The sequence below is a fragment of the Pistacia vera genome, unplaced genomic scaffold (genome assembly GCF_008641045.1).
Source record: "Pistacia vera cultivar Batoury unplaced genomic scaffold, PisVer_v2 Contig5, whole genome shotgun sequence".
NCBI classification, from domain to species: domain Eukaryota; kingdom Viridiplantae; phylum Streptophyta; class Magnoliopsida; order Sapindales; family Anacardiaceae; genus Pistacia; species Pistacia vera.
The window spans coordinates 443,697-515,785 of record NW_022196334.1 but is presented as its reverse complement, the minus strand read 5'-3'; the positions used below and the strand labels follow the sequence as shown (position 1 = coordinate 515,785).

Sequence of the window (72,089 nt, the reverse complement as noted above, 5' to 3'; positions counted from 1 at the left end):
TGGAATATAGAATTGCTTCTTATTGTACTTTGCTGCTACATAGTTTGCATTATTTAAGATTTTATTTCGATTGCCAGTGGATGATTTGGTACTTAAGGCTATAGTTAAAACTTGTTCTAGGTCTTATAATTACTAGCAATAATACATTTTAATCTGTGTGACAATTGAGGACAATTCTTCACATGTTCTTCTTTTTCATATTTTTGTGTTGTATTGTTAGTTATTCAGTGTTCCTCGGATATATTCAAAAGATGTGCTTGATCAAACCTTTTTTAGAGATGACACTGATGTTCAGTGGGTTCATGAAGTTGATTTTACTCCATCCTCATGCATTGGCCAATCTACTGCTTTATGTTTGGAGCTCCCAACCACTGGTTATCTTTCAGATTTTAAGAAAGATTTTGCTTACTACAAAGAAACAGCATGGAAACTCGTTGTGGAGAGAGGTTCAACTTCCTCTTGCCACTCTGATCATGTCCCAATTGTAAGTCCACTGAAGGATTTAACTTGCCATTTCGTATCTTGTTTAAGATTAATATCTTAGTTCAGCATGGTTGTATTCCTAGGCCAGCAGTAGATGATAATTTTCTTCAAATGGTTGAACCACATAGAAGAAATGTCGCATTTGTAGAACATGCTCTTGAGACACTGTTTTATTCCAAAGAATGTTGCTTTGAACCTTGGCAGTGGCTTAGAGAACAATATCAAAAGTACAACATGGCTGCAAGACCTCCTATGTTGCCCGCCATCAATTTAAGTCACAGATTGGTATATATGCGTAGGGTTCTAGTCACCCCATCTAAAGTATATTTCTTTGGTCTAGAGGTTGTTCTATCTAGTAATGTGTTATGCACATATTTTGATGATGGTGAGAACTTTATTCGTGTTTCTTTTTTTAATGAGGATTTCAAAAAAATACATCCAACAGATTTATCTTCTCGAGCATCTTTGGTGAATACTGAAAGGCATACTAGAGTTTATCAAAGGATATTGTCAACTCTGAGAAATGGCATTGTTATTGGAGATAAAAAGTTTGAATTTCTGGCCTTTTCTAATAGTCAACTAAAAGATAATTCTGTGTGGATGTTTGCATCTAGACCAGGGCTAATTGCAAGTGAAATCAGAGAGAGGTTGGGTGATTTTAGCGCAATAAGGATTGTGACAAAATATTCTACTAGACTCGGTCAATCATTCAGCTCCTCCAAGGAAGATGTGAATGTTGATAAGAGTGAAATTGAGGAAATTCCTGATATAGAAGTTGAAAAGGGGGGAGTCAAATATGGTTTCTCTAACGGCATTGGGAAAATATCAACTACATTGGCTCTTATGGTGGCTGGAAAGTGTGGCTTCAGAACTGTTCCATCCGCCTTTCAGATTCGATATGATGGGTACAAAGGTGTTGTAGTGGTTGATCAAACTTCATCAATAAAGTTATCAATGAGACCAAGTATGTCGAAATACAGATAAGATAATGTTAGTCTTGATGTCTTCAGGAGCGATCACATATGTATTGAAAGATATGCTTGACTATTATTCTAAGCCACATGAAGAACCATTTCTCTCAATGATGTTACAAATATTTCGCTTGTCAACATTGAAAGACTTGAAAACGAAAACAAGAATCTTTATCCCAAGGGGACGAGCAATGATGGGGTGTCTAGATGAGACAAGAATCTTGAAATATGGCCAGGTGTTCGTGCAATGTTCAGGTCGCCAAACTGAGTTATCAACCAATTCCTCAGCTTTGTTAAGTGGCAAAGTATCTAATCCAAGCAAAATTGTAAAGGGAAAGGTAACCGTTGCGAAAAATCCATGTCTACATCCTGGAGATGTTCGTGTTCTAAATGCTGTTAATGTTCCGGCCTTGCACCACATGGTGGATTGCATAGTATTTCCAGCTAAAGGAAAGAGGAAAGCTTGTCATATACACCACATAGCATACACACACATGCACAAAACATAGATTGTCTTATTACATATTATATATTTCTTGCTTGCATGCAATTTTAATATTGAAATCATAAAATTTCTAATTGGTCGCCCCCCTCTTGAAGATCACATTACATTCTTCTTGTCACTGATATTTTGTTTACTTAAGCATAATTTCTCTATAAAGCATATTTACAGTGACATATTTACATTGTTAACTAGACCTCATCCTGATGAATGTTCGGGGAGTGATTTGGATGGAGATATCTACTTTGTTTGTTGGGATCGTGATCTCATTCCTCCTCGCCAGTATCCACCTATGGAATATATTTCACCACCACCTAAGATTCTTGACAATGAAGTTACAATTGAGGTATCACTAAATCTAGCATGCTAAGAATTGTTTAAAAACATACATGAATTATGGCTTATTGCATTAGTTAATTTTCTTTTGAGTTCTAATTATCACATTTTTTTTTTCTATGCCTTAACATAGACATTATTGTGGTACAGAATGTGGAGGAGTATTTTGTAGATCACATGGCCAATGAGAACTTGGGAATAATTTGTAACGCCCATGTTGCATTTGCAGATATTAGTCCTTACAAGGCAATGTGTTGGCAATGTATTCAGCTTGCAAAGCTAGCCTCCATTGCTGTTGACTTCTCAAAAACCGGAATACCTGCTAAAATCCCTCAAAGTTTACAAGTTAGAAGTTTTCCGGATTACATGGAAAAGCATGAAAGAGAATCCTATGAATCGCGAAGTGTATGATTGGGAAACTTTATTGTGATGTAAAAGATCTTGTGCCAAAGATGGGTACTATTAAATCCTTCACCGCAGATGAGGCAAGGCAGTTTTATGATCTTGACATGGAAGTGGAGGGCTTCAAGGACTACATTAATGATTCTTTTTATTACAAACGTGAGTATGATTACAGATTGGGGAATCTGATGGACTATTTTAGATATCAATTGAGGGTGAAATACTCAGCGGTCGAATAATGAAAATGGAAAAATCTTTCAATAAGAAAAAGGGATTTGGAAGGAATCAAATTGGCTATGAAGTCATTGATAAGAGAAGCCAGGGACTAGTTCAAAAGGAAGGAAAATGAATCTGATGGTCCTGTGAAAGTATACATGAAAGCATCAACTTGGTACTATGTTACATATCATCTGAGTTTTTGGGGTCGATACAACGAAGGACATAATCGCGAGCATTTCCTTAGTTTTCCATGGTGTGTTCATGATAAACTTCTTGAGATCAAGAAAGACAGGCAGAGAATCTTAAGGGCTTTGTATCATTCTTCATTACAGGCCTAGTTCTTCATATGAAGTTCTTGTTTGTCTCTTGATATCATTTGAAGAGAGATGCCTTGACAAGAGTACTTCATTATGTGAATATATATGTTTATTTGTACAATTATTCAGTTTGAGTGTCAACTTTATATTGTGTTGATTGTTGTGTGTTTGTTAATCTTGTAACTGTCTCAAATCTTGTTGTATCTTACTATTTGTTATTCAATAAATCTGTGGTTTGCTAGGTTGCCTTAAGATTCTTCTGCAAATTTAAATACATGACCTTCTTCAAAGAAGAACATTTTGCACTTGTTACTAGGGGTGTTCGGTTCCGAGTACTCTGCACTTTTTGAAGGAACCGAAACCGGAACGGGAACCGACGGTTCCTTGAAATTTGGAACCAGAACCGGAACCGATGGTTCTGGTTCCTAGATACCCAGAACCAGAACCTGTAACAACGGTTCCGGTTCCGGTTTTGGGTACCCTGTAAAATTACATGACCTCCCAAAAGTTTTTAAAATCGCAAAAAAAAAACCCTTAAAAACTTACAGGTACCCCCCCACCTGGCACTTGTTAACAAAAATAAAATTACAAATTATAAATTTAAAATTACAAACTCCATTACTTTGTAAAGGTAGGTTCTCAAAAGTCAAACCAACTTACTTTAAATGTTATGAAATATAAATATAAATGTATTCACATTACTTTTTCTACAAAAGTTTTTATTAACCCCCATAATCTTTAATTTTATTTTATATTAGTCTCGGTTCCTGGTTCCGGTTCTGGTTCCTAACTATAGGAACCGGAACCGGAACCGCACAGTAACGGTTCCAAAAATTTAGAACCGGAACCTACCCATTGACGACTGGTTCTGGGTAGGAACCAGAACCAAACCCAGGGTACCCGCCGGTTCCGGTTCCAACCGGTTCTTTTGAACACCCCTACTTGTTACCACCCAATTATGAATCACGTGTATGCTATTTGCGCTATTTTTATTGACTTGTTGAATGTGCAACGGATACACAAAAAACGTTCTCTCTTTATTCAAGGATTTTGTATGATCTTCAAATGTATGTATGTATGTAACATTCTGGCCACCCTCAATTTTTGCACAAGAGTGTGCTTGTATTTGAACACTTATTAGCAAATATCAACTTTTAATTAGCAAAAATTGCTTTATTTCTAATGGATAATATTATTCATTAAACATTCTGGAAAATTATTTTTGAAAAACTATTTCAAGAAAGAGTTTTGTCACATATTTTAAAAATATCATCAATAATTAGGACATAATTAGAGAAGAAACATTATACTCAATATGCATTTAGCAATAAATATTTTAAAGAGTTTTCTTAATGTGGGTTGAAATAATAAACTCTTATTAAGATATTATTTATTACTATTTTAAACATACTTAATATTTGCAATGTATTTCTTCATAAAACCATAGTTTAAAAAGCATTCTATAATCTTTTGGTTTGATAATTAATTAGAAAATTGTCATGGCTATAAATACAGAAAAAGAAGAAGAAAGATAAGGTCAAAATAAAGTATGATTGTAGGGTCCTACTCCTTCAAGCAACTTAAAGGGAGAAGGGGATAATACTCCAAAATGGGGAGCAAAAGACGCCACCTTTCATTGTCTCATAATGTTCGGACCACATTTTTGATATTTTTATTTTAATTATTTGTTTATTTTTATTTTTCCCTTTTAAATATTGATGATTCAAAACGTGTGTAGCCATATTGGAGTAAATAGTAAAACTTTAGTCCTCATGTGTTTAGCCTCCAAAAAAATATTATCCACTTAACATTAATGACAGATTTTGGATATTAGATTGATTAAATTGAGATAAATTAATAAAAAATGTTATTTTCTTACAAATTTAAACATAATAACCTAAAGTTTCGTGAAATATAGAGATAAGATCATATTTTCACAATGGACTCATGCTCACTACAAAAAAGACAAAACACCTTAGGATTAGAGCGTATTTCTATGATTAAAACTTCCTAAAATGGTAGCTCACAAATAATACATTTATTAATTGAAAAATGTTACGTTTACAACATCTTCTCACAACTTCGATGTAACAGTTCACAATTTGTCAATTCGTAATGTGTTCCACCTTATAAATTATGATTAGTTAATAACAAGTTATCACGTTGGAATTGTCAAAAATAGTTTGTAAGAAGAGGTTGTAGATATAACAGTAGTCTTATTTTTTCAAGTCATCCACAACAAGGGCCATCTCTTCTTCCCACATATTACTATAATGGTGCACCACTTTGTTAGTGAAAAATGGCAGTGTCATGATCCCGCGCATTTTGTGCCAATGCTCTCCGTAAACTGTGAACACCATGTCTTGTCCATTGCCTCTAAAAATATCGAAAACAACGTTTTGAGGGTGCGATCCGAATTCCGCACCTTGTGTGTGTAGAACTTGGGTAGCAAGCTCAGCGTCTGAAACCACAACCAAATTTTTGGAACCAAGTTTGAGGAGGAATACGGAGCCACAGGTTTGCGCGAGGGAAGCAAGAAAGCGATGGTTGAGCCAAAGATTGGAATGGAGAAGGGAGAAGGGGGGAGTTTAATGGAAGATTTGAAAATGGAGTGAAAGAAGTAAAGAGGAAGAGGAAGCAAAGGGAGGGAATAGAAATATTCGGTGAATGAAGCAAGTAATATTGCAAGAAGAGTAGTAAAGATTGAGATACTAACAAGATTAGCCATAATTTTGATTATGGAAGAATATGAATGTTGAGATAAGATGAGAGTGAAGGAGGGAAAACAACAACAACAACTTGAAAAAATAGGTTTATGTAATAAAGGTTTAGTGATGGTTTCGTTATGTTACTGGATAACGTAACCTCTAGTATTATATTAGCATCTTGGTTTAATGGTACAAGCCTCGATAATGTTACTGGGATGGTAACACAGAAAAATTCTTTTGCTATCTGCATGATTCATGAATGACAGGGAGTTTTATTATGGACTGGCTCAATGATGTTACTCGACTATCTATAAAAGAAAAATGATAATAATTACAAGTTATGTATTGTATATTAATAGAATGCCATATTTTAGAATTAATATTTTGGTGTTAATTTGATGTTCAATGTAACTATTTTATTTTTTTCTAGTTTATGTTTTTTTCTTTTCTTTTATTTGTTTCAGGAGTGTTTGTTTTGTTACATAAAATAACAGAATTTACTGAACCCACGATGGATGTAACATTTTTGCTTGGATTAGTGAGGAATGTAGATTTTTAATTTCATATATAATTTTATCTGTGCCCGCTTTTATGGTAAATTTCTTGTTTTGATTTAATTGCAAGCTTATCTTTTCGAAATCACTACTGATGAGAAATGCAGACACATCAGCATCAATTTGATTTTCCTTCTGAGTAGAACATGAATTCAATATTTGATTTTTAAGTAATGGCTCATTTTTTCTCTTATTGGTTTTCTTTTGCTAAATATTCTGATGGCATAAAATTATGAACTTCTATACTTTTGTAAAACCTAAACATTAACAATTTGTTGCATGCAAAGAAGTCTTTAGTTCTCCATCTATGCCCAAAGTTAGTCCCAATTAAACGTGACCTGAACCTCATGATTTTGGGGTGATAAATTTTGTTTATCATCCCAGATTAACCCTCTAAAACATGCTATTAGGATTTGCAAGCAGTTCCTTACTAGGTTCATTATGTGTGTCTCAATTAAAAATAGATAATCTTTTTAAATTAAAGATAAATTTCTTAATCTTCTATTTTAACCAGTAAACATTCTTGACTTATTTAAGTTGTATTTCCAGGACACCGCTAAGGAAATTCTAAAGAATGCACCAGGAGTAGTTGTTATTGATGAGCGGGCATCCAATCACTTTCCTACGCCATTGGAGGTATCAAACAAAGATGATGTCGCAGTTGGCAGGATTCGTCGTGATGTTTCTCAAGATGGGAATCTCGGGTAATAGTCTAGGGCCATAGCTTTCTTTATTGAAGTTACATTCAACTTTTAGTAGCAAACCATCATACTTGTTAGTAAAGGAGTGAAAATGCCTGCAATGTTTAAGCAGAGGTACTGTCAAGGTTCCCAGGTTCAGCTTAAGGGAAGGTGTTAGTAATGGAGTGAAAATGATGTTCCCAGGTTCAGCTTAAGGGAAGATGTTAGTAAAGGGGTAAAAGTGCCATCTGTTAATATTGTTAGTTGTTACATTTCTGTTAACATTCAATTAAGCTGTAACAAGATTAGTTAGAGATTTGTTACACTCATGTAAACACTATAAAAGTGTACAGTACAATAAAATGTATTAAGAAAACAAATCAATAAAATACCAAGTTATCAGTTCTCACTCTCTCTCTCGTGTTTTCCTTTATCTCCTTTTTTTCCCTTTTCTTGTTGACTTTACTCAAAGTCTCACATGGTATCAGAGCCATCGACTAGTGTCAAAAATGATTGATCTGACACATTTCTCTTCTAATTAAGTTAATTCAGCTCACAAAGTACCCATTGGTTCAATCGATTGTGTAAGTTCATCGTCAATGTCCTACTCAACACTTCCAGTAATTTCCCCTAAATTAACTAGGGATAATTACAGGTTTTGAAAATCCCAAATTCTATTCGTAGTTGGCTCTCACGATTTAGAAGAACACCTTACTGGATTAGTCTCATGCCCAGCTCCATTTGTCAAGATTCAAGCTGAAAACTCGGAAGGAATTGTGGAGAAAAGAACTAATCCAGAGTACAATCAGTGGAAGAAAACCGACAAATTACTTGTAAGCTGGCTTCTTAGCTCAATCTCTGAATCTATGTTCAATGTAGTCTCAAAATGTCAATTTTCTGCCGATATGTGGATTACCTTAGAAAAAGAATTCCTTACTAAGTCAAGAACCAAAACCCTGCATGTTAAGAATTTGTTGCAAAATACTAAAAAGGACAATCTAAATATTCATGAATATTTTGTCAAAATGAAAGGATTTGCAGAGGTCTTGTCTGGTAGTGGAATTATTGTTACCGATGAGGAGCTTTTGAACTATATACTTGAAGGATTAAACTCTAAATATGATCCTGCCATAGTGAATATAACTACTAGATTAGAGTCCCGCTTAGATCCATTAACATTCAGGAAGCACAAATCATTCTGCAGAAGTATGAACTTAGATTAGAGAAAGCAAATCTGGCCATGAATTCTGTTATCAACACTGAGTTTAGTGGGGGTAAGTGCATCTTGCTAATATCCTTACAAATGAACCTGATAAGAAGTATCAGAATAAATTACAATCTAAGTTCAACTTTGGACAAACCAGTTCTGAGCAATCTGGTTTTGGACAATCTCAAATTCCTAGTCCAGTCTTTCATCATGGTTTCACACCTCATCCATACATCCCTACACAATCCATTCCCAATCCTAACCACCCTATTAACCCATCAGTTTTCAACCCATTTTACTCTCCACAATTTGGTGGTGGACGAGGTAGAGGCAGAGGTTTGGGAAGAAACAGGCTGGTATGTCAAGTTTGTGGAAAAACTGGCCACTTAGCATTAAACTGCTATCACCGATTTGATGCTAGTTTTACTGGAGCAAATAATGTACCCGGCAGAAACCATTTTGCTCAGAATTATCTCAGATCACCAGAGAACTTTTAGCCACAATTTTACCTTTCACATGGTCCTTCCAACTCCAATGCACATCAGCCTGTGAATTCACAGCTTGACTTCTCCAGCAGTTCAAGTGCTAATTCCATTGGATTTCCAAACAGTTCTCAATCAGTTCCAGTGTTATCTCAACCATCTATGCATAATCCTTAGAATCAAGCACTTTTGTCTCAAACACATGTTCCTCCTAGTTCTAATCCAGCTGCACATTACATTGCTACTCCAAACACAGTTCAAGATGTCTCATGGTATATGGATTTTGGAGCAACAGACCATGTGACCTCTAATGTATCTCAACTCACACTGAACTCAAACTACACTGGCAATGAGCAGCTTCAAGTTGGAAATGGTGAGCTTCTTCTTATCTCTCACACTGGTTTTACTTCATGTTCATGTCAATCTAGATCTCTTCATTTGAAAAATGTGTTATGTGTGCCTTCTATTACAAAAAACCTGTTAAGTATTTCCAAATTCACCAAACATGATAATGTCATTGTTGAATTTTTTGTTGATCACTGTGTGGTTAAGGACAAGCACTCCAAAGCTATTCTTCTTCAAGGAAAGCTTAAAGCTGGCCTATACCAACTCCAAACTTCAACCAATACATCCTCTTCAAACTCAAATTTTTCTACTGGTCAGTCAATTTCTTCATCTTCAGCTTTCGACACAACAGCCAAGACTTCAAGTCCATTGCACCTTGAGCAACCTTTACCATTTGTAGTTTCACAGTCATGTCAAAATAATGTTGCTAGTTCTTTGAATGATTTCAAATAATCTACTGATTCAGTCTCTGTTAAAGCTGATTCAATTCCCTCTAGTCTGTCCAATCTTGTATCTGCTTGTAATAATGCTACTAATGATTTCAAACAATCTATTGATTCAGTCTCTATTAAAGCTGATCAGTTCCCTCTAGTCTGTCCAATCTTGTATCTGCTTGTAATAATGCTAGTAACAACATTTTCAATCATTTCCAGTAGAAAAAACCACTGCATGTTATGGCACAAACGTTTAGGACATCCCAATGCTACATCCTTACTAAAGTCTGAATTCCTTGCATCTCAATAGCTCGTTCAAGGATCTTTAGAATTCTACCAACCTACCAATTTGGAAAACTCATCAATCCACATTTCCCAGATCAGCTTCTAGAGCTTCTCAACCTTTAAAATTAATTCATTCAGACCTTTAGGGACTAGCACCCATTTCATCTCCTGAACGCTTTAAATATTACATCCAATTTCTGGTGATTACAGTAATGATCTGGATTTTCCCTTAAAAACAGCTGAACAAATTTGGTTTTTCAATAGTTTCATAAACTTGAGAGAGACAGTTTAATAAGCCTCTAAAAAGTGTTCAAATAGATTTGGGGGGGGGGGGGGGGGGGGGGGGGGGGGGGGGGGGGTGGGGGGGGGGGGGGGGGGGGGGGGGGTGGGGGGGGGGGTTGGGCTGGGGCTCGTTGAATTTAGAAGTCTAACATCTTATTTTGCTAGTCATGGTATTGTTGTAAGACACCCTTGTCCTTATACACATCAGCAAAATGGAAGGGTTGCATGGAAACATAGGCAAATAGTTGAGCAAGGGTTAACCTTATTGGCTCAAGCAAGCATGCCTCTAAAGTATTGGTGGCATACCTTTCAAATAGCAACCTATCTCACAAACAGACTACCCACCCCTGTTTTGTCCAATTCCTGTCCTTTTCAAGTTTTATTCAAACAAAATCCAGATTATTCAGTCATAAAAGTTTTTGGTTGTGTAGTCTACCCATTTATTCGACTCTACAATTCTCATAAGTTTTCATTTCATACAACTCAATGCACCTTTATTGGATTTAGTATGCATCACAAGGGATACAAGTGTATGGACTCGAATGGAAATATTTATGTCTATTTAAGGGCTAAGTTTGATGAGTCTACATTTCCTTTTGCTCACAATTCCTCTTCCTCATCACAGAATAGTCTTCCTCTGTCATCACCAACATGTCCCTCTTATGTTTCTTCTATTGCTTTTATTATTCCCACTTCTTTGCCTGCATGTGATCAGCAATATTCAACTGTGTCAAAATCCTACTCTCTACCAGCAAATGCCAAGTCTGTGTCTACTCAGTCCCCTCCTACTGTCACAAAATCTGCCAAGTCTTTACCTTGTTCTAATCAGTCTCAAAATTCACATGTATCTACTTAGCCTTCTCCTCCTGATCCAAGCCTACTGAGTCTACTTCTTGCTCTGATCAGTCCCCAAATATCTCGGTATTTACTCCATCTTCTGCCTCACCTTCATTAGACACTTCTCCTAAAAATATCCATCTGACAGCAGACCTACTTTTTGACCCTCAGTCTTCACCATCACAACCCTCTCATCCATCTCACTTAGCTGACTCCTTGAACGGTATAAATCTCACAGTTGAACTTCATTTTGATTCCCACTCTCTCAACATTCACCCTATGCTCACTAGATCTAAGGCCAAACTTCATAGTTCCATGTTAGCCTCCTCCACAGTCTCCTCCTCTCCTCTTGATTCAACTGAACCTACTAGTGTCTATGAAGCTCTCAATCATCCTTCCTAGAAAGCTACCATGCAAAGTGAGTTTGATGCCTTGCAATCAAATAATACTTGGGAACTTGTCCCTACTGAACCTAACATGAACATAGTGGACTGTAAGTGGGTTTTTCGGGTCAAACAAAACTTAGATGGTTCCATGCAAAGATACAAAGCAAGATTAGTTGCCAAAGGTTTCCAACAAACCCCTGGAGTTGACTATCTTGAAACCTTTAGCCCGGTTATTAAATCAGCTACAATTCAAGTTATGTTGAGCTTGGCTATCACCTATGGCTGGGATATTCAGCAGGTGGACATTAACAATACATTTTTAAATGGTGAGTTAAGTGAGACAATCTACATGACCCAACCTACAGGCTTTGTTGATGCTCAAAAACCTCTGCATGTTTGCAAGTTGGTTAAAGCTTTATATGGGTTAAAACAGGCCCCTAGAGCCTAGTTTGAAAAGCTGAAAACTGCATTTCTTCAATGGGATTTTGTATCTTCTATAGCTGATCAAGTTTGTTCATTTATAGACATAATGATCAGACACTTTATGTGGTTGTCTATGTGGATGAAATATTAATAACAGGAAGTGATTCTGAGTTGGTTAAAACTATGGTTTAGAAGTTGAATGTTGAATTTGCATTAAAAACCCTAGGATCTCTCAAATATTTTCTGGGTTTTGAAGTCCATAGAACAGCCTCCAACATTCACATGAGTCAGGAAAAATATGCTCGAGATCTCTTAATCAAAATAGGAATGATGGACTGCAATCAATGTTCTACTCCTATGGCAGTAGGCAACAAGCTTACGTTTGAGGACAGTGAATGTTTTGACAAACTAGCCCCTAATAGAAGTACAATCGGGGCCCTGCAATACCTGACATTATCTTGGCCTGACATTGCTTATTCAGTGAATAAGCTAAGTCAGTTTCTTAAGTCCCTTACTCAACTTCATTGGTAGACCTGTAAGAGACTCCTTTGATACATCAAAGGAACTATGGATTTTGGTGTTACATTTAAAAAAATTCATAGATTTCACTTAGACTGTTTTACAGATGTTGACTGGGCAGGCTGTATCCAAGATAGGAGATCCATAAGTGGTTGCTGTTTATTTCTTGGTCCAAACCTGCTTCAGTGGAGTTCACGGAAACAGAGGGTAGTAGCTCTATCCTCCACAGAAGCTGAATATCATGCCCTTGCACAAGGAGCCACATAAATAGCCTGGTTTAGAAGTCTCTTCTTTGAAATTAGACTGATTCTTCACACTACACCTATCATTTGGTGTGACAATCAAAGTGCTGGATCATTAGCCTCTAATCTAGTGTTTCATGCAAGAACCAAACACATAGAATTGGATGCTCATTATGTTCGAGAGCAGGTTGCAGCCAATCATCTCAAAGTCCAATATGTGCCCACTGATTACCAAAAAGCTGACATTTTTACTAAAGCATTATCCACCACCAGGTTTGAGGTTCTTCGAGACAAATTGACTGTTGTGGCTAGCTCTTCTAGTAATACAGATACTAAATTTGCTAATGATAATGCCACTGCTGCTAATAAATCTTTTACTAATGCAAAATTGGCAACATAGTTAGTTTGATGTTTCTCTGTTTTTCTGATTGATTTGCTATTGTGATTGTGATGAAGGAGCTACTTCAGGGGTGTTGTGATGAATGGAGTTGTACTGAACATGTTGTGGATTGATTATTGTGATGACTGCAGTTGTAGTGAACACGTTGTGGATTGATTATTGTGATGACTGCAGTAGTACTAAACATGGTGTGAATTGTTGAAAAATATAGAGAGGTGATTTAGTTTGATTGTGTCAGTTTTCTGTTAAAAGTTGAAGCTACAGAGAGATAATTCAGAAAGGTGATCTAGTTGATTTGTCGTTAGTAAAGCAGTGACAATGCCTGCAATGTTTAAGCAGAGGTATTGTCAAGGTTCCCAGGTTCAGCTTAAGGGAAGGTGTTAGTAAAGGAGTGAAAATGCTGATCCAGTTGATTTTTTTCAGTTTGATTCAGAAGGGTGATCCAGTTGATTTGTCAGTTTGATTCAGAAAGTTTTCTATTAAAAAAACTGAAGCTATAGAGATCAGAGTAGAGTCAATGTGAACATATGCTAAACAACCAAACACTCTTAAGAAAGAATAATTTACCTCTTTGCTGCTCCAAACTTATTCTGGGATCTTGCAATTTAGCGAGACAAAGAGTCCTTTGTTGAGCAAGTAGGCTGCAGTATTAATTGCGTCAGCCCAAAATGTCTGTGGTAGTCCAGCATGCAATCTTATGCTTCTTGCATGCTCATTTAGGGTTATGTTCATCCTTTCGGCGACACCATTCTGTTGAAGAGTTACAAGAATAGTCTTTTCCATCTTGATCCCATTATTGGCACTATATTTTTTGAACCCTTGATCAATGTACTCTTCCCCATTATCAGATCGCAAGCACTTCACCCTTAGGTTTGTCTCATTTTCAACCATGGCTCTCCACTTTTTAAAAGTATCAAAAACATCAGATTTATTTTTCAAAAAATAAACTCATAACTTTCTTCTTGCGTTATCAATGAACGTCACATAATACTTTGAGCCTCCAAGGGATGACATAGGAGCGGGTCCCCACACGTCTATATGAACCAACTTCAACTTCTTTGCCTTTGGTTCCCTTGCTACTTTGGAAAAACTTACTCTTCTTTGTTTGCCAAAGATGCAACCTTCACACAAACTATGATCAATCGACTTCAACTCTGGTAGTTTTCCCTTTGATTAAAGCTCCTTCATTCCTTTCACACTCATATGCCCAAGTCTACAATGCCACAAACTCAAGATAACACTAGCATCTACGACTGCAACTGAATCTCTGTAACTAGAAGTCATGTAAAGAGTTCCAGTTTTATTTCCACGAGCAACCACCATGGCTCTTTTAGTAACTTTCCATGTACCACCCAAAAAAGACACACTATGCCCTTCATTGTCAAGTTGCCCAATTGATATTAGATTGCGCATCAATTTTGGTACATGCCTTACTTTTTGGATTTTCCACACAGATTCGTTTGCCATCTTCAATCTAACATCACCCATACCTACAATATCCAAAGGTTCTCCATCTGCTAGGTATACATTTCCATGATTTTCAGCCATATAATTTTCTAGAATTTCATGGTATGCAGTGGTATGGAACGAAGCTCCTGAATCTAAAACCCAAGAATCAATAAAACTATTAACAAATAAAAGTAAAACATCTTGTACCTCCTCAGTTATGGCATTTGTGGTGTCATTATTGTTGTTCTCCTCTTTCTTTGGTGCTTTGCAATTCCTGTGTATGTGGGCTTTGTTGCCACAATTCTAGCACTCAACTTTTTTTCCAAACATGGACTTGCTTCTTTTGTTCCTTGATTTTGGTCTTCCTCTACCTCGGTTTGAATTTCTATCGCAGCCTCTACCTTTTGTTTTAACATTCAAAGCGTTCAATGTTATCTCACTCGAATCTTTCCTACGAACCTCCTCGGCAAGAATTTTATCCTTGATATCAATGAGTTTTAATTTCGCACTACTTGTTGAATTATTAATTGCTGCTCTCATAGGCTCATACATCAGGCAAGGGCGAAAGACTAAGATAATAGAAGTAAAGATGTTGTGGTGTCCTAAAGAAAAAGAACTGGCTTATGATTCTCACTTCCCCTCGGATCTTTAGGTAAGTAATGTGTTATGCTAACTTCCTTCTTTATGAGCTCATCGAAACTAAAAGCAGAGTTAGAGGGTATAGAATGCCTAAAGCTATTGATGATAGCGGGATGGAGAATAGTGTTACAGCTACCTTACGACTTATGCTACCTTCTCAGAAAACCGCAGAAGGCTTACTTCTCAGAGACATAGTTAGACCAGCTTCCGCTTTCCCTACTGGTACTTCGAAAAGGCTACCTTCCCCTACTTATTGTCAATAATTCTTCTGAGCATACTAGCTTCAAGTATTCCACTCGGACCTTGTGACATTGATCTTCTTCTGCTTTATTAAGTTGGTGAAGAAAAGAGTTGGTGTTAAACACTAATAATAATTCATTAACCTTGACTACCTCGTTCGCCTCCTTCACTCACTTCAAATGAACCAAGTCTAGAAATTCCATCGCGAGAAACTTTTTGAAATCTGTTGACCCCTAGGACTACGGTTAGGAGTGCTCGTAACACAAGAAACTTCACATCTCGACCCTCTAACAATTGGACCAACCAGGATGATAGCCATCCAGCTGAGTGACGAGCAGATAAGCTTACTATAAGGAATAAAGAAGTCGATGAGTTCCTTTCTTAACAAGACGTCTACCTGCATATCCATGGTATCAGCTGCTAGCTTGAGTAAGGATTTTCCCAAGAAACCGAAGCAGGAAAAGTTTGGTGCGGGTCTCATGGTATCACTTTGGCTCGATGAACATGTAATGCCGCAAGTGAATTCCTACTATGTAAGGCATAGCGCTATCCTCTGTTTTTTTATGTAAAAGTGCCATCTGGTTAGATATGCTATCTTGCCCACCCTCAGTAGAGTTTCAAACTGTCTCAAGGCCCCTACGATTATCCCATCTCTAAGAATCTCAAGACTTGTGAAGAGGTTACCTGACTGACTCCTGTGCTGAACTAACGAATCTCGTTTTTCATGTTCTCGAAAGTAGAGTGAACTATCTTTTTGAACTGGAAACGAGATACACAATCGCTAGAGTGCGAACCTGAAGGACAATTGTGTTCTTTTACGATTATCAAGTGATCACTCCTATCAAAAGATATTCACCCAACAGCGACAACTATAGGGCAATAACACGGTGTCGATGGGATACAGAGCAGCACGAAAAAGGGAGAGAAAAAAGTCCCTGAATAAGGCAAGTAGCTCTTACTCCCCCTTGATTCATTTTTGAAGTCTCTTTGGAAAGTCAAAGTAGCCCCTAAATTTTTCAACGGTTGGGGAGATAGTCGTTGAAGCGAAGCCTATCGCCACGCCGACTATCAAATATGAGATTGGGCCCCTTCATAAAGATGGATAAGGAAGGAAAAGGTATGCAAGCTGAGGAGAAGGCTTCTTTTAGGACTAAGATTGCCTTCCCTCCCTAACTCTTATTGGGATAAGGCTTGTAAGCTTCTTCTTTGATAGCTAGATGTGACTCCAGTAGTTTCTGTACTGAAATCCCTGAGTCAGGTTGTTCCTGTCGGGTTATACAAGATATGACAGAAGAGATTAGATCGATCAAGTGATAACTGAAGATAGGGTCCATGATATCCACTTCGGTTCCTTTCTATAGCCATAGTTCAATATTAATTAGACTAGAAGATTGCTTCATCTTTAATGATTGGGTGGAAAAACTGTTTAAGGAAGGGAACATCACTCTCTCTAAGTCAGTTTTGGTGGACCCTCCCCCAACAAACCAATACCAGTTGTCTACACGAGGTAAAACACCATTAATACCTATCTATCCAATTTTCAATATTTTGAAAAATCTCAGTTCGTTAACATTCACCCTTTGGTCTCCTCTTCCTCTTCTTTGTCCCTTTTTTTCTTATACTAGACATGACATGCCTCATGTTCGTATCTTAACTGTGCAACCTTTTCTTGCAAACAATCCCTTCGTTGCTAACACTGGTAATGCCCCATCCTTTTAGTACTACCTTCGAGGAATTCCTCTCGTGCCCTGTATTGATAACAGTGCATTCTCTACCAGAACAACTTTGAGGCGAGGTAGCCATCCTCTTGCCAATCCTAAACAAGTCGAAGAGGCAGTATTTGTCAATCCCGCGAGGACAGCCCCCATCTTACTCAGTTGAGGGCTACAATCTTCAGACAAGAAAAAAGCTGCTTTTAAAACTATTTGGTAGGGAAGCCGTAAGAATTAGGGCACAAACTTCTTAATCAAAATCAATTTTTGCAAACGATGGTTGATTAATAATTGTATTAAAATCATTCATATGCTTTGTCACGGAAGCACCTTCTCTCATCTTAAGATTAAATAATGTTTTCATAAGATGTACCTTGTTATTTGCAGAAGGCTTCTCATTCATATCGGACAAGATCTTCATCAACCCTGTTGTGGTTGTCTCCTTTGCCACGTTACTTGCCATGTTCGTGGTCAATGTCAATCGAATGACTCCTAATACTTGTCTGTCAAGGAGTGCCCAATCTTCATCTGACATCTTTTCATGTTTTTCTCCTAAGAGAGGGAGATGTAATTTTCTACCATACAGATGATCTTCAATTTGCATCTACCAGAATGCGTAATCTGTTCCATCAAACTTGTTGATCCCAGGTACAGATCCTTCTTCTTCACCAACCATTGCTTTCTTCCTCAAACGTTGCTCTGATACTAGGTGTTGGGGGGATTTAATTGAATACTACTAAATCCTAAGTCCCTGAAAGCAAAAAATAATGCGAACAAAGGATACAAAATCACTACACACACAAACACAAGATTTATAGTGGTTCATTCTCTGGATGAGAGCTATGTCCACTTTGCCGCTGCGAAATTTCACTATGAAGAAGAAGAAAAATTACAAGAATCTCTCAAGCCTCACAAATTGTCTCACTCACTAAACCCTATTTGGTGGCTCTCACTCTAATTGTGGCTTTGCCTTCTATTCAATTTGTGTTGTCTAACTTTAGGACTTAACCCCTTTTTATAGGTAATACATGTGACACAATTCCTAATAGGACTCAAATCCCATATCCTAATAAGAATTATATTTTAATTCCTAATACAATTATAATCCTATTTCCAATTGTATTCTTAAAAAAAAAAAAAAACCAATTATACTTAAACACAAATTAGGAAAACCCATGTCCTAATCCAACTCTAATTTGGATTGAATTTGGCTCCACAATCTCAACAATGTCGTTAAAAATGGAGTCTAGATTTAGTTTATATTAAGACTTATATAGGAAAAAATGACGTTAATTTTTGATAATTATAAATACTTTTAACAGCAGCAAATGTGATGTTAATTATCAGAATTATAAGTACTTAGTACTATAATTAAGTAATGCTTATGCTTGAGATTCTACGTACAGTAGTAGAGAAATTATTTGCATGGAAAGTATAGAATCCTGGAATGGAACTTGTAGGCGCCATGAAAAGACCTGGTTTGCAAGTATAGAAATTGACTACCAATAGTCTTTCTTTTTCTTCTTCTCTATAAATATAATCAAATCCTTCATTTCTTCTTCTGCGTTTTGCTTATTTCTTCTTACGTACTTACTTCCATCTGCTTATTCATATCTCTGCAATTATCACTCTGTACACTTTGTGAGTTTCTTTCTCTTATTTAGTTATTTAATTACAACCATTCGCTTATTTCCTTTGTTGCAGTCTCTTGTTTAAGATTGCATACATTTTAGAGTTGAATTTTATGGAAGATTTTCAACTGTGTGCTCTTTTGTTTGCTCATTGATTTTGATTTTCTCCGTACACTAAACTTTACATATTCTAAATTTTGATCATTTTTCCATGTTTAGACTAGCCAGGTGTTGATATTGTTTATCATTTCTTTGAGTGCCAAAAATTTTGTCCATCTCTACAGAGCTTTAGACAAATTGGCTTGTATCATAAGGAAGATTTATGACAATTTTTTGTGATATTAGGGCAATTAATGAAAAATTTCTTTTATGCGATTTGGAGATTTTATCAACCAAGCTTATTTCCCCTTGATTATATATATTCGTATAATCATGAAAAGAAGGATTCTTTTCAGCAACGTATTGTATGGCACTAGGGTTTGTTATATATATTCATTCAGATTATTGAGTCCATGGATCAATCAACTTCCATTAAAACTTAAATGGGTAGGCATTTTTTAGGTCTGATTGTTCAATATGTGATTCTTATAATTTAAGAAATATTTGTTCAAGTTCATTAATTAAGCCTTGATGTGTTTCAAATTTCTTTACTTTTTATGCATCAAATGGGATTTTGTTAAGTGTTACTAATTTGGTGTTGATTAGGAAACAACAGTTGAAATTGTTTAGACTGAATGGGTAAGTCAATCGTATTGTATGGATTTGTTGTGGTTGAGCAACCAGAAGCCATAAAGTAATTTCTGGAGCAGATTTTGGGTGAAGGGATTGTCATAGATGTGGGAGTTTAGCAACAGGAAGGTTTAAAGGGCTATGCAATTGTACACTTCACAACAACTGAAGTTGTAGATACAATCAAGTCATTGGCTGACGAACGCCTTTGGTATGGGAATTCTTACTTGAAAGCTCAAAATATGGGTGAGGGACCAAAACCAAGTCACCTTCAGCATATGATTAAGGATGTAAAGTTGCACTTTGGTTTTCAATTGTCAGACATAAAGTTTTCATCACTATGGACTCAAGAAAATGTTTTTGTCGAGTTTGGATTAGGACTAAGAAAATTTATCTTTTTTCTATCTTATAATTCTGTGGAATATAAGCTTCAACTCCCGTACGAGAGCATTAGGCTAGTTGAGTTGCGCCGTCTACAAGACAAGAGGTTTATCATCATTCAAGTGTGTTGTTTAAACTAATTTGTATTGTATTTTTTTATTTTTTATTTCTGCAATATAGAATTGCTTCTTATTGTACTCTACTGCTACATAGTTTGCATTATTTAAGATTTTATTTCGATCGCTAGTGGATGATTTGGTACTTAAGGCTATAGTTAAAAATTGTTCTCGTTCTTAAAATTGCTAGCAATAATACATTTTAATCTGTGTGACAACTGAGGACAATTCTTAACATGTTCTTTTTCATCTTTCTGTGTTGCTATTGTTAGTTTTTCAGTGTTCCTCGGATATATTACAAAGATTTGCCTGATCAAACCTTTTTTAGAGATGACACTGATGTTCAGTGGATTCATGAAGTTGATTTTACTCCATCCTCATGCATTGGCCAATCTACTGCTTTATGTTTGGAACTCCCAACCACTGGTTATCTTTCAGATTTTCAGAAAGATTTCGCTTACTACAAAGAAACTGTAAGGAAACTCGTTGTGGAGAGAGGTTCAACTTCCTCTTGCTACTCTGATCATGTCCCAACTGTAAGTCCACTCGAAGGATTTAACTTGTCATTTTGTATCCTGTTTAAGATTAATACCTTGGTTCAACATGGTTGTACTCCTAGGCCAGCAGTAGATGATAAATTTTTTTCGGATGGTTGAACCGCATAGAAGAAATGTGGCATTTGTAGAACATGCTCTTGAGACACTGTTTTATTCAAAACGATGTTGCTTTGAACCTCGACAGTGGCTCAGAGAACAATACCAAAAGTACAACATGGCTGCAATACCTCTTATGTTGCCTGCCATCAGTTTAAGTCACGTATTGGTATATATGCGCAGGGTTCTAGTCACCCCATCTAAAGTATATTTCTTTGGTCCAGAGATTGTTCTATCCAGTAATGTGTTACGCACATATTCTAATGATGGTGAGAACTTTATTCGTGTTTCTTTTGTTAATGAGGATCTTGTAAAAATACATCCAACAGATTTATCTCCTCGAGCATCTTTGGCGAATATTGAAAGGCATACTAGAGTTTATCAAAAGATATTGTCAACTTTGAGAACTGGCATTGTTATTGGAGATAAAAAGTTTGAATTTCTGGCCTTTCTAATAGTCAACTGAAAGATAATTCTGTGTGGATGTTTGCATCTAGACCAAGGCTAACTGCAAGTGAAATCAGAGAGAGGTTGGGTGATTTTAGCTCGATAAGGAATGTGGCAAAATATTCTACTAGACTCGGTCAATCATTCAGCTCCTCCAGGGAAGCTGTGAATGTTGATAAGAATGAAATTGAAGAATTTTTTGATATAGAAGTTGAAAGAGGGGGAGTCAAATATGTTTTCTCTAATGGCATTGGGAAAATATTAGCTACATTGGCTCATATGGTGGTTGGAAGGTGTGGCTTCAGAATTGTTCCATTCGTCTTTCAGATTTTATATGGCTGGTATAAAGGTGTCATAGCGGTTGATCCAATTTCATCAATAAAGTTGTCAATGAGACCAAGTATGTCCAACTACAAATTAGATAATGTTAGTCTTGATATTTTGGAATGGAGCAAGTATCAGCTGTGTTATCTTAATCGCCAATTGGTGATACTTTTGTCGACTCTCGGTGTCAGGGATTATGTGTTTGAGAAGAAGCAAACATATGTGATTTCTCAACTGGATACAATTTTAACAGATCCCTTAAAGGAATAGGAAGCACTTAACTTGATGTCTTCAGGAGCGATCACATATGTACTGAAAGATATGCTTGACCATTATTCTAAGCCACATGAAGAACCATTTCTTTCAATGATGTTGCAAATATTTCACTCGTCAATATTGAAAGACTTGAAAACGAAAAAAAGAATCTTTATCCCAAGGGGACGAGCAATGATAGGGTGTCTAGATGAGATAGGAATCTTTGAATATGGTCAGGTGTTTGTGCAATGTTCAAGTCGCCAGGCTGAGTTATCGACCAATTCCTTAGCTTTGTTTAGTGGCAGAGTGTTAAACCAAAGTAGCGTAATAAGGGGAATGGTAATTGTTGTGAAAAATCCATGTCTACATCTTGGAGATGTTCGTGTTCTAAAGGCTGTCGATGTTCCGGCGTTGCACCACATGGTGGATTGCATAGTATTTCCAGCTAAAGGAAAGTGGTCAGCTTGTCATATACACCACATAACATGCTTACACATGCACAAAACATAGATTGTCTTATTACATATTATATGTTTCTTACTTGCATACAATTTTAATATCAAACTCAAAAAATTTCTAAATTGGTTACCACCCTCTTAAAGATCACATTACATTCTTCTTGTGCACTGATATTTTGTTTTCCTAGGCATAATTTCTTTATAAAGCATATTTACAGTGACATTATTTACATTGTTAACTAGACCTCATCCCGATGAATGTTAGGGGAGTGACTAGGATAGAGATATCTACTTTGTTTGTTGAGATCGTGATCTCATTCCTCCTCGCCAGTATCCACCTATGGATTATGCTTCTCCACCACCTAAGATTCTTGATAATGAAGTTACAATTGAGGTATTACTCAATCTAGCCTGCCAAGAATTGTTCAAACACATACATGAATTATGGCTTATTGCATTAGTTCATTTTCTTTTGAATGCTAATGAGTGCATTTTTTTTTCTATGCCTTAACATAGGCACTATTGTGGCAAGAATGTGGAGGATTATTTTGGAGATTACATGGTCAATGAAAACTTGGGAATAATCTGTAATGCCCATATTGTATTTGTAGATATTAGTCCTTACAAGGCAATGTGTTGGCAACATATTCTTCTTGCAAAGCTAGCCTCTATTGCTGTTAACTTCTAAAAAACCAGAGTACCTGCTAGAATCCCTCAATGTTTACAAGTTAGAAATTTTCCGGATTACATGGAAAAGCACGAAGAGAATCCTATGAATCATGAAGTGTGATTGGGAAACTTTATCGTGAGGTAAAAGATCTTGTGCCAAAGATGGGCACTATCAAATCCTCATTCACCTCGGACAAGGCGAGGCAATCTTATGACCTTGACATGGAAGTGGAGGGCTTCAAGGACTACATTGATGATGCTTTTTATTACAAACGTGAGTATGATTATAGATTGGGAAATCTGATGGACTATTTTGGGATATCAACCGAGGGTGAAATACTTAGTAGTCAAATAATGAAAATGGCAAAATCTTTTAGTAAGAAAAGGGATTTGGAAGGAATCAAATTGGCTGTGAAGTCATTGATAAAGGAAGCCAGGGAATGGTTCAACAAGAAGGAAAATGAATCTGATGGTCCTGAGAAAGTATTCATCAAAGCATCAACTTGGTATTATGTTACATATCATCCAAGTTTTTGGGGTCGGTACAATGAAAGACTAAATCGCGAGCATTTCCTTAGTTTTCCATGGTGTGTTCATGATAAACTTCTTGAGATCAAGAGAGACGGGCAGAGAATCTTAACGGCTTTGCATCATTCTTCATTACAAGCCTAGTTCTTCATATGAAGTTCTTGTTTGTCGCTTGATATCATTTGAAGAGAGATGCCTTGACAAGAGTACTTCATTATGTGAATATATATGTTTATTTGTACAACTATTCAGTTTGAGTGTCAACTTTATATTGTATTGATTGTTGTGTGTTTGTCAATATTGTAAGTGTCTCAAAACTTGTTGTATCTTACTATTTGTTATTCAATAAATCTGTGGTTTGTTTTTGCTGCAAATTTAAATAAATGGCCTTCTTCAAAGAAGAACATTTTGGTGAATCCGTTGCACTTGTTACCACCCAATTGTGAATTACGTGTATGCTATTGGCGTTACTTTTATTGACTTCTTTTCTGTGCAACGGATACACAAAAAACTTTCTCTCTTGTTTCAAGGATTTTGTATGATTTGCAAATGTATGTATGTATGTAACATTCTGGCCTGCCTCAATTTTTACACAAGAGTGTGCTTGTATTTGAACTTTTATTAGCAAATATCAACTTTTAAGTAGCGAAAATTACTTTATTTCTAATGGATAATATTATTCATTAAACATTTTTGGAAAATTATTTTTGAAAAACTATTTCAAGAAAGAGTTTTGTCACATATTTTAAAAATATCTTCCAATAATTAGAACAAAAAAGTACATAATTATAGAAGAAACATTATATTCAATACGCATTTAGCAATAAATATTTTGAAGAGTTTTCTTAATGTGGGTTAAAATAATAGAATCCATAAATAAATTGATAACTCTTATAAAGATATTATTTATTACTACAAATATTTTTAAACATACTTAATATTTGCAATGTTATTTTCCTTAACAATGTTAAATTAATTAAAAAACTTTAAATTAAATTAATAGAAAGATAAGAAGAAAGGTAAGGTCAAAATAAAATATGATTGTGGGTCCTACTCCTACAAGCAACTTAACTTAAGGAAGTAGGGGAAAATACTCCAAAATGGGGAGCAAAAGACCCCACCTTTCATTGTCTTATTATGTACGGACAACATTTTCACCTTTTTATTTTAATTATTTATTTATTTTTATATGTGGATTTTATCACCATGATTGAGGTTATAAAATAAAGATTGGTTCATAAGTTTATTCTTTATTTATTTCTTTTTCTTTTTCCCTTTTCAAATATTGATGATTCAAAACGTGTGTAGCCATACTGTAGTAAATAGTAAAACATTAATCCCCATGTGTTTAGCCTCCAAAAAAAAATATTTTCCACTTAATATTGTTGACAGCTTTTAATAATAGATTGATTGAATTTAAATAAATTAGTAAAAACGTTATTTTCTCACAAATTTAAACATATTAACCTAAAGGTTTGTAAAAAATTTGGATAAAATCATATTTTCAAAATAGATGAATGCTCCCTACAAAAAAGATAAAACACCTCATGTACCTCACAAATAATACAATTATTAATTAGAAAATGTTATGTTTATAATATTTTCTCACAAACTTTCTTTCACAACCTCGATGTAACAGCTCACAATTGGTCAGTTCGTAAAGGGTTCCATTTCGGGTTATGCTTTCATCACTTAGTTGCTTCACCATATACTCCACAACACATTTATGCTTTCCCTTAACCCTTTTCTTAAGCAAGAGTTTTACTTCTCTGTTAACCCAACCATACTCTTCACTTCAACTTACCCAATTATTTTTCTCCACCTCATCAACTTTCGATTAATTTAGTTAAATATTATAAAAAAGGTTTTATAATTTAAGAAAAAAACTTATAAAATATAATATGAAAATAGTTTTTATTTTTTTGAATTTTGAATAAAATCAATAAGGATTTTATATCTAAAATTGCTTTTAAACAATACAAAAAATCTTCTAGTAAACAACAGGACGTAATGTCAACGTTGGCAAACACACATCAGCAGTAGGAGTATTGTAATGCATGGCCCCGCGAAGCAGAGAATCTTTGTGGAATTAAAGAGAAAGAGACATACAGTACTGCACAGTAGCGGCAATATTCACATAAAAGAAAATTGGCCTGCCATTGACGAAGACAATCAACTTACTCTTCATTCTTTACTTACAGCACTCTTCAGCTTTCTTGGCTTCTGGGTTTTTTTCTCTGGCGAGTCTTCTTCTTGCTTTTGTTTTCACTCAAAGTTCATTTCTTTTTGTTATTTAAAGAAACAAGTTGGCTTTGACGAAGACGATCAACTTACTCTTCACTCTTTGCTTACAGCACTCTTCATCTTCTTGGCTTCTGGGTTTTTTCTCTGGTGAGTCTTCTTCTTCTTCGGCAGCAAATGAACTTAAGGAAGAGGGGAAATACTCCAAAATGGGGAGCAAAAGACCCCACTTTCATTGTCTTATTATGTACGGACAACATTTTACATTTTACCTTTTTATTTTATATTTATTATTTTATATGGGATTTTATCACCATGATTGAGGTTATAAATAAAGATTGGTTCATAAATTTATTCTTTATTTATTTCTTTTTCTTTTTCCCTTTTCAAATATTGATGATCAAAACGTGTGTAGCATATTGTAGTAAATAGTAAAACATTAATCCCCATGGTTTAGCCTCCCAAAAAAAATATTATCCACTTAATATTGTCGATAGTAGAGGTGAAAAAATAGGCCGGGTTAGACGGGTCACCCTAACCCCGCCCGTAATGAAGAGGGTTCACCCGCAAGCAACCCCCGGATGGGCCAAGTTGCAAATGACAACTCGGCGGCCCGGGGTTGCTATTTTGTCCCCTCTGTAGGAGGACCGCCAACCCGGCGGGTGCATGCGGGTTGGCTGTTGCCAACCCCAGGGTTGGTTGGCTGTTGCCAACAGCCAACCCGCAGGTTGGTACAGCAACCCACCGGGTTGGCCAAAAAAAATTAAAAAAAAATGTAAAATTTATTTATTTAAAATTACCCTTTACCCTTGAAATATAGCCATTTTATAGCCATTGGAGGGGTCTTTTTGTCATTTTCTTTCCCATTTTTTCTATAAATTGGCCCAAACTTCATATTTTTCTCACAACTCAATCTCTCATTCTCTCATATTCTCTAATCTCTAATTATTCTCTTAATCTTTTTGTTACAATTTGCTCTTATTTAATTTTATTGTTTTTTGCAATTTTCAATTCATATTTCCAATTTTCCAAATTCAAATTTCCAATTTCCATATTCCAATTCTCTTTCTTTAATTTTTATTTTTTTACATCAATTTTTTTTTTCAACTACAAGTCTACAATGGATAGATATTTCTTTCCCACCAATTTCAATGATGAAGAAAACTATTATCTAGTCCTAGTCCCGCGATTTTACTATGAATGCAGTAGATTCAAATGTCCCGCTGTCCCAATCCCAGTCTCAGAATCCGATACACCTCAAAATATGCCGTCGATTCCAACAGCTCCCGGTGGTTCTAGAAGTCGTCCTCGTCACGTCGTCCCTGTCCAACTTCATCTCAAGTTGAGGCGGGATCAAACTGCCCTCGAAAGCGAAGAAGACAGAAACATCAGACGTTTGGGCGCATTTCGACAAGTTTTATGAGACAGAAAATGGCGTTCAAGTCAAGAAAGCAAGATGCAAATATTGTGCAAATGTTTATAAAGCTGATTCAGGTAATGGTACTAGCACTTTAAAAGGCCTTGCTAATAAACATATTAATCAACATGGAAATAGAGAAAGCAATCAAACTCAAATAACTAATATGGGTACTACTTGGCGTTTAATTTGATGTATATAGGGAACAGTTAGCTTTATATATTGCTGCATCTAATCAACCTATTAATATGGCAGAAGATAAATATTTTGAAAGATTTGTTCAAAATATTTTTTCCAGGATTTAAAAGTTATTCAAAACTGCAACTAGAAATGATTTAATAAAATTGGTTAAAAAAAGAATTAGAATTAAAAATAAATTCATACTTGTCATATTAGTGTGGCTCAACTGTCGATATTTGGAGCGGTAGAGTTAAACAAGATTATATTTGTGTGACTAGTCATTATTTTGATAATGAATTTAAAATAAATAAATCTTTATTAGGATTTAGATTAATTGATGTGGATCATAGTGGTTAGAAATTATAATAAAATTGCTGAAGTTTTAGAAGATTATGATTATTGATAAAGTGATAAGTTTAACTTTAGATAATAAAAGTTCTAATAGTAAAGCTATAGAATTTTTTCAAAATAATTACTTTATAACAATTTGAAGTTTTTTCACCAACGTTGTGCATGTCATGTATTAATTTAATTGTGAAAAGTGGTATGAAAACAATTAAACAAAATATTGAAAAATTAGGGAATCTTTAGCTTAGATTACTGGTAGTAATAAAGAAATGCTGAATTTCAAGAAGCTTGTATAAAATCAAAATTGTCTCTTAGAACTTTTGCATAGATATGCCTGTTAGATGGATAGTAATTATTAATGCTTGATTCATGTTTATTATGCTAATATAATTAGTTATTTGTAGCCAATAATAGAGGTCCTCATATTTGGTAGAAAATGATTGGAAGATAGCTAAAGTATTTCATTATTTTCTCAAATGGTTTTACCAATCCACTTTAAACTTTCTGATGTGTATTATCCTCTAGTCCATTGGTAATATATACATTATAAAAATTTCGAGGTATTTACAAAAAACAGAGACAATGAAATTTTACATGCACCAATAAAGGCAATGGAATTTTTTTTTTTGAAATATTGGAACCCATTCCTTTTCTTATTGTTTAGGTGCTATATTTGATCCTAGAATTAAATTAGCACGTTAGAAAAGGTTTTTGACAAATTAAGTGAAAATTACAAACCGAATCATATGTCAATCAAATAGGAGAGGTAAAAAATAGTCTTTTCAAAGTATATTTCTAATATGAAACAGGTATGGGAACCCGCAGTCGCAAGAGGCGAAATATCCAGAGGAGTTGTAGCAGAAGAAAAAACAATGAAGACTTATACTCTTGGAATGCAATGAATAGGCCGAAGAGGACCGAATCCGAAGCACAGCCTCCTCTTCAGAAGCACCACCAACAACAACAACAACAACAACTAATATACTGTCCTCCATGGAGTCACAGAATAATGAACTTCAACAATATTGGCAACCCCCGAAAGTTTTCAACAGGTCACTGATATCTTAGAGTATTGGAGAGCCAGAAAAGTATTTTTCCGATATTATCAGACTTGCTTAGAGTTTCCGCTATTCTGTCTCAACCGTCTCATCCGAACAAACATTAGTGCAAGGGAAGGATTTTAATGAAAGGAGGACTAAACTTGCTCCAAAAATGATTAAGTCCTCACATGTCTTCGAGATTGGGAACGATCGCGCCATCAAGATCAATATGAGTATCGATAGTACTTTAGTAGAATCATTTCAATTTTATAATATAGATGATACAGATGAAGGAGGTCCTAGTGAACCACCCCCAAATTAATTGTTTTGTAAAATGTAATTGTAAATTAATTGTCAATCATTGCACTCTTTTTTCTTTACCAGTTTTTCCCATTGGGTTTTTCCTGATGAGGTTTTTAACAGAGGCAATAATTGTTGTAATTTCTTATTTATTTTTTGATAAAGATAAGTCTAATTTTTCTTATCTTACATTTTATTGTATTAAAATTGAATTAATATGAAATGTAACAAAAAAAAAATTGAATTGAATTGAATTATGATATTTGAAAAACTAACTAAAACCAATTATATTTTATAATTATTATTTGAAAAGTTAAATTAAAAAAACAAAAAAAAATAAGAAAATGGGTAACCCGGCCCGGACCGGCTAACCTGGCGGGTTAGGGTGGTGGGCCGGGCTGGGCCAACCATTTTCTCCAAAATGGCGGGCCTAACCAGCCCACATTGTTGGCGGGCGGGTTAGGCCCGGCCCGTCAACCTTCGTAACCCACTGCGGGCTAGGCCGGAAGGGTTACTTTTCCACCTTTAGTCGCAGCTTTTGAATATTAGATGGATTGAATTGAAATGAATTAGAACTTAGGGAATTCGATTTTCAATCAAGAAATTAGAACTTGGGTAATAGATTCTATGATTTGGGTTAGCGTATTTAGGTGAAATCAACACCCTAGCATTTGATTTAGCATTGTTTAATTAGTTAAGTTGTTGGGTTTTGCTTTAATTTCATTTTCATTCATTTTTATTTTGTTACTTTGTATTTAGTTTGATAATTTTCCATCAATCCAAATTATTGTTTCTTCAATTAGGACTTAAACTAGAAAAATCGCTACTTAGTAACACTATCCTCGTGGGAACGATACTCTATTTATCACTTTATTACTTTGTGCGACTAGTATACTTGCTATATTTTGCATGTTGTAAGAAACACGCATCATCACATTACATTCTTCTTGTGCACTGATATTTTGTTTTCTTAGGCATAATTTCTCTATAAAGCATATTTACAGTGACATTATTTACATTGTTAACTAGACCTCATCCCGATGAATGTTAGGGGAGTGACTAGGATGGAGATATCTACTTTGTTTGTTGGGATTGTGATCTCATTCCTCCCCGCCAATATCCACCTATGGATTATGCTTCTCCACCACCTAAGATTCTTGATAATGACGTTACAATTGAGGTATTACTCAATCTAGCCTGCCAAGAATTGTTCAAACACATACATGAATTATGGCTTATTGCATTAGTTCATTTTCTTTTGAATTCTAATGAGTGCATTTTTTTTTTCTATGCCTTAACAGAGGCACTATTGTGGCAAGAATGTGGAGGAATATTTTGCAGATTACATGGTCAATGAAAACTTGGGAATAATTTGTAATGCCCATATTGCATTTGTAGATATTAGTCCTTACAAGGCAATGTGTTGGCAACATATTCTTCTTGCAAAGCGAGCCTCTATTGCTGTTGACTTCTCAAAAACCGGAGTACCTGCTAGAATCCCTCAACGTTTACAAGTTAGAAATTTTCCGGATTACATGGAAAAGCACAAAGAGAATCCTATGAATCATGAAGTGTGATTGGGAAACTTTATAGTGAGGTAAAAGATCTTGTGCCAAAGATGGGTACTATCAAATCCTCGTTCACCTCGGATGAGGCGAGGCAATTTTATGACCTTGACATGGAAGTGGAGGGCTTCAAGGACAACATTGATGATGCTTTTTATTACAAACGTGAGTATGATTATAGATTGGGAAATCTGATGGACTATTTTGGGATATCAACCGAGGGTGAAATACTCAGTAGTCAAATAATGAAAATGGAAAAATCTTTTAGTAAGAAAAGGGATTTTGAAGGAATCAAATTGGCTGTGAAGTCATTGATAAAGGAAGCTAGGGAATGGTTCAACAAGAAGGAAAATGAATCTGATGGTCTTAAGAAAGTACTCATCAAAGCATCAACTTGGTATTATGTTACATATCATCCAAGTTTTTGGGGTCTGTACAATGAAGGACTAAATCGCGAGCATTTTCTTAGTTTTCCATGGTGTGTTCATGATAAACTTCTTGAGATCAAGAGAGACAGGCAGAGAATCTTAAGGGCTTTGCATCATTCTTCATTACAAACCTAGTTCTTCATATGAAGTTCTTGTTTGTCGCTTGATATCATTTGAAGAGAGATGCCTTGACAAGAGTACTTCATTATGTGAATATATATGTTTATTTGTACAATTATTCAGTTCAGAGTGTCAACTTTATATTGTATTGATTGTTGTGTGTTTGTCAATATTGTAAGTGTCTCAAAACTTGTTGTATCTTACTATTTGTTATTCAATAAATCTGTGGTTTGCTGGCTTGCCTTAAAATTTTGCTGCAAATTTAAATAAATGGCCTTCTTCAAAGAAGAACATTTTGGTGAATCCGTTGCACTTGTTACCACCCAATTGTGAATCACGTGTTTGCTATTGGCGCTACTTTTATTGACTTCTTGTCTGTGCAACAGATACACAAAAAGCTTTCTCTCTTGTTTCAAGGATTTTGTATGATCTGCAAATGTATGTATGTATGTATGTAACATTCTGGTCTGCCTCAATTTTTACGCAAGAGTGTGCTTGTATTTGAACTTTTATTAGCAAATATCAACTTTTAAGTAGCGAAAATTACTTTATTTCTAATGGATAATATTATTCATTAAACATTTTTGGAAAATTATTTTTGAAAAACTATTTCAAGAAAGAGTTTTGTAACATATTTTAAAAATATCTTCCAATAATTAGAACAAAAAAATACATAACTATAGAAGAAACATTATATTCAATACGCATTTAGCAATAAATATTTTGAAGAGTTTTCTTAATGTGGGTTAAAAGAATAGAATCCATAAATAAATTGATAACTCTTATAAAGATATTATTTATTACTACAAATATTTTAAATATACTTAATATTTGCAATGTTATTTTCCTTAACAATGTTAAATTAATTAAAAAACTGTAAATTAAATTAATAGAAAAGTAAGAAGAAAGATAAGGTCAAAATACAATATGATTGTGGGGTCCTACTCCTGCAAGCAACTGAACTTAAGGAAGAAGGGGAAAATACTCCAAAATGGGGAGCAAAAGACCCCACCTTTCATTGTCTTATTATGTACGGACAACATTTTTACATTTTTACCTTTTTATTTTAATTATTTATTTATTTTTATATGTGGATTTTATCACCATGATTGAGGTTATAAAATAAAGATTGGTTCATAAATTTATTCTTTATTTATTTCTTTTTCTTTTTCCCTTTTCAAATATTGATGATTCAAAACGTGTGTAGCCATATTGTAGTAAATAGTAAAACATTAATCCCCATGTGTTTAGCCTCCCAAAAAAAATATTATCCACTTAATATTGTCGATAGTAGAGGTGAAAAAATAGGCCGGGTTAGACGGGTCAACCCTAACCCCGCCCGTAATGAAGAGGGTTCAACCCGCAAGCAACCCCCGGATGGGCCAAGTTGCAAAATGACAACTCGGCGGCCCGCGGGTTGCTATTTTGTCCCCTCTGTAGGAGGACCGCCAACCCGGCGGGTTGCATGCGGGTTGGCTGTTGCCAACCCACCGGGTTGGTTGGCTGTTGCCAACAGCCAACCCGCAGGTTGGTAACAGCCAACCCACCGGGTTGGCCAAAAAAAATTAAAAAAAAATGTAAAATTTATTTATTTAAAATTACCCTTTTACCCTTGAAATATAGCCATTTTATAGCCATTGGAGGGGTCTTTTTCGTCATTTTCTTTCCCCATTTTTTTCTATAAATTGGCCCTAAACTCTCATATTTTTCTCACAACTCAAATTCTCTCATTCTCTCATATTCTCTAATCTCTAATTTATTCTCTTAATCTTTTTGTTATCAATTTGCTCTTATTTTAATTTTTATTAGTTTTTGCAATTTTCAATTCATATTTCCAATTTTCCAAATTCCAAATTTCCAATTTCCATATTCCAATTCTCTTTCTTTAATTTTTATTTCTTCTACATCAATTTTTTTTTTTCAACTACAAGTCTACAATGGATAGATATTTCTTTCCCACCAATTTCAATGATGAAGAAAACTATTATCCTAGTCCTAGTCCCGCTGATTTTACTATGAATGCAGTAGATTCAAATAGTCCCGCTGTCCCAATCCCAGTCTCAGAATCCGATACACCTCAAAATATGCCGTCGATTCCAACAGCTCCCGGTGGTTCTAGAAGTCGTCCTCGTCATCGTCGTCCTCGTCCAACTTCATCTCAAGTTGAGGCGGGATCATCAACTGCCGTCGAAAGCGAAGACAGACACACATCAGACGTTTGGGCGCATTTCGACAAGTTTTATGAGACAGAAAATGGCGTTCAAGTCAAGAAAGCAAGATGCAAATATTGTGCAAATGTTTATAAAGCTGATTCAGGTAATGGTACTAGTACTTTAAAAAGGCATGCTAATAAACATATTAATCAACATGGAAATAGAGAAAGCAATCAAACTCAAATAACTAATATGGGTACTACTTGGCGTTATAATTCTGATGTATATAGGGAACAGTTAGCTTTATATATTGCTGCATCTGATCAACCTATTAATATGGCAGAAGATAAATATTTTGAAAGATTTGTTCAAAATTCATTTTTTCCAGGATTTAAAAGTTATTCTAAAACTGCAACTAGAAATGATTTAATAAAATTGTTTAAAAAAATGAAATTAGAATTAAAAAATAAATTTCATACTTGTCATATTAGTGTGGCTTTAACTGCTGATATTTGGAGTGGTAGAGCTAAACAAGATTATATTTGTGTGACTAGTCATTATTTTGATAATGAATTTAAATTAAATAAATCTTTATTAGGATTTAGATTAATGGATGTGGATCATAGTGGTTTAGAAATCTATAATAAAATTATTGAAGTTTTAGAAGATTATGATATTATTGATAAAGTGATAAGTTTAACTTTAGATAATGCAAGTTCTAATAGTAAAGCTATAGAATTTTTTCAAAATAATTATCTTTTATATAATAATTTGAAGTTTTTTCACCAACGTTGTGCATGTCATGTTATTAATTTAATTGTGAAAAGTGGTATGAAAACAATTAAAAAAAATATTGATAGAATTAGGGAATCTTTAGCTTGGATTACTAGTAGTAATAAAAGAAATGCTGAATTTCAAGAAGCTTGTATAAAATCAAATATGTCTCCTAGAACTTTTGCATTAGATATGCCTGTTAGATGGAATAGTACTTATTTAATGCTTGATTCATGTTTACCTTATGCTAATATAATTAGTTATTTTGTAGCAAATAATAGAGGTCCTCATCATTTGGTAGAAAATGATTGGAAGATAGCTAAAGTATTTCATTCTTTTCTCAAATGTTTTTACCAAGCCACTTTACAACTTTCTGGTGTGTATTACCCTACTAGTCCATTGGTAATACATGCAATTATAAAAATTTCCGAGTTATTTACAAAAAACAAAGATGATGAAATTTTACATGCACCAATAAAGGCAATGGAAAATTTTTTTTTGAAATATTGGAGACCCGTTCCTTTTCTTTATTGTTTAGGTGCTATATTTGATCCTAGAATTAAATTAGCACGTTTAGAAAATGGTCTTGACAATTTAAGTGAAAATTTACAAAACGAATCATATATCAATCAAATAGGAGAGGTAAAAAATAGTCTTTTCGAAGTATATTTCCAATATGAAAACAGGTATGGGAACCCGCAGTCGCAAAGAGGCGAAATATCCAGAGAAGCTGTAGCAGAAGAAACAAATGAAGACTTATTCTCTTGGAATGCACTGAATAGGCCGAAGAGGACCCGAGTCCGAAGCACAGCCTCCTCTTCAGACGCACCACCACCAACAACAACAACAACTAATATGCTGTCCTCCATGGAGTCGCAGAGTAATGAACTTCAACAATATTTGGCAACCCCCGAAATGTTTTCAACAGGTCACTTTGATCTCTTAGAGTATTGGAGAGCCAGAAAATGTATTTTTCCGGTATTATCAAGACTTGCCTTGGATGTTTTCGCTGTTCCTGTCTCAACCGTCTCATCCGAACAAACATTTAGTGCAAGTGGAAGGATTTTAAATGAAAGGAGGACTAAACTTGCTCCAAAAATGATTGAAGTCCTCACATGTCTTCGAGATTGGGAACGATCGCGCCATCAAGATCAATATGAGGTTATCGATAGTACTTTAGTAGAATCATTTCAATTTTATAATATAGATGATACAGATGAAGGAGGTCCTAGTGAACCACCCCCAAATTAATTGTTTTGTAAAATGTAATTTGTAAATTAATTGTCAATCATTGCACTCTTTTTTCTTTACCAAGTTTTTCTCCCATTGGGTTTTTCCTGATGAGGTTTTTAACGAGGCAATAATTGTTGTAATTTCTTATTTTATTTTTTGATAAATGAATAAGTCTAATTTTTCTTATCTTACAATTTTATTGTATTAAAATTGAATTAATATTTGAAATGTTAACAAAAAAAAAATTGAATTGAATTGAATTATTGATATTTGAAAAACTAACTAAAACCAATTATATTTATAATTATTTATTTGAAAAGTTAAATTAAAAAAACAAAAAAAAATAAGAAAATCGGGCTAACCCGGCCCGGACCGCGCCTAACCTGGCGGGTTAGGGTTGGTGGGCCGGGCTGGGCCAACCATTTTCTCCAAAATGGCGGGCCTAACCCAGCCCACATTTGTTGGCGGGCGGGTTAGGCCCGGCCCGTCAACCTTCGTAACCCACTGCGGGCTAGGCCGGACGGGTTACTTTTCCACCTTTAGTCGACAGCTTTTGAATATTAGATGGATTGAATTGAAATGAATTAGTAAAAACCTTATTTTCTCACAAATTTAAACATATTAACCTAAAGGTTTGTAAAAAATTTGGATAAAATCATATTTTCAAAATAGATGAATGCTCACTACAAAAAAGACAAAACACCTCGATGTACCTCACAAATAATACAATTATTAATTATAATTTATAATATTTTCTTACAAACTTTCTTTTACAACTTCGATGTAACAGTTTATAATTGGTCAGTTCGTAAAAGGTTTTATTTGATAAATTATGGTTAGTTAATAACGAATTACTACGTTAAAATTATGAAAAAAGATTCGTAAGAAAAGATTGTGAGTATAACATTGTTATTATTATTATTTTATTAAAGAGAGGTTCATATTCCAAAACCATCCTCCCATTTGGGGTTTTGCTTTCATCACGTAGTTACCTCAACATATACTCAACAACACATTTATGCTTTCCTTTTACTCTTTTCTTAAGCAAGAGTTTTACTTCTCTGTTAACCCAACCATACTCTTCACTTCAACCTACCCAATCATTTTTCTCCACCTCATCAACTTTCGATTAATTTAGTTAAATAATATAAAAAATGTTTTATAATTTAAGAAAAAACATATAAAATATAATATGAAAATAGTTTTTATTTTTTTGAATTTTGAATAAAATCAAGAAGGATTTTATATCTAAAATTGCATTTAAACAATACAAAAAATCTTCTAGTAAACAACAGGACGTAATATCAACGTTGGCAAACACACATCAGCAGTAGGAGTGTTGTAGTGGATGGCCCCGCGAAGCAGAGAATCTTTGTGGAATTAAAGAGAAAGAGACATACAGTACTGCACAGTAGCGGCAATATTCACATAAAAGAACATTGACCTGCCATTGACGAAGACGATCAACTTACTCTTCATTCTTTACTTACAGCACTCTTCAGCTTTCTTGGCTTCTGGGTTTTTTTCTCTGGCGAGTCTTCTTCTTGCTTTTGTTTTCACTCAAAGTTCATTTCTTTTTGTTATTTAAAGAAACAAGTTGGCTTTGACGAAGACGATCAACTTACTCTTCACTCTTTGCTTACAGCACTCTTCATCTTCTTGGCTTCTGGGTTTTTTCTCTGGTGAGTCTTCTTCTTCTTTTCCTTTTCTTGTTTTTGTTTTCACTCAAAGTTCATTTCTTTTTGTTATTTAAAGAAACAAGTTGGCTTTGTTTACTTGCAGTTTATGACATGAACACCATACTTACAGTAGAGACCATGTAAATCTAAAAAGAAAAAGAAAAAGAAAAAAGGAATGAAATTTAGTGGCAAACTTGTAAAATGAAAGTTATATGATCGTTCCTTTTACTATTAGAAGTCTTATGTAGAGAGATTTTCGGATTATAAAAAAAAAAAAAAAAAAAAAAAAAAGCCGAAAAGATAGCTTATGTAATAAAGGATTAATGAAGTTTTTGTTATGTTACTGGGTAACGTACCCTCTGGATATATTAGCATCTTGGTTTAATGGTACAAGTCTCGATAATTACCGGGATGGCAACACAGAAAAATTCTTTTGCTGTATGCTGATTCATGATGGAGAGGAGTGTTATTATAGACTGGTCAATGATGTTACTCGAGTATCTATAAAAGAAAAATGATAATAATTACAAGTTATGTTATTGTATATTAACGATTGCCATGTTTTAGAATTAATATTTGTTGTTAATTTGATGTTTATGTTTATTTTATTTTTTTTCTAGTTTCTGTTCTTTTCTTTTTTTTTTCAGGTGTTTGTTTTGTTACATAAAATTTCCACATTTATTGAACCCAGATGGATGTACCATTTTTGCTTGGACTAGTGAAGAATGTAGAGTTTTAATTTACCATAACTTTTATGGTAAATTTCTTGTTTTGATTTAATCGCAAGCTTATCTTTCAAAATCACTACCGATGAGAAATGCGGCACATCAGCTCAATTTGATTTTCCTTCTGAGTAGAAACATGAATTCATATAAGATTGCTGTTCATGTTTATATACACACACCCCACACAAAGACTACCTTCTGTGATTTTTCATAAGTTCTTTTTCTGTGGAATGATTGAAGTTAAAGTATGGCTAGATTTTAGATCTTATTTTTAATTGGTGCTTCCACAAATAAGTACTGAAAGTTTGACCTATGGATCTTATTACCTCCTCGAGATGTCAAGTCAACAGTATTCGTTTTGCTGATATTGCTATGTTTCGCAACAATTTTCTTTGTGTTTTTGAATACTTTTTTACATTGAGAGGACTTGATTGGGGATAGTGATTTAAAGTGTTAACATGTTGCAATACACATTGCAGGGGTTGCTCCTGTGCCCCTGCAAGAATCCTTCTTACTCAGAATAGTGTTTACCGATATTAATTGGAAATTGGGGTTTTGATCAAAACTTATATTAAATTTGGTTTGTTTCAGAATTCCTACCACACGTATGCCTAAGCCGCGTGCAATGAGAAAGATAAATTCACAATCTTTCTTTCTTTCATTTTTTTTTTTTTTCGGTTTGTTATTTTTCCTGAGTTTTGGTGCTTTGTATATGTGTACAAATATGGATCCATGTATTTGCAATGGTTGACTTTCTTTTTTTTGGACATGATAAAAGTGCAGCATACTTCATTTATGGGTAAAACAATTCAGGTATATGGATTCCCATGTAGTGTTACTGCAGAAGCAGTCAAGACATATCTGGAGTCACTTACAGGTGAAGGAGCTGTTTATGCTATTAAAGTTAGAAAGCAAAAAGTGGTCCGAGAGCGTATGCTATTGTCCAATTCACAACCATAGAAGTGCTGATATATCATCTCTTTGGCTAGACACGCCTAGGGTATGGGAGTTCATATCTCAATGCTCGCCCAATGCATGATATTGTGCCGAACCGAGAACCTTTATGCATAGCATGGAAAAAATATGCTGCATTTTGGTTGTCAGATCTCAAATGAAGCATTTGCTGTTCTCTGGAAGGGGTGGATGTTTCTGGTGAATTTTGGTATCGGAATGCGAAATAATTTATTTCTGTCTTATCAACAATAGAATACAGGCTTGAGCTCGCTTACGAAAATATTTGGCAGATAGAACTCCATCGTCCATGCGATCAAAGAGCAAAGTATCTTCTGATTCAGGTTGCTTTTCTAATTTTATCATTGACGATAATTCATTGCTATTTATTTTCTTTTATTTTTCACCCGCAAAATGCAGCTTCATTGCTTGTATTGCATGAATGGAAAAAAAATGAAAGTTCTTTTATATGATCTAGACATTCTGTTAATTTCTATCTTCTAATTTGCAAGCATTGATGATAGTCACCTCATCTCTTTTTCTTATTGAAAAGAAGTTCTTTTATATGGACTGTCTCAATGCTTTTTGACATTTGTATTTCAATACTTCTGGCTATGGTACTGCACTTTTAAAAAAAATTCTTACCAGTTTTCCATGTAAAAAAAATTTCCTTTTAACAAAAAGAAGGGGAGGGGGAGGAATTCAGAGTCTTTTGTTGAAGGTTTTTATTTGGCATTCTGAATGGAAAGAATGGACTAGATTTTTTAATACATATTGCAATTGGAAATTCATGGAATTAGATGGATGGTGGAATTCAGTTATCTATCATCTTGAGAGTTGGATCTTTCAGATCATGTTTACTATTCTTCTTTCTTGGGTTAAATGTTAATTTGCTGACTGTAAAGGATTATTTTTTGGGTTTCTTTTGATTTTAAGCTACTTGGTGCTCCCGGATTTTTGAGAAAGAACCACGCTTTTCTATGATGAATTTGAAGACCCTTTTTAACTTCTTTAAGGATGACCCTGATGATAAATGGGTCAGGGCAACAGATTTCACCCCCTCAAGCTGTATTGGGCAGTCTACTGGATTATGTTTAGAGCTTCCTTATTGCCTTGAACTTCCAACTTTAAGGAAAACTTTGGTTACTATAAAGAAAGTGATGGCAGGTTTGATTTGGAAATGGTTCTGGCGTATTCTTGCAATCGGAGTTTGGTTCCAATTGTTGGTCCTCCCTTGGAAGTTACTTGCCATATGAGATCTTGTTTAAGATCAATTTGTTGGTTCAAAATGGGTGTCTTGCCGCTACACTGGATTCTGATTTATCGGTTGGTTGACCCAAGTAGAATCAACAAGGCCTGTATAGAACATGCTCTTGATAAACTTTATCAAATAAAAGAATGTTGCTATGAACCTTCAAGGTGGCTCACTGAACAGTACCAAAAATACCTCACAACCGGAATAGGCCAAGATCACCTGCCATAACTTTGGATGGCAGTTTGGTATATGTACACAGAATCCAAGTAACACCTTTAAAGTTTATTTTTGTGGTCCAGAGGTTAATGTCGAATCGTGTACTTCGTCACTACAGAGATTATATGACATTTTTCTTCGATTCTTTCATTGATGAGGATTTAGATAAAATCCATTCAATAGCTGTAGCTCCATCATCTTCTGCAAATGAGCATAGGAGAACTGGAATTTACACAAGGATCCTTTCAACCCTACAAAATGGTGTAGTTATTGGTGATAAGAATTTGAATTTCTTGCTTTTTCATCTAGTCAATTGCGAGAAAACTCTGCTTGGATGTTTGCTTCTACAGATGGGGTCACTGCTGCACATATAGGAGTGGATGGGAAATTTTCGTCAAATAAGGAATGTGGCGAAGTATGCTGCCAGACTTCAATCCTTTGGTTCATCAACTGAAACTCTTAGTGTTCGTGAGGATGAATTTGAGGTCATTCCTGATGTAGCAGGTTACAACGGTGGAACTGAATATGTATTTTCCGATGGTAGGGAAAATTTCTGTTGAGTTTGCAAGGAGAGTGGCCCAAAAATGTGGTATTAAAGATCGTCCTCCATCTGCCTTTCAGATTCGATTTGGTGGATACAAGGTGTGGTGGCCGTTGACCCAACTTCAACAAAAAATTATCAATGAGGAGAAGTATGCGAAGTATCATTCAGACATCATGAAACTGGATGTTTTGGCATGGAGCAAATTCAGCCTTGTTTTCTGAATCGTCAGCTGATTACTCTTTTCTCTACCCTTGGTGTTCATGATAAAGTTTTTGAGAGAAAACAAAGAGAAGCTGTAGATCAACTGAATGCTATTAACAGATCCGCTACGAGCACAGGAGGCTCTGGAGTTGATGTCGCCTGGAGAAATACTAACATTCTCAAGAAATGCCTTTGTGCGGTATAAGCCAGATGCTGAACCCTTCCTTTCTATGATGCTACAAACATTCCGGGCATCAAAGTTGCTGGAGTTGCGGACTAAAACAGGATATTTGTTCAAAATGGAAGATCTATGATGGGATGTCGACAACCAGAACCTTAGATTTGGGCAGGTGTTTGTGCAATTCTCAAAGCTGCTTCTCGGCAGCGTTATTTATTGAGGGAGAGGTCGTTGTTGCAAAAAACCCTTGCTTGCACCCAGGCGATGTCGTGTTTTAAGGGCGGTGAATGTGCAGCTTTGTATCATATGGTGGATTGTGTTGTATTCCCACAGAAAGAATGAGGTATAACTTTCAACTTCATGGTTTAGAGTGTTGTGGTGTGTACTGGAATTTATTTCAAATATATAGATACCTTGTTATACAACTGGTGTTATCCTTATCATATGCCCATTGTCAACTAAACAAAAATGAAAGCTCTTCAGTCAACTTGTGAATGACTTTACTAACATGTTTATAATAGATTAAACTTTGAAATGCTGGCATCCCTTCTGATTGTATCACTCTGTCAAGTCTTACAAGCTATGCCATGTGGAATTTGACACACACTTGAATCAATTTTTGTACTTTTTTATTTCTGCTCTTTTACGTTTTTGCTTTCCTGGGTTATGAATATGTGACACTGAGTCACCTAATTTAATGCAAGAAAAATTATAGTCAATAACCACAAATGCCTTATTTGGGAAACTAGGATTTATTTTGTACTTCATATTGTAACGTTCAAATTTGCATGATTTATTTTTTTGAATGTAATACTATGTGTCTTTCTGCTGTTTATTAATAATAGATTAACGAGACAAATTAATGACCTTGAAATTTTGCATTTGACTGATATTCAAAACTGATTTATATTCCTAGACCTCACACAATAATTGTTCGGGAAGTGATTTGGATGGAGATATCTACTTTGTCTGTTGGATCCTGAATTGATTCCGCCACGGCAAATCTCACCAATGGATTATACCCCAGAACCAAGTATTAGTTAGATCATGATGTTACAATGAGGTATTTCTTTTAGACCCTGAAGTATTCAAAAATTTGTTATTTTCTTTATCCATTTGCATATAGACCAAAGTCATGATTTTCTAGCTTTCATTGCCTCATGCTATGTGCAGTATACTGCCAAAAGATAAGATCTGACAGCTGGAGATCCTTGAAAGCAAATGATGACTGAGATGCATTTATACATGCCTCTAATTTTTTCCCTTACTCTCTTTCTCCTGCCACCAAGTCACAATGCACACAATGTTTTTATTCAGTGATTTGCATAAAGGGTGTTAATTTCTGCCGTGCAGGAAGTTCAGGAGTATTTCACCAACTACATAGTGAATGACAGTTTGGGAATTATTGCGAATGCTCACACTGCTTTTGCAGATAAGGACCTGGCAAAGCAATGAGCACCCATGCTAGAACTAGCGAAAAAATTCTCTATTGCGGTTGACTTTCCAAAAACTGGTATTCCTGCGGAAATACCACCTCATTTACATGTCAAAGAATATCCTATTTCATGGAAAAACTAGAGAAGCCCACCTACGAGTCACGCAATGTGATAGGAAAGCTTTTCCGAGAGGTGAGGGACATAGCACCAGATACAAGCCCTATTAAGTCGTTCACTGAGGAAGTAGCAAGAAGGTCTTATGACCTGGACATGGAAGTTGATGATTTGAGGATCACTTGAAGATGCTTTCTATTACAAAAGCAATTTTGACTACAAACTAGGGAATTTGATGGATTACTATGGCATCAGAACTGAAGCCGAAATACTCAGTGGTGGTATCCTGAAAATGTCCAAATCCTACAAAGAGAAGAGATGCAGAAGCAATTGGTATGGCAGTAAGGGCCTTGAGGAAAGAAGCTAGAGCCTGGTTCAATGAGAAGGGAAGTGGGTCTGATTTTGAAGATGATGTGTATGCAAAAGCTCGGCTTGGTACCTGTCCATATCATCCTAACTATGGGGCACTATATGAAGGCCTGATCGCCAACATTTTCTTAGCTTTGCGTGGTGTGTTTATGACAAGCTGATAGAGATCAAGAGGGACACAAACAAGTCTGAGAAATGCTCTAAGCCTGTCATCTCTTCAGCACTCGCTCAGTCATGGATTGCTTTTGCATTGAGAAATTATCTTGTGTTGTTTTCTTTTACAATGCTTATAATATGCGTGGTATCTTGTATATATTTGTGGGAACAGTCGGACTAACAACTGTATCTGTTACAAGTGTTCTGTATTATAAAGTATAAATGCTTCATAATCAAGATTGAACTACTGGATTGCTGTAAAAGTATATGATTTCATCCTTCTAATTCATGGCTCCTTTTCTCTGATGGATTTTTTGTTGTTGTTGAGACAATAACTATCAAGAAAAAAAGGCAGTGGTCATTAGAAATGGGTCAGTAACTTTGTAGATTCAGGACAATCGTTAAGGTGTGTAGTCAATAGAAGTGGATTTGAGTTTATAACAAACGTTTCTTTCTGTCAATAATGGCTGCATTCCTTCAGCCTCAAGGCTGTAAGAGCAACATAATATGGCATTGAAGGACTCCTTTGATCTTTTCACTGATTTTCAAAAGGATTTCCAGGGCTTAGCATGAAACAATAAATGAAACATGTTTTAATTTCTATAAAAACTTCTTGTCTTACCAAATTGATTTTAATGCTTGACTTGTGATATACAAACTTTTTGTTTAATGAAAATATATTACTAAGTAAAGAGAAAACATCACACAACGGGATGAATATAAATTTAAAGAAGAAAAATTAATTTCGAATTTGAAATTAGGAAAAAAGAATTATAACATAACACTGATTGAAAAATTGGTAAAAAGTGGTATAAACAAAATCCTAATTGAGTTTGAAATTGGGGAGAAGTGGTAATAAATACTCTAATTACATTGAAATTGAGGAAACTGGTTTGCAAATAATATATTATAACCATAGTTAAGTAGGGATATATTCGGTATTAAATACATTTAAGATTTCTTTTTCTTTTTTAAATTATGTAAAAGTGTATTTAACAATAGAGGCTATTAAAACTTTGATGGGGCCTAAAAAAACATTTCCCCAATAAATGTTCCTCTTACAAGCTCAATAAAAGCAATTTATTAATGTTTTTTTCACTACAAACAAATCAACATTTATGTGGTTATATAAATTTTTATTTAGTGTTTTTTTTTGTTTTCTAATAAAATGTATTATTTTAGTCATTTTTATTCAATAAATATTAATACTATTTATAATTATTTTATTTTAACTTAGTTAGTTTTATATTATTACGTATAATAATATATATATAAATAAATAAATTTTTATATTAATGAGAACAGCAGTGGGATCGGAGAATCTAATCCCATCCCTGCCAAATAGATGCAGTTGTCCACGGCTACCCAGCAGTGGAATATTTTGCCCTCACTATCATTCCAGCACCTTCCGTGTCACTTTCAGTCTATTACAAGGAAAATCTTAAGAAACAATCATAGTTTACCATCCAATTTATATATTTAAGCAAATTCTGAATAAAAAGAACTTCCAGTCTCATCTCTTTATTTTTATTTTTTCCAATCAGTTAAACTTTACCAAGTCCACGGATCATCATAAATACACAAATACATCGATCACACACTTAATCTTTCTTCTTTGCAGAAGCTTGAAAGTAAATTATTTACGTCGTAGCACGGCATATAATTGAATTCCATCTCGTAACATGCAGTCATCTCGTCATTAATCTCATCAAGCCTTTCCACTAATCGTCTCTACATTTCATCGCTAATCTCCAATGGGAAATGTTTGCTGAACATTCCCTCGCATGCAGCCCTTAGATGCTTTACAAATTCCGGCATATTTATTCGACCTTTCAACCAGGGTGATGGGTTTGTTATTCCAATCGCCTCAACGCTGAAATTGCCATATCTTCCTACCACTGCTGTAAATTCTTTAGGAGGGCAAGAATATATCGGTAATTTGAAAGCATCAACTTGACCTTCTGAAGTTAGTCCCCGTAAAGTTTGGTATATTGGTGTCATGATTCAGCATGTTAAGTCATTTCTTTGTTTAAAAACTTAATGTTTTACTCCTGATAACATTGACTCAGTGTTTTATAATTTTCTTTCTCAATTTTTTATAACCATGTGTCCTACTTGTTAAATCCTGCAAGTCTCGTATTGGACGATTAGAGAAGGTTATTGCGTTTCATTCAAAAAGATAATTAATTCCATCTATTAGGTTCAAGATATGACAATTAATATTAGAGCAGCTTCGTAATCCAATGAGAAAGATGTGACGTCCAAAAGTAGGGAGTTTGTCATATACAACATCGTTTAGTGAATGAGTCTCATATTCAATTTATAAGACTTTGATTCCCTTAACTAAGTAGATACTTTATACGCCAAAGACACTCACATACAACTCAAAAGCAAATCTGCGTACAATATGAATAATTTCTATTTAGATTTAGGCGTGGATAATTCCGAGTACCTTGCATTTTTTTGGGAAATCAGAACCGAAAATTGCAAGTTCCTAGGAAAAAGAACTGGAACCGGAACATGAAATGCAGCTTCCGGTTCCTTACCCAGGTATCCTGTTAAAAATTGTTACCCCCCTATTAGTTTCAAAAATGACAAACACACCTTAAAATTTTACAAATACACCCTTGACAAATTAAGAAAACCTTAAAATTATAAATATATATATTTACAAAGTATAGTTATGGAATTAATTTTGGGAATTAAATTTCAGTAAACTTTATTATCCAAAAATACAAATATTATATAATATTATAATTACTAGAGTGAAAATAAAGTCAAATTAACATTAATTGTAAATTTTTGGAAAAAGAATAAAATTAAATATTAATATTAATATGATTTATGAATCTTTAATTATATAATTAATATGACTCTAACTTTAAGTTTGTTTAATGATTTCTTAACATAACGTGACTCATGAGGGACGAGTTGTCATACTACACTGTACTAATAATTTAATTAAGTAATGTAATAATATAATAAATTACTAATATTTATAATGTAATGTTATAATTAATTAAGTAATCATACTATAAATTTATAATGTAATGTTATAATTAATTAAGTAATCATACTATAAATTTATAATATAATGTTATAATTAATTAAATTTCTAATCTTTTAATTAAGCAATGTACTAATGTAGTAAATTACTAATATTTATAATATAGTATTATAATTAATTAACTAATCATTTAACTATAATGTAATGTTATAATTAATTAAGTACTATAATGTAATGTAATGTTATAATTAATTAAATTTCTAATCATTTAATTTAGTAATATACTAATATAGTAAATTACTAATATTTGTAATGTCATATTATAATTAATTAATAATTAGGTAATTATTTAACTAGTAATGTATTAATGTTTATCAATTTATTATATATAATTAATTAATTGCAATTTACTATAGATATACTTAGAACTTGATAATTGAAGTAAATAATTAAATATTATTCAATCAAATATATTATTTTATTCACAAATAATTCTTTCAATAACTTAAAACACTTGTAATTGGATCCTAATTCCAATTATAATTTATACACTTAATTAATCAAAACTTTAATATTATAATATATTAAAAGTTTTTTATATGTAAAAATTTTAATATATAGATTTGATTAGGTTATTATAATATATTAAAGTTTTTTATATGGTGAAGTATATATGTATAATTAATTGTATATATATTTTATTAGGTTATTGTTTTTGTTACACTATAATTTTTTATATAACATTTAATCCCATTTGGCCATTTTAAATTTTTTATATGTAAAATAACAAAGATTCCCAATTCTTGACTGATATTTCATTTAAATCCAAGTTCCAATACAAGTTGCTACTCGGGTACCCGAACTCGGTTCCAAGACAGGTTTCATTCAGGGTACCCGGGCGTTTACCCACTAAGGTACCCATTTCAGGTTCCCATCACAGGTTCCAGTTTTAGTTATGGTTCCTGCACATATAGGAATCGAAACCGAACCCATACATTAACAGTTTCAAAAAATTGGAGCCGAACCCTACTCGTACAATGTCAATTCCGAGTAGATTCCGGTTCTACCCGTCAGTTCCGGTTCTACCCACACAATATTGGTTTCGGGTAGATTACGGTTCTACTTGCCGGTTCCGGTTCTACCCGCTACCCATGCTCACCGCTACTTAGGTTAATCTTTTTTATTTGTGTTAGATCTCATTTAAGGAGAGATTGTTGAGTCTTTTAAGTTCTAGCTATCTTTGTAAGAAAATTAAACATGAATTCTATCAACATTTAATCAATCAATAAGAATAGAATCCAGTCATAATCAACAATATGTCAAAAGATCAACACATATATTATAGTATGCAGAATCAATAATTAAAGGTTATAAACAAACTTGTTTGTGTCATAATTTTTTATTTTTGAATTCCTTTATAGAAGAAGAGGCGATTTTTCTAGAAGTGACGAAAAGCATAGGTATTCTTTTCCAATAACGCACGCACCAAATAACGACTATTGAATGAGGTTTAGTAATTCAATTAGCGCTTGGAAAGGAGACCTAACTAATTTAATAATAGTTTATTGAGTCCTCCCATTAAAGACTCAAGCCCACACTAATTGTTTACTCAGATTATTATAATGAAGTGTATTGGACAATCTTGAAACGATCACAAAAAGTCCATCAAGATATCTCATTTGGATTATATATTTATCAGTTTTGATTAAAACAAAATTATAATTAATGTTAACCCACAATTAATAAAATTTCTGACAATCTCGTCAAGTATTTAGAAAGAAAAACAAGTGAATCGATTAAAATTGAACTTACCTCTTTTACCAGATCGTTGAATATGGAACCCATACAATCATACATCAAACCATTTTGCGATATGAGATAAAGGCATTTCATCTGGGATACTTGGATTGCTGATAACTATGATGCCTCCAGGCACAATTTCTTTAGCTCTAGCATTCAAAAAGCTCTCCAAATCTCCAGCAAATTGATTTGTATACGCATTCAAAACTTCTTGCGGAGCAAAGGCATAGCGAATCTTGCCTTTGTTCCACGCACCAGAACTCCTGTCTAGCAACTCTTCTGGCGCCTTTGACAGGCGACAGCCAATGAAGCGCATGAGAGGCATGCGCTACATGGAGAAAAGATTCTGTGAACAACCGTTTGTGGAAAGAGCCTGGAACTCCAGCTACAAAGTATCGTGTTTCTTGGGGGAGAGACGTAAAGAGAGTGTTGAAATCTTTGTAGCATTGATCGTTGAAGAAGACTTGAAATTCGGGCATTTCAGAATCAGGTCACCGGGATTTGTACGTCTGCTTAATTGTTTCTATTAAATCTTGCATGGTATTAAAGGTATTTGGTTCAACTGCACAACCGCAATCTAGCTACAAGGCGAATCGTGTTTGTTGGATATACAGAAGACAACAAAGATTTCACGTCTAGTTTTCTTGCAATTGTAACATCATTTAGAAATTTTTTTGGGTAACCAACATCATTTAGAACTTATTATTGTCATGATCGTGCAGTAGTCATCAGCACTTGTAAATTTGTGTTTATTAGCAGTATTACTCTCGAGAAGATGAATTACAACATGAACTTGCACTTTATTAAAAGGTTCAATAATCTTTTTAAAAAAAAAAAAATTAAATTAACAATTAACATGAATTAAGTCAGGACATCCTGACATTAGTTTTATCATGACCGTACTTAGATACTCCTGACATTAGTTTCATCATGACCGTACTTAGATACTATTGGATCAGTTCAGCTCATTACTGATGAATTCAATGATGTTTCAGTATGGTCTTAGGACTTCATGACTAGAGAATTACTCTATATATATGTAGACACACGATTCTTACACCACCATAGGAAAATTTACCTATGTCAATACTACATAAAAATTTGGCTTATATGCACCTATGCCAAACCTGATGCCGGTACTTGAGGTTGGTGCAGTTGCAATACGCCGATGCCATGATGCCGTTGGCGTGTATATACAATAAAAATGAATTGTAATTTACTACATGTCGTATGCTTTAATTGCATGCTTAATTAATTAATTAAATAGTACAGCTAATTCATGATCTTTCCATAAATCTGGACACTTGAAATATAGCCAAGAAGCATCCGAGATTAGAGAAGAGCAGAAGTCAACCGGTATCCAAAAGAAAAGCTGTGCATGTAACAAGTCAAGTAGCTAGTATAAGTTAAGGACCATGTGTTACACTGGCGCATTTATTTAATTTCTATTCTTCTCTCTTGCTGCAAGTTGTTTTTGTAGAATATTCATTTTTGTAAAGCTTATGAGTTGTGTTGCGTACACTGGCTATCAATCATTTTATTTGGCTTGTTTCATATGTTGTGTGTGTGCACATTAGTTCTTATTGCACACTGTTTGTCAGACTTGTGTCTTAGCTTGTTTCGTTTCGAGTGTGTGTGCACAACGGTCTATGCTTACACTCTTGCTTCAGATATTTTGTAACCCAACACAAGTTGCATGTCTAATAAAGTGAAAAAGATATTGTTTATCTTTGTCTCTTGATATTTAAGACCTTTTAAATGTGTCATAATATCCTTAAGTGGTCTTAAGGAATAAAGTTATCTTTCTCGATTTCTTTTGTGGTCCAAACAAAAAAGAATGAATACTTTCCTTATTTGGACAAACATTGGTCAGTCTCTTGTTGGTTGATGTGGCACTATATTGTTGAGCAAGAAATCCTTCATTATATAATATTCTTTCTTGCATAAATAAATCTAACATTTTGATCTTTTATTTCATTCTTACTCTGGATTTCTTAGAGTATTCTTTCTCTTAAGGTTCAAGGTTCATTTTCCATTTTTGTGCCGAAACCTCACCATATCAAACATAGACTTGATGGCTCTTGGAACGTGGTTCCTTTGTTGATGCTGGTGCGTGGCATCGGTGCTTGAAGCCTGTGGTTTACAAGTTGTTCTCGGCTGTGTTTGTGGCGAGAAGAAGCTCCAAGGAGTTGCTACACGTCAAGGATTCAGAGTGTGATGCTAAGTGTAAAGTTGAACGGGGAGTTCTTTTTATTGTAACTTAGATCAGCTTTGAACTATATCTTGTAATGTGTTTTTAACTTAGTGGATTGCTTCGATCTAGACAAGGTCCCATGGATGTAGGCTAAAAGTGGATTCGGTCGAACCATGTATATGTCTGTGTTCTTTACGATCTGCACTTGTGTTTGAAGTGGTTAAAAACTGAAAATCTCTTAATCAACTTGGTAATTTTCTGCCGCACTTTAAAATGGGTAATCCAAAACCAAAATGGTTTAACCAATCCCCAACAAATCAGTTGTTTCTCTTCAAGTGAATTTCCTAAATTCTTTATTATTAATTCTAGTAACTAGATTTAATTGAAACATAGTTACACTACAAGAAAAAGTACTTTCTACAACCAATTTTTTTGCAACTAGACAAAAACAGTTGCAGATACCTCACGTTTAGTAACTAAATTCCAATCAAGCGGCTAAAGGGGAATAAAATTATGGGGCTCATTTATTTTAGCCTTTGGCGTCTAAAATTAATATTTTGCAACTAATTTGATTTGTTGTCAAAAGCATCACATTAGCGACTAATTTATTTTATTGCCAATTCTTGCGTAGTAAATTTTTCCAACATTACAACACAATTAGTAACTACAACAAAAGATTCCGCAACTAAAATTATGGTTACAGAAAACAATTATTTGCAACTACTGAATAGTTGCTAAATTAGATGCAAATATTTATTAATTAATTTGTAACTATTTTTATTCGTTACAAAATTATACAATTACGTAAATATCCAAGGTTCTAACAATAATTACAAAGGGCCTAGGGTACATATGCCAACTAATCATTTTGTGCATATTACAAATAGTTGCAAAACCTTACGTATAACAACTAAGATGTATTTAGTCACTAAAAGTTGATAACTTTTTTTGGCTCCCACTTTCTCGTAAAATGAGAAAATGATATTTTAAATTATGACTAAAATTACTGTTGCGTAACTAATTAATTAGTTGCAAATTATCTTCTTTTGACAACTAAGATTTTAGTTGCCAAATGTATGGTAAATTCTACAAATCAATTTGAGCGCCCCATTTTCCTGCTTGAAATCAATTGAAATTTTGGGTATGTTATTTTGCCAACTAAAGTTACAATTGTTAATAAGAGTTGTTCACAACCAAAATGTTAGCCACTAAATATTATTTATTAAAAATAATATATATTACTAGTAACCAAAATCAATTAGTTACAAAAAGTTTGGATATCAAAATTTGATAGTGGCAATTACCGTTGGAGTTCTCAACTACTTCAACATTATTGGGTTACGCAGACGCATTCGGGGGTCCCGTTGTCCTGTCAGCAGGCGGGGGTCCTGCTCCCAAGTGAGCGGGTGGGGGTCGTGGGGGCAACGTCCCTGGGCCCGTAGGCGGTTTGGGCCTTTTCTATGTATAACCGCTGTAGGATTTCTTTAAGTTATTAATTTCTTCTTGGGTTGGGCTTAGGAATAAGAATCCTTGTAAACTAGGTTTACTCACTTAAATCTAGTATATAAACATATTTTTCTCTTGTTATGAGTGTGATAGCAAATCATACAATAATTCATTCATTGTAAATAAGAGAGAGAGGTGAGGAAATATTGTAATAATATTGACTCGGTTGGAGGTAATCACACTGAGAAGTTGATGTATTTTCATGTATTAACATTGCATTTTGACATAATAATTAGTTCTAAATGATACTTGAATTTTGTTTGATAACTTGTGAATTGATGTCATTATTATAGGCATCCTTTCTTTGTTGACTTAGAGGTCTTATTGGCATCTTAGACTTTAATTTCTTGTTATGGATTTGGGATTCTCTGCAACACTTAACCCAAAACTGAGAAAAAACAGTTGTTTTCTTTTGCTTTTAAAAACACTTCATTTTGTATTTTGGCCGCTGCCTGCCTGCCTCCTCTCAAAACTCAAAAGCCAGCCCCCTCCTTTCTTTTCTGTTCCTCCTTATTAAGGTTTCTGCTTGTTAAAAAGAGAAGCCTCGGGAAAAGTGGCACTGTTGTTTTCAACAAATGGCTTTCTCTTCTCTCCTTAGATCTACGCCCACCATTTCTCTTTCACGCGCCGCCGACTTCTCTTCTTCCTCCTCTAATCGTCTCAAGGTCCGATCGCCGTCCTTTGTTTTTGCCTTCGTTTTTTAGAAGCTCCGGGAAGGATGACGATGAGGCGCTTAAAGTCTTCTTTGAGGCATAAGACATCTTCGAGTCAAAGAGGCACCGGGAAGGATGACGATGAGGCGCTCGTTTCTGACATTGAAATTGCTTAGCAATGGGTTGCCATTAAGAGACTGCCAACTTTTGACCGGCTCAAGTCTCCTTTGTTCGATAAGGAGGGAGAAGGGAAGGTTGTGGATGGTGAGGGGAAGAGGGTGGTTGATGTCATGAAGCTTGGTCTGGTTGAGAGGAGTGTGTTTATAGAGAAGCTTATTAAGCATATTGAGCATGATAATTTGAAGTTGTTGAGGAAGATCAGAGGAAGAATTGAGCTGTAAGTGTTTGAATTTCTTCGCATTTTGGAATTTTATGATCTGGATTGTTGCCAAGTTTGAGTCTTTGTTAATGTGCTTGTTGAAAGTTTGGTTTCTAATGGTGGTGGTTTGAAGAGATTTTAGCCAAAAAATTAGTTTAGGAATGCGGTCCACTTAGAAGGAATCTGCTTGATTGAAGTACTCTTGTTATAATTGTTCCAAACATAACGCTTTTCCAAACATAATGGTTTTCAAAAGAGTTTATCATGCTTGGAAGTCCTTTTCACTGGTTGCACACCTAGGAGAAACACTACCCCACTACTGAGTATGGCTTATGTCATATCTTTGGTCCTAATACCATCTCTATATGCTATTTTAACCTATGCAGAACAGATGTGGATTTGAGGGGAAGGGAGAAATCTGGGTTGAAGATATTCTCAATCTTGGGGTATCGTGAGTAATTCTTTCCATTGTGCATTTTCTGATAATGGTAAAAAAGCACAAGGAATATTTAATTTTGATTTCATATGTTGATGCTCTGAAAGAAATTCAATGTGCATTTAACTCTAACTATAGACGATGATATTCATTGTAAAATGTTAGATTTGAAGTTCATCAAACTTGCCTCTCCCATCCGCCAAAATCTGTGTGCATATATATCCATAACAGTTAGGGGTTATTATGGGTTCTGTCAATTGGTAATGGCTACTATACCAAACACGTTAATCAAAATATTTACGTTTACATGTTTCTTACCTTTTTTTTAAATGACCTCATCTGATGTTGTGTGTCAAGAACATTCCTCGTTTTACAAGTCCTCCCAAAGCTTATAGGTTCAAAGTCAAATCAAGCTAAGATAACCATCATTAATAGTGTTAATGGCATTATTAAGCCTGGAAGGTAATATTAAATATTTATTGTTAGTCAAATTAATTCATTTATGAATTGACATATTCCATTCTGGGTCAACCATGCTGATTTGACAAAATGTATATTACTGAATTGTCTTTTTGGAGTTGCAATGTTTGTTCTAAATTGATGTTACCTTTGACTTATAATGGATGCATTGATCTTTCTAATTCTATTTGGTGCTTCTTTACTTTTGAAGACCTTTTGCCAGTGAACTTATTTGTAAGAATTTAATTTCTTATCTAATGAATAATTCACATATTTAAGCATAGGTAACCTTCAAAATATTTCAAAAGCGTTCTTCTTTTATCAGAACCAGTATGTGTGGATCTTATCTAATGAATAATTCACATATTTAAGCATAGGTAACTGTTGAAGGTTGATACTTGGCTGGAAATGCAGCAGTTTAACTGGTGTTTTTGAATGTGTTTTTAGCAGTAAAACTGGAAGGCAATCTGTCGGGGGTCTATTTGTAATGTTGCAAAGTTATACTTATTTTGCAATACTAGATATGTGTTCCAGATTATATGGGATGTGCTGCATATTTGTTGTTTAGTTGGTATTAAGTCAGTAGCTTTTGATTAAATCATGTTATTATATGTCTGCATGGTTGGTGTAATAGTGTAATATCAACTTTATTAGTTGAAGTGTAAACTCATTTTGAATGCAAGAAATATCAGACAACTTTTCTTCATCTTCGTTATGCTCTCTTTCTTTTCTTTGTAATCTCTAGTGCAAAAACACTAACATGGTATCAGAGCTAAGTTGATTCCAACAAAAAAACTGAACATTTTCTTCTCCAAACAACACATCCAGCTCTTCTGGAAACTGCCTTGTATCAGACCTGTTTTCTTTCAAACAAATGACTGCTCCAACAACTTCCTTTCTACCTCCTGTGTTCGACGGTGAACACTACCATATTTGGTCAGTCAAAATGAAGGCTTACCTAAGGGGTCAAGGACTCTGGCAGTATGTAGAGGAAGAGAGACAACCCCCTCAGCTGGGACCAAATCCCACTCTCAACCAAATTCGAATGCATGAAGAGGAAGCATCAAAGGCTCCAAGAGCCCTGTCCCATATCCACTCAGTTGTCACAGACCTTGTTTTTACAAGGATCATGGCATGTGAAACAGCCAAGGAATCATGGGACAAGTTGAGAGAAGAGTTCATGGGAAGTAGCACTACAAGAAACATGCAGGTTCTGAATTTAAGAAGGGAGTTTGAATCTTTAAGAATGCAGGAGGTTGAGAAAGTGAAAGAATATGTTGACAGGCTAATGAGCATTTTCAACAAAATTAGATTACTTGGAGTGGAGATGTTAGACAGCAGAATAGTGGAGAAGGTAATGGTGAGCTTGCCGTAAATTGCTTACAAATCTTTGTGGGATCGACCCTTGCTTTTGCACACTAGACTACGATAGCGATTCGTGCACTTGCGAGGTTATAAAATTGTTCATCAGCCTCTCACTTGCCAAGGACTTGGGAGTCTAGAAGATAAAAGTTCGCTCTGACTCCCAGCTCATGGTCAATCAACTCCAAGGCACTTATCAAGCTCGAGACTCTAAGATGACGACTTACCTCACTCACGTCAAGGAGCTCTAGTCATCCTTTGAAGAGTTTTCTATCACACAAGTACCTCAAGCAGAGAGCGACCACACTGATGCATTAGCAAACCTCAGCTTAGCCTTCTAGACAACGAGGTCGTAGATGATCCCTCTCATCTACCTCTAATGGCCAGTGGTGTGGAAGAAACCATCATCATAAATGTTTGCCATCGACACAGTCGACTCATGGTGACTCATGTACTTCACTACCTGATGGATGACAAGTTTCCAACAAACAAGAACGAAACACACCGACTCAGAGCACTAGGTTCACCATCCATGATGGTCAACTAGCAAAGAGGTCCTTCTCTGGCCCTTATCTCTGGTGCATCACTCTGAAAGAAGCCAAATATGTTCTAGCTGAGCTAAATGAAAGTGAATGTGGCAACCATGTTGGAGGTCGTAGCCTCGCTAATCGAGCTCTCACAGTGGGATATTGTTGGGTTACCATGTGATCAGACTCTATAGATTCTGTGCAATGATGCAACAACTATCAATGGTTTGCACAAGTGTCACATCTTCTGCCAGAGTGACTTAACTCCATCATCTTTTCATGGCCCTTTATGAAGTGGGGGATAGATATAGTTAGGAAGCTACCGACTGCTCCAAGAGGATGGATCTACATGCTCGCAGACACCAATTATTTCACAAAGTGGATTTAGACTAAAGCAATCTACCAAGTTTGAGATAGTGAAGTGAAGAGTTTCATCTGGAAAAACATCATATGTCAATTCGGAGTACCTAAAGAGATCGTCACCGACAATGGCTCGTAGTTCATTAGCTTTAAGTTCCAAGACTTTTACAAAGATTTGGGCATCAAGCTAAGTTTTTCAACACCACTCTATCCTCAGGCAAACATATAGGCTTAGTCTTCCAATAAGACGATCATTGACACTTTGAAGTAACGACTAAAGAATGCTAAGAGAACGTGGGCAGACGAATTGCCAGGAGTATTATGGTCATATCAAATCACCTCACGAATGTGAACTGCCTTCTTGCTGACATATGACTCCAAAGTCACGATCTCCACTAAAACTGAAGTATGAACAACGAGGTATAGGTGGCAAGATGAAGATTCCAATCAACAACAAATCCATCACAACCTTGCCACCATCGACAAGCTCCAAGATTGAGCCCTTCTATTAATAACATCCTATCAAAAGAAAGTTGCTTAACATTACAACAGGAACGTCGAAACAAGAGTCTTCAAAGTTTGTGACTGGGTGCTACGATAAGTCTTCCAAAACACCAGGGAAGCGAGCACTGGAAAACTCGATTCCACCTGAGAAGGCCCTTACAAGGTCACCAAAGTCATCGGACAAGGAGCTTACAAGCTTCAGGCACAAGATGGCCGCGACATCCACAACAGTACAAGATCACCATAGTCTGTGAGATGATAAATTCAAATATATGAAAAAGCCATCGAGGCTAAAAATATTATAAATACAAGTAAAAAATTACAAGCGACCAACGCCTCAAGAGTTTAAGAATATATACAAATACCGAAAAGAAAAATAATAGTCAAGGAGTATCACGCCTCGATTCTCCATCTTTTTGGGGATCAACTCAGTGCCTAAATTAGCTTCCTCCTCGTTCCTCGGCTCAACAATTGCTTTCTTGATTGTTGGCTTTGTAGTAGCCTCTAATTCCATTGTTGTTCGCTCGGCTTCACTAGCAAGAGCTGCCACTTGCTCCTCTCTAGGTCGCAACTCTTCCAAGTTTGCCACTAGGAGTCAAGCTCTATTTTATACTTTTCTGGCAGGAATGGTAGTCCAACTTGGGATACTCAATTCGAACAAACTTCAGGGCATTAACTTGTCCTCGGTTGCTTTAGCAGCATTTTGCAGTTCTTCCTCTAAGGTCGCTATCCTCTGCGTTGCCTCTCAAAGGTCGCCCTGCAAGGACGCTGCCCTCTGCCTTGCCTCCTACAAAGCCTTGTTTTTCTTTTCAAGGGACTTCTTTGTGTCTTCCAAAATTGTCCTTGGAAGAAGTGACCTACTCTGCATGCAACTCGCAGATCCTTAACTTATCACCGAGCAATTACAACTTAAGCTCGAGTTTGCCTATTGCTCCTTGCGACTAACACAACTCCACCTTGTGATTATACACGTCTTTGGAGAGAGAAGTGACATGCTTGTCCTTCTCATTTAGGCGATGGAATAAACTATTCCTCTCCGCCTTGGATGGAACCTTAGTCATAGCCAACTCATTCTTTACATTCTTGATCTCCACCTCTGCCTTCTCTAATTTGTTCTATCCCAAGAAGAAGTATGCCCCTTGGAAGAAAAGGGCCATGGCAAAAAATGTCTACACCAAATACAAAGTAACAATTAGCAACTGAAGATAACAAAATGAAAGAAAGAAAGCGAGAAGGAACAAATACCTCTGCCTACATGTCTACAACTCATTGCAAGAGAGCGGGCTGCTCAAGAAGAAACAATCAGCGAAGAAGAAACAATCATTGAACTAATCACAATTAGTTCAATGATTGTTTCTTAGGCTTTAGCATCATTCATGCACATACAACCAAGTGATTAGTACCAAGAAGAAACAATCAGTGAACTAATCATAAGTAAAAAAGAAGACTTACTTGAGCTCGCAGTAGCAAGAGAAGTTTAAAGACTTACGTTCTTACTGAAGAGACCGTACCTCCTCAGCTTTTTAGTTGTGATGAGTTCTTTTGCATTTCAAGGATCTTTAGGGAGCCTGCCAAATGTCTGTATGTGAGATCAGTTCACCAACAAACTTTGTTTCAACACATAATTAATAGTACAATAAGAAAAGTGTTTAAACATCAAAGCAGGAAAACAACAGCCAGTGAAAAATGAAAAGACACATACTGGCATCCTTAAATGCGCAAACTCTAGGATCTAAAAAAGTACTTAGACTCCTAGTCCCTAACGTTGCTCAGGGAGCCGACTATCCCTCTGGAGCTCTTTGGTGTGCGTTTGGAGAGATAATACGTGAATTTATTCCTACCTTGCTTCAAGGATCATACATAGGCGAGCTTAGGAATTGAGAGATCGCCGAATTCGTTCTCTTGGAATGTGATGTACATTCTAATGGCTTGATGGTACGAGTTCGGGCTTAGCTGCAACGGAGCTATCCCAAAGTAATCAAGCACCTTGCGTATGAACAAGTGGAATGGACATTCCACATTTCTGTATCGACTCCGAGATCACAAAATGTCCAAGTGGAGGCTACTAAGCAAAAACAATTCTCCATTTGGCTGACAGAAATGGAGATCACGTATTGTTCCTTAATACGAATAAACTCCGCCTGAGTAAAAGAGCCTTGCATAGGAGGGTTACCAACACCTCGCCCAAGACAATTATTGGAACATTGCTTAGCATAATTGGTAGATGTCGAGGACAAGCTTTCCTCGCTCTCCTCTTCCCCTTTACTCTTAGATGGTTCCACAAGTGGAACACTGACAGATCGAATGGGAAGCATAGACCGACCTATCAAATGATCGTACACAGCGGCAGAACAACGTTTCAAACGGTCTATCTGATCGATCAAGCTGCTAGCACTAATTCATTCAGTTCGTACTCACATTTGACTTGAGCTACTCTCTAAGCTAAGAGCTTTTTAACTTAGAGAGTGAGGGACAAATTGTATAGGTGAAAATTTGTGTTGGAATTCTGATAGCCAAACAATGCTTATCTTCACTTTGGAAGACATCAACAATGACCTTGTGCCTCGCCCAACTCCGGTTGGACCCACGTTATAGTTAGGGCCTAGTACAGTGACCCAACTCTTGTTGGTCTTACTTCAAAGTCTATCTCGTAGAAGGTTCACTTTACGAGTTGGTCCAATCTATAAGCTAGCCTATTCCATGAGCCAGGCTACTCTATGAGCCAAGCCACTTTGTGATCTGGGCCGCACTACAAGTCGAATCTCTCTATGGATTGGGCCTAATTATGAGTCGGACCACTCAAAGGTTTTGCGCTCATCAAACTCTGAGTTCCACAAGGATTCTAACATCCCCAAGGACTCCAAGTTCCATGCGAATACTAGATCTCTATAGATTCCTATTCTTGCGAGAGTTTAACGCTAAAAAACTCATAGTCTTATGCTAATTCCTACACTTAGTGAATTCCCTCACCTGTACATAATCTAACACCTCACAGACCCCAAGTCCTATATGGATTCGAATATCCCTGGGTTCCAAGTCAACACAAATACTTCCTATTTCAAGTACTCCTAAATTTACAAGAACTAGTACTCCTAACTTGACGAGCATTAGAACTTCGAAATCTACGAAGACTTGGACCACCAAGGCTTCCTATAGAAGCAGAGGTTTGTCTTCTTGAAAATCCATTCAATCCACAATTTAGAATCCGAGCAATCAATACACAACCTTTCGACTGACTAACACACTCTTATTCAGTACACATAACTTCCTCGCCAACTTTCTATTTGGCCGCCATCCATCGCCACAGAGGCAAGTTTCGACCATTCTATGATGATAGTCACGCCTTAGCTTCGGAGCACGGTTAACCCTCTTTTGCCTTATTACGCTCTATTCTGTCTCAACCGTACTGACTTGAGCGTCAAAGTTCCTACTGTCAACACCACATCGGTGTCCTCCAAAGTGCTTTACATTCACTTTTCGTGTCTTTCTGTAGGTCTAGAAGATTATTGATGGCTCGACATCCCTATGATATCTCTGGGTAGATTTTACTACCTACAAAGAGAAAAGGAAAAAGAGAAAGAGAAAAGAGAAGAGAAGAGAGAGAGAGAGAGAGAGAGAGAGAGAGAGGCGGAGAAAAAGGTGGCAGCGGCCAAATATTACAACTTCTTATTCACAAAACTAAAGGAATTAAACATATGAACCTAATTGAATTAGCAAAAAATAAGTTACAGGCAGACAAATGTAATGTGCAACTTTATTTTCCTTTAAAAAGTTAACCACCAAAAGATATGATAAAGTCCGTCCACCAACATCACAAGATGATTTCTTAGAACCAATGATGCAAAATGTTATGCACATGAATATGCTCTATATGCCTGCAAGAGTGGATGAGGAAGTCTAACAAACAAGTACTAATACATTATCTACTGTAAGTAGAGTTGGTCAAGGACGGATCCCAAGCAGGCCCAGGCCTGGGCCTGTTTGGGACTGGTCCTTTTGTGACTGGTCCCATTTGGGACCAGTCGCTCATGGGCCTTGGACCGGTCCCAGGCCCATGAGCAATTTTAGGACCCAAATCGGTCCCTAAGACCAGTCCTATGGGCCTGCAAATTTTTTTGTCCCCCCTTATCTTTTTATTTTTTTTATATATATATTTTAGGGGTGAAATGAAATTCTGTAAGGGGGTTTAGTAATTTTTTGGGGTAGATTAGTAAGTTTTTAAAAGTTCAATTAATTTTAAAAAATAATAAATAAATTAATAGTTAATTTTAACATAAATGTAATATTCACACAACCACACATTCGCGCTTCACAAATAAACAATTAAATAAATTTTTTTTTATTAAATTATTCATCTTCATTGTCAACAATATTTGAATCATTAAAATTTGTGTTTATAAAGAGTTCGAGTAGTTTGAGATCTTCAGGGTGTTGTTGTAGTCTTCTCTCTGCATGAGTCCAATCCCGTAAATACGTTATCACTTCAATCATCTCATCAGTTAAAGGGCATCTTCTGTCTTCAACAAGCTGGCTACTCGTTGAAAATGCTGACTCAGATGCAATTGTAGAAACCGACACAGATATAATGTCACGTGCCATTTGGGCTACAATGGGGAATCGACTTTCATGTTGGTTCCACCATTGAAGCAAATCCATCTCACGTTTCTCCTTCATCGTCATGTAAGACAAGTCTATTTGTAGGTAGCGATTAAGCTCATTTGGTCCATGCATGTATGAGCTGGAGCTGCCACTTCCGCCATGTTCCATATATGTCCACTTGCTCAATCCTTGATGGAGGTCTGCATCAAGGTCCTGATCGTCTCTCCTGGATGTTCCACTTCCACTTCCATTGTACCTATTATGATATAAAGAAAAAAAGGCTTTTCAAATTTTGCTTAAAGTCTGTCAAATAAGACGTATAATCATGTCCTAATGCTGGCCTATCTCAGTAATTATAAAGTTAACTATATGTAATTTAAACCTAGGATCTACAACAAGGCCTAATCCACATAAGAATGGAATATCTAACCAATATTTCTCGTATTTTTCTTCCATCTTTGAAACAATTTCCATTAAAATGTCATTATATCTATATTTAGTAAAAGTTTTAGAAATTTGAAGTAAAATATCTAACGTTAAATTAGTAGTCAGATAATAAATACCACTTAAAGTATTAGTAGAATCATAAAAAATTTTAAGAAATGAATAAAAAAGTTCACAAACCGCCCAATCATCATAGTTGACAACTTCCTCTGGATAGTTCTTTCGGTTGACGAAATCTGTAATTTGTCTTGCGGTTGGCAAAGCTTTTTCCAAAATCAAGTAGGTGGAGTTCCAACGGATAGGCATGTCTATACATAACTTCAAAGGTCAAACCAGTGGGTCCTCTTGCCTACAATATTTGACGTACTCCTACTATCTTTTATTACTACCGTCGATGATAAATTTGATAGCTGCGCGCACCCTCTCCATCTTCGAATGTATAGCATATAAACCTACTTTAACAATTAAATTGATGATGTGGCAAGCACATCTCTGGTAAAAAAATTTGCCTTCACTATGCGGATCCAATCTCTTTTCAAATAAAGAGATTGTCGTAGTGTTAGCAACTGCATTATTAAACATTAGCGCTACAACTCTATCAGTTAATAGATATTCTTGCAAAACTTCAAGAATTGTAAAATAAATAGTGTCAGCACTATGTTTTTCATATAATGATTTAAAACTCATCAATTTTTTTTTGTAAACCCCAATTATGACCTAAGAAATGTATTGTGACAGTTAAAAAATTTATTTTTGATCTACAAGCCCATATGTTTGATGTAAGTGAAATAGATATATTCCTAAAATTTTGAAATTTGTTTTTAAGTTTATTATTTATTTTGTTATAAAGTTTTAGTATATCTCTTCTACTTGTACTTCTACTAACAGGGGTATATGCTGGACAAAATGTAGTTTTAATCATGTGAATAAAATAAGGATTTTCAGATAAACAAATGCGAGAGTTCGTAGCAATATGAATCTTGCTATTTCCTCTCGTGCAACATGTGTATTGTATTGCCATGTTGAGAGAGTTGAGGATTGTGGATTAAAATTAAGTTGAGTTTGAATTTGCCTACCTGATCTAGTTGAAGATGTACCATACAGCTGCATTATTTGGGGGTGTTTCTTCTCCAAGTGTCATCGCATCGTCGAAGTCCCCTTCTCAGTGCCAATAATGGTTCCATAGAAATTACATAACCCACATGATTCTTCCCCCTCCCCATTTTTCTTTGGCTGTTTTGATTTGGTGAAGTGTTATCATACATCGGACACGACCCTCTTTGATGGTCAGGGGGATTGGGCTATGCCCATGCCCGTTGAGTCGTAGCTTGCTTGTGTTTGGCTGCACCTCGTCCTAGCCGAATGTGGTTGTTGAATTGCAGTTGCTGCCTTTGCAGGAAATGGTGAAAATGGATTGAACCCTTCCATTTCTTCGATGGATGGAACGTAAAATTCATTTGGGGATGATCCTCCGAATGCATCATTTCAGGAATCCATTACGAATTTATGATAAAATAATAAATAATTAAAATAAAAAAAATTAAATAATAATATGAATAAGAGATGATATTTAAAAATAGAAAAAATTGAATAATATAAATAAATAAATTATAATATGAATAAATTATAAATATAAATTGAAATGAGAATTTGATTGGAGATTTGGAGTAGAGAGTAGAGAGTAGAGAGATTGAGTGGTGTGGAAAAAAAAAAAGAAATTTAGGGGATATTTATAGTGGTAGTGGGGGGGGGGGGGTGTTCTCCTGAAAAAGAAGATGCCATTTCAATAACGCACTTTTTTTTTTTTTTTTTGTTTTAACTAAACACATACTATATGATTGTAACAATGTTTTTTTTATCAATTTTTTATTTTTGTTTTTGTTTTTATTATATTTCCTATTCAATGAATCATCAATATATTAGTGTTTTTTTTAATTTTTCTTTTGGGACTTAAGTAAACTCAGTCATACAAGTATATTTTATAAGGGATCCATGCCCTAAAAAACATAATAATGGCATGAAAAGTTAGGTTATTTTTATTGTCATAAAATAATGAGATGATGGCCAAATTCCAACAGCAAGAGTCTCACAGATCACCTCATTATAAGAATCTAATTAAGGTGTTAGCAAACCAACATGTTGGAGATTGGTTAAACCACTTTGGTTTTGGATTACCCATTTTAAAGTGTAGTGAAAAATTACAAGAGATTTCAAGTTTTTAACCACATCAAACACAAGTGCAGAAAGTAAAGAACACAACCATATACATGGTTCGGCTAAATCCACTTTTAGCCTACATCCATGGGACCTTGTCCAGATTGAAACAATCCACTAAGTTAAAAACACATTACAAGATATAGTTCAAAGCTGATCTAAGTTACAGTAAAAAGAACTCCCTGTTCAACTTTACACTTAGCACCACACTCTGAATCCTTAACGTGTAGCAACTCCTTGGAGCTTCTTCTCAGCGGGAACACATCCGAGAATAGCTTGTAAACCACAAGCTTCTAGTACTAACGCCACGCACCAACATTAGCAAAGGAACCACGTTCCAAGAGCCATCAAGTCTATGTTTGATATGGCGAGATTTTGGCACAAAATGGAAAATGAACCTTGAACCTTAAGAGAAAGAATACTCTCAGAAATTCAGAGTAAGAATGAAATAAAAGATTAAAAGGTTAGATTCATTTACGCAAGAAAGAGTATTATATAAGGAAGGATTTTGTGCTCAGCAATATAGTGCCACATCAGCCAACAAGGGGCTGACCAATGTTTGTCCAACTAAGGAAAATATTCCTTCTTTTTGGTTTGGACCACAAAAAAAATTGGGAAAGATAACTTTATTCCCTAGGACCACTTAAGGATATTATGGCACATGTAAAAGGTCCTAAATATCAAGAGACAAAGATAAACAATATCTTTTTCACTTTATTAGACATGCAACTTGTGTTGGGTTGCAAAATATCTGAAGCGAGAGCGTAAGCACAAAATGTTGTGCACACACACTCGAAACGAAACAAGCCAAGACACAAGTTTAGCAAATAGTGTGAACAAAGAACTGATGTGCACACACACAACATATGAAACAAGCCAAATAAAAGGATTGGCAGCCAATGTGCACTCATAATTGTTGTGCACACACACAACTCATAAGTTTGACAAAAATGAATATTCTACATTCTCCCCCTTTGTCAAACTTATGAACAAAGAACATAATAACAGAGATCAAGTGCAAACCTATTTAAATCAATCATTTAAGACCTGCAGATTGGCACACATAAACATGAAAACAAAATAACCAAAACAACACAAATGTAAACACATGGTTAGTAAATAAAACAAATAAAAACATCAAAGTAAGATAACTAAGGAGTTAAAAAAAAAGTGGCAAACAAAGTAACAAACTCCCCCAAGGAGAGATAACAAAAGATTCTAAGTTTATCCAAAAACATAATAAAAATATAAATAAACTATAAACTCCCCCATGCTTCTTACTCCCCTCTTTTTTCATAAGTCTTGATGACTTTCGAGAGGGTAGAGAAGAGCGACTAGCCTTTCTTTTGGTTCTGCGTTGTGCAGGGGCAGTGATGGTAACATGTGAGTCCTCCACTTGAACTTCTGGCATTGCAGCAAGGTTAGTACACATAGGAGAATCTATTTGAGTAGCTTCACCTTCAGGAGGTTCTTGTTCATTGTCATCAACAACTTTTTCTTTTTCCTCATCACCAACCTGTCTTTCTTCCTCATCAACAGCTTGTTCTTCTTCAACTTGAGTCTTGATAGACTTATAATTTTATATTTTTATTATCCTTGAATTTAGTTTATTTGAAATGTTTAATATCTTATGGTGCCTATTTGTGATTATTTTTATGTATAAGACATTTGTGGTTAAGAGTTAGTAAAATATACTTAAAATCAGAACTTTCTAGCATTTTTACTTTTGGATGTTTTTGGCTGTTTGCAGATTTTTGATGGACTTAGAGTTATAGTTTGGTTTTTGGACCATCTATGAAATTAAAGTAGTCATCTTAAGCTTTCCAAGTTAGGGTTGCACGTCTAGAGACGACTTCATTTGGGCCTCCAATTGTTGGTGTAAAGTCAGAGCTAAAAACTGAAATCTAATCCTAATTGGAGTAGGATTTCTGTCCGACCACTGGAGCTTTAAAAGGGAATAACTGGAGTTTCCGAACTCAAATGAGACAATTCAATAGCCAAAATTGAATTTTACATCCTAAACTACAATTCTTATGGAGGGGCCGAAGTCCATAAAACTCGTTGTCCTGTCCAAAACTGGCCTGGAATTTACGACTTTTGCCTAGAAGCTTTAATCCTTAGCCGATTTGGATTATTTTTGTATGGCTCGTATAAAGAGTTGGTCCAAATTTAAAAGGGATTTCAATAAAAGTCTGGAGGGTTGGAAATTCATGTGTATTAGCTGGAATTTCACTTACACAAATTAAGGGCAGGTTTGAAGAGAGAGAAGGAAGTGTTTTCCTAAAAGGGTTTGGTTATTTGCCTTAATTTTAGGAGTTGGCTTTTAAAGGGAAGTTTTTATATGTTTCTTTGGGATATAAAATAGAAATTTTAGGCTGCTAGGGTTTGAGAGGTTAGAGACAGAACACAATTTTATTTTTCCTTTTCTTTGTGCCTTTCATCTCATCATGTTGGGCTAAGTTCTTTAGTTCGATTCAAGAAAACACCAATCCGGTTAGCATAATTGTGAGACTTTGCTCTTAATCTTAGTTATCCTTCTATTTGTATAGTTGTGTTTCTTTGTTTTATTTATTATGGTTGCATGATTTACTTGATTAAAGAGGCTTGTTAATTGAATGATTGTGTGATTGATTGCTAAATTGAATTTGCAATCCGTAATTGTTATAATATTCAGTTAGAGTAGTAATTAAGCAAAACAATTGTGATCCAAGCTTTTGTTGATTGTTTAAAGAAACATGGAATGAATTAAATAATCTAACGCTTGTTCGATTGTTATTCATCTTTAACTATTTCCTAATTCGTAATGCTATTAGTAAATTCATAAGGATTGAGTAATATCAAGTGGTTTATTGATAAGAATTGATCTGTGTGCTGGGCTCTGATTAATGAACTTAGGGTGCGTTTGGTTAAGGGAATGTTATATTACTAAGTAATGTTGTATTACTGGACAAATAGATTACTAGGGAATCTTTAGAGAAATGTGTTTGGTCGGTTGTAATAAATTGGTGGGTATGTTATAATAATATGTTTGGTTGGAAGGATAAATGAGTGGGTATGTTATGTAGATTACTAAATTGCCCTCCTTTTTAAATAATAATATATTTTTATTTTTATTTTTTAAATTATTTCTTTTAACCCCTCTACATTTGAAATTTTACTAAAACACCCCAACCATATACAAATTTAATTTGTAGCAAAATCACCCCCACTCACCCTAAGCAACTGTCGGCAGCTAGCCAACACCGCTGTCAACTACCATAATGGCACACGACCGGCTGGATCTGGCTGGTCGTGCACAGATAAGGCCTAATCTAGCTAGATCTGGCCGTGAATATGGCCGTTTCACAGCTAGATCTAGTCATGAATATGGCCGTTTCACGGCCACAAATCTGGCCGTGAAAAAGTCAGATCTTTGGTCATGATGACCATGTATCATAAATCCATGGCTGGAAACGTCCTTATCGACACACGATCAACAAGATCCTGTCGGTCTTGTGCTGGTATGACAACTTTCGTCAGCGGCCAGCGGTGGTCTTGGGTGGTTGGGGTTATTTTGTTAACTTTTAAACTTTTTTGTGGCGGTGGGTGTTTTAGTTAAATTCTCAAATATAGGGGGTTTGGGTAATTATTATTTGGTAGACATATAAGGGCAAATGTGTCCGAAATGATAAAAGATTAAGGGCAAAATAGGGTCAAAATTAAGATTACCTCGGTAATCTTATATTAACACTCCTTGGGAAGGTAATTTGATTACCCCCAAGTAAACACTATTTACAGTAAAAGATTACATAATCTTTTATTACTGGACAACCAAATGATGGAATCTTGAAAATTAAACAAAGATTATAAGGTTAATCTTATATCACCTCGAACCAAACGCTTGATAATCTTTGGTTAAATATTCAGTTAAAGAATAATATATATAAGAAGTTAGTGATCAGTTTGCAACCATGGGTAATTTCCTTAGTTGAAATCATTTTTTTATTAAATTCTCTTTATTTAATTCCTATTAGTAGTAATTACTCTTATGTCAATTAATTTACGAAGTAAAATTTCCCCTCCTTTTTTATTTCATTAATCCATTGTGATATTAAGTTGGGTAATCTGATTAGCTAGTCTTTGTGGATCGACCTGTACTTACTGTGATTACAAGTTTTGAGTAGAGTAATTTAATTTTTGGTTGCGCTCGGCACGCATCAAGTCTCAGGAGCAGCATCGGCATCGTCAGTGGGATTAACTGGAGGAGCAGGATGTACCACATTCAGAATAGTAGGGTCAATCGGAATAGTCTTCTCTTTCTTCTTCTTTTTCTTTTTCAGACCAGCCTCTATTTTGTTCATCCATAAGCAGAGAGAAATGTGAATTTCCTTCACATATTGAAGGATAGACTCCATTGAAGTCTCCAAGTCCTGCATGGCAACAAAAAGCTTGGACTGCCAAGTGTTAGTCCTTGCTTGATCAGTTGAGGAAGATGGTGGCAAGTTCCCTATAGGCTTTCTAAAAGACTTCTTGGTAACAGTCTTTATCTTCAAAACAATTTCCAGTCCATAGGATTTAGGTTTGTAAGTGGAAATGATTTTGTAAAGTAAAGAAGGAAAACACAAAATCTGCAAAGAGTGAGTTGATTGCGCTGCAACTCTAATATTGGTGAAAATTAACTCAGCCAAAGTCAATATTTTTCCTTTGAGCAATTCTATAAAGGAGTTGTGCTCCTTTCAGGTCTGATAGTCGAATTGTGCATTGAAGGGGACCAATTTGTCAGTGAGATTTTAAACAATAATCTGTAAAATGATGTAAGCACACTAGGCTGAAGAACACCAGTTCTCAGCCAAATAGCAATGGAACCACTAGTGATGACTTTGACAATTTTGTCTAAGTCGAAACTTTTCAAATCAAAATTCTTTTTGCTTTTCTTCAAACCAAGAGCATCCCTTACAACATTTTTCGTAAACAGGACCCAATGTCCTCTAACACAAACTCTATCATTATGTTTGTTCGATTTTCGGTCAGCATTGTCAAAGACAAAACTGGCATAAAATTCTTATACAAGAGTTTGTACAGGGGTAGTCAACCAAGTGACAGTTCCTAACCAATTTATTTCTTTCATCAAAGCATGGAATTCATCAAAGTCTTCTAGTCTAACATTCGCTTCGCTCACACTTGTCTTCTTGATAATGTGGCTCCTAAATCTATTCTCAGCAACAGGTAAAACAAAAGGAGAGATTTTACCAGATGAAGGCTCTTTCATGATGGCTTTTCCTTTCTTTTTCGCCAATTCTGCTGGAGTCAAAGACTTTGAAGGCGTGCCCTTTGATGTACCTTTTTATGTACGATTTCAAAGCAACAATTGGCGTGTTCTCTGAGGCGCTGTCTGACGCCAAAGAGGATTTTTTAGGCGTCTTCTTAGGTGAGACAAGGGCAGACTAACTCTGTGAGTGTTTTGAGGTTTGGTGGTCACTGGAAACAGAGGATGAACCAGGGGAGGTTGAGTGATTTGATTCATTCTCTTGACTTCCCTCTTTAGAATCTGAATCATTTGCTAGAGGAGAAGGGTTTTTCGGCGGCATTTGACTCCGTAATCTGGCTTTCTTCATTGTCAAGATTCCCTTTCCCAAAGATTTGTCTTTTCTTATCAATCCTCCAATGCTTTCTTTCTCGATTCCATGTGAGAGAACAAGGAAAAAATTAGTGAAAATTTTTTGAGAGAAAAAATCATGAAGAATAGAGGAAACAGTCAACGCTATTAGGGTTTTAGAAAATGGAGACTGACGCAAAAATAAAAAGGGCAACACATTTAAGGCAGGCAACGATTCTAAGATGCTGAAAAAGAGTTTTACCAAAAATAGAACTCTATCCTAAATGAGTGTACATATGCAATCGTGTGAGTACACAGCATCCCAAAAGAACATCAAAAATTTTCAAAAGGCTAGACTTTGTTGAGCAAAATTTAAAGAACATAAAATTAAAATTATAAAATGCTTCACATGAATTTTTGAAGGTCAAGACAGTCAATCTGTGCAATTCATCCTAATAAATCAGAATTTTCAATCTAAAAAAGGCACAAAAAAAAAAAAAAAAAAACTCATAAGGAAGTTGTCAACATTATGCAATCAAAATAACACTTCCTCAATCACACACAAGTGAGATAAATTTCCAAAAGCTTGTCATAGTGTGTGATAGTTTCCTCAACAGGGTAAAATGACACATTGGTCAATTTTAAATTTTTTGCAAGAGAAACTCCCCCTTCCCTCATGCCCAACTATATTTTGCATTTTTCTTTATCAACATAGTAAATTAAGATTTTTCTTTTTATTTTGATCAAGGGGCAAATAACTCTCGTAAATGTAACCAAAATGTAGCTTTCACACTTGCACAAAGGTAGATTTTCCAAAATATAGGGGTCTCTACAAATCAGAAAATTACTCAAAACAACTTTCACACTTCATGCAAGATAGCTCTTTCATAATGGTGACAAGAATGGACAATCAACTCATGATGCAATAAGGTCATGTTATAGAGAGAGTCTCAATGGACACAACATACCAGAGTTAGCACACAGATAAGAGAAAATAAATGACAATTAGAGTGTTAGCACAAATCCAGGAGTCTTGACAAACAAAAATAAAAGTAGTATATTCATACTTTATTCATCAACTAAAATGAAAAAACTATTCAAGTTGAAGTAGTCTAATGGACTTCCCCAAGAAAACAAAAGTATCATAGTCAAGTGCTTTTGTAAATAAATCAGCCAATTGGGATTTTTTGTTCACATGAGCAAGTGCAATGATGTTCTCCTTAACTAACTCTCTAATGAAATGATGTTTTATGTCAATGTGCTTAGTTCTAGAATGAAATGATGTCGTAGAGATGTTAATGGCACTCGTGTTATCATAAAAAATAGTCACACAATCTTGATCAACACCATAATCATTCAACGTTTGCTTTAACCATAAAATTTGAGTGCAACAACTTCCTGCGACAATGTACTCAGCCTTGACAATGGATAGAGAGATTGTATTTTGCTTCCTGCTATACCATGTCACAAGATTGTTTCCAAGATAGAAACATCCACCCGAAGTACTCTTTCTATCATCCAAACTTCCTGCCCAATCTGCATCACTATATCCAACCAAACAATTGTTAGAATCAAATGAGTACCAAAGGCCAAAGTCACACGTACCTGAAACATATTTCATGATTCTTTTCACTGCATTCAAGTGCAACTCATATGGATTACTTTGAAACCTAGCACAAACACCAACACTAAAACAAATATCAGGTCGACTTGCAGTTAAGTAAAGAAGGCTTCCAATCATGCTTCGGTACATCTTATTATCTACCTTTTTACCATGTTCGTCTTTGCACAGCTTAATGGTAGCACTCATAGGGGTTCTAGCATGCTTTGCATTCACAAGACAAAATCTTTTCAACATGTTTCTAGCATACTTTGATTGGGAAACAAACATGCCACTGTTCATTTGTTTAATTTGAAGACCAAGAAACATATTCAATTACCCTACCATACTCATCTCAAACTCATTTTTCATCAGACTAATGAATTCAGGAGCATGTGAATGAGATGTAGAACTAAACACATGATTTCATTGTCAGCACGCTTAATGAAAAGGGTTTTGTCTGCATTACCTCGTTCATAGTTATGCTCTAGAAGGAAAGTTGTCAACCTTTCATACCAGGCTCATGGGGCTTGTTTCAAACCATAGAGAGTTTTCTTTAATCTGAATACATGATCAGGTTTGTGGGGATCTTGAAAGCCAATCGGTTGTTCAACATATACTTCTTCAGTGAGCATTCCATTCAAGAAGGCGCTTTTGACATCCATTTGGTATAATTTGACCTTGAGGCAGCAAGCAATAGATAGCAGCAACCAGATTGATTCAAGTAAAGCAACAGGGGCAAAGGTTTCATCAAAGTCGATTCCTTCAACTTATGTATATCCTTGAGCTACAAGCCTAGCTTTGTTCCTGACAACTTTACCAAACTCATCAGTTTTATTTTTCAAAACCCACTTGGTACCTATTATGTTGATTCCTTCTGGTCTTGGTACAAGGGTCCACACATCATTCCTTTCAAATTGTTCTAGTTTTGCTTACATAGCTTCAATCCAATTTTCATCTTCCAAAGCTTGTTTGACATTCTTAAGTTCTACAAGAGACACATAACAAAGATGGTTAATTTCATTCTGTCTTCTCCTTCTTGTAACCATTACCTCATTTGGATCTCCAATCATGGTTGAAGGTGGATGAGCTTTTTGAACCCATGTTGGTGGATCTTTTCTTCTTTGATTTCTCATTTGAAGGTTTTGATCAGAAAGATCAACAACCAGCTCTATCCCCTTATTTTGCAATAATGAATCAGCAGATATTCTTTGCATAGAGCAGATCCCATTGCTGTAGCACTAGTAGTAGGTGACAACACATTTGCCAAAGGTTTAGGTTAAGGAGATTTAGTAGTGTTCACACCATCTTGTGTGGGCACATGAGGAACAAATATATCTTGAATTTCACATTCTTGAGAATATTCTGAAAAATCTTTTGCATCACTAAACACAACATTAATGGATTCTAAGACTTTTTTAGAACGCATGTTATAGATCCTGAATGCATGGCTATTGAAAGAATATCCAATAAAAATTCGTTCATCACTCCTATAATCAAACTTACCTAGATTCTTTTTATCATTCAAGATGTAACATTTGCATCCAAACACATGAAATTATGAGAGATCAGGTTTCTTACTTTTCCATAGCTCATAGGGAG

At 35.2% G+C, this 72,089-nt stretch overlaps 1 protein-coding gene and 4 pseudogenes across 1 annotated transcript; 4 read left to right on the top strand and 1 right to left on the bottom strand.

Annotated features, from left to right (window-relative positions):
• Nucleotides 1-3,251, top strand: part of LOC116105461 — a 3,784-nt pseudogene extending 533 nt beyond the window's left edge.
• An 11,871-nt stretch (nt 3,252-15,122) lies between these two features.
• LOC116105460 lies at nt 15,123-30,899 on the top strand (annotated as a pseudogene).
• Nucleotides 30,900-36,475: 5,576 nt separating this feature from the next.
• LOC116105464 lies at nt 36,476-42,966 on the top strand (annotated as a pseudogene).
• Nucleotides 42,967-44,504: 1,538 nt separating this feature from the next.
• Nucleotides 44,505-48,850, bottom strand: LOC116105459 (annotated as a pseudogene).
• Nucleotides 48,851-54,176: 5,326 nt separating this feature from the next.
• On the top strand, nt 54,177-54,677 carry LOC116105457. The gene has a single exon (XM_031391878.1). The coding sequence runs from the start codon at nt 54,177-54,179 to the stop codon at nt 54,675-54,677; it is 501 nt and encodes a 166-aa protein (XP_031247738.1).
• Nucleotides 54,678-72,089: the final 17,412 nt, after the last annotated feature.

What these genes read in the sequence shown, in the direction of transcription:
- LOC116105457 (XM_031391878.1), top strand. Translation starts at nt 54,177, where the DNA reads ATGACTGCTCCAACAACTTCCTTTCTACCTCCTGTGTTCGACGGTGAA.